The following is a 71,849-nucleotide window of genomic DNA, read 5'->3' on the forward strand; positions in this document are numbered from 1 at the left end:
ATAAGATCCAGTCCTAAGGACCATGAAGGCCACCACTTGCTCCAGAATGGGGTCAGCAGCAATTGCTAATCCTGTCTAGGTCCTGGTATTCATGCATAAGCAAGTATTAAGAGACACGAGGCAAGACTGAGGCACTTTTTTTGAACCAGCACCAAGTAATCAGTTTGTCTTAGCTAAGAAACTTTCCAGCCTCCAAACCCAAATGGTGACTTTATATTAAGCATAGAATCATAGAATCATAGGATCATTTAGGTTGGAAAAGACCTTTAAGATCATCGAGTCCAACCATTAACCTCGCACTGCCAAGTCCACCACTAAACCATGTCCCTAAGCGATACATCTACACATCTTTTAAATACCTCCAGGGATGGTGACACAACCACTTCCCTGGGCAGCCTGTTCCAGTGCTTGATAACCCTTTCAGTGAAGAAATTTTTCCTAATATCCAATCTAAACCTCCCCTGGCACAACTTGAGGCCATTTCCTCTTGTCCTATCGCTTGTTACTTGGAGAAGAGACCGACACCCACCTCGCTCCAACCTCCTTTCAGGTAGTTGTAGAGAGCGATGAGGTCTCCCCTGAGCCCCTTTTCTCCAGGCTAAACAACCCCCATTCCCTCAGACGCTCCTCATAAGACTTGTTCTCTAGACCCTTCACCAGGTTTGTTGCCCTTCTTTGGATGCGCTCCAGCACCTCAATGTCTTTCTTGTAGCGAGGGGCCCAAAATTGAACACAGTATTCGAGGTGTGGCCTCACCAGTGCCGAGTACAGGGGGACGATCGCTTCCCTAGTCCTGCTGGCCACACTATTTCTGATACAAGCCAGGATGCTATTGGCCTTCTTGGCCACCTGGACACACTGCCGGCTCATATTCAGCCAGCTGTTGACTAACACCTCCAGGTCATTTTCTGCCGGGCAGCTTTCCAGTCACTTTTCCCCAAGCCTGTAGCGTTGCACGGGGTTGTTGTGACTGAAATGCAGGACCTGGCACTTAGCCTTGTTGAACCTCATACAATTGGCCTCAGCCCATCAATCCAGCCTGTCCAGATCCCTCTGTAGAGCCTTCCTACCCTCAAGCAGATCAACACTCCTGCCCAGCTTGGTGTTGTCTGCAAACTTACTGAGGGTGCACTCGATCCCCTCGTCCCGATCATTGATAAAGATATTAAACAGAACTGGCCCCAATACTGAGCCCTGGGGAACACCACTTGTGACCAGCCGCCAACTGGATCAATCATTCCATGTTCTGCTGGAACCATCCTTGGCAAAAAGGAGCCAGCTCCGAGCGCAACTCACCTACGGTGTTGTGCAAGCAATGCCAGACTGGGACTGCCAACTTTCTGTAACCTATTTATTTCAACTTCCAAATAGCAGTAGAAATTCTATTACTTCTCTCGTAAACAGATTCAGAACCTCTTTTTTCTTGCTAGAAATCTTACCTGAATATAAAACATGCTAAAGTTATAGACTGGCCATTAACGCTCATTTATTCTGTGCTTTGACTGACCTGTAACTGAGTTACTTTTCTCCCTTCTTACCCCCAAAATTATTTAACAGCAACAGTTATATCCTGTTTGAAATTTCATTTTGCTAGGTTAAAAAAAAGCCACATGCCTCTGTCTTATTCTCCTAAACCAAGCTTCTGCATCTCTGTCATCCTTTGGACTCTTTTCTGTTTTTGTTTCAATCTAAATTAATCTGTATAAACAAGAAGGAAATAGAATTAAATACAATATTTCAAAGATCTCATTAATGCCTTCTATGCTGGCTGTAACACTTCACTAGTCCTACCAGGAATTCTTGTCAGATAAACCGTAAGGTTATACTTACTCCTTCCATAGCTTCATCCCATTGGCAGGATTGCCTGGCAGGATTTACAATTAGAAAATGAAACATGAGTTTACCATTTCTCCACATCTCGAAGTACTTTTCTTAACGTGTATTGGTCTGGAACACACTGTGGAGTGCAGAATACAGGAGACTCCTAATTGTTCTTACTTTCTCAAACATAGGTGCTAAATTTGCTATTCTTCAGTTATCTGGTATTCTTAACTTCATGAAGCTACCAAAAAATCCTTACTACTGGGCCTGCAATTACATCTGCTAGACATTGTTCTTGTATAGATTGAGAAAACTAACTGGTTCTATCCTTACAATTTCTGAACCTTGATTTTTCATTCCAACTTTGTAATTTCTGCTCCTTCATCTTTATTATCAATCTGCCAATCCTCCATCTCATTGCCTTTATTCAAAATTAGAGCAAAGCACTTTTTCAGCCCTATTAATTTTTCATTTCTGTCTCACCTTCATTGGTTGTTACTTTTGTTTTTATCTGAAGGTAGAAAATCTTGACTGGTTTTTTTCCCCCCCTGTTTAACATATGCTCCTGATTCACAAGACACAGTTCATTATACCAACCAGCTCCTTTTGCTCCGTTTCTCATAGAATCTTTATATTCATGATAATAGACATTGTATACTAGGTATTAGTACAATTATTTTGGAACCTTCTTTCTAAAATTTTTGCCCATTATCTAAAAATTCCAGACTGTTGAAATTTTGCATCTCTTTAATATCTTTTCCCACTCCCTGAGATTCAAATGCCTAAATTCTGATTTCATGTAATGACATGAATTCCTCAGAGTAGTTTTATCCATCATTAGAAATCTCCCTTCATACCAAATCTGCTGCTGGAGGTCCATACCAGATTCCTAAAAATACTCTGAAAAAGCCTCATACCACCTTCTTCAAGATGACTCTAAAGAAAACAAATGAGAAGGAAAAGCGAAGAGAGCAATGCAATTCTTTTTTATCATACAATGCTATTCAGTACTCTTTATTCCAATGCATTTTTCAATATCCATGTTATGACGATTGTTATTTCATTATAGTTCTGTTCTTCAATAGCAGTTTTAGTTCTGTCATTTCTATCCAGATTCTTTGCACAATAGTACACCATCATGCAAATACAAGGAAACAAAACACATGCAAACAAAACAAACCACTTTATTTCAGGTACATTTGGTGTTGGCCAGTAAGCGTTATGTACAACACTTTTTCTATCTGCACTGATTATCTAAATGTACTTTTGCCACTTAAAGACTTTATATCTGCGTTCCATTGACCTCTCTACTAGCAAAAACACTTTTCCAATGATTTTGCTGCTTCATTTCCTTGCTAGGCAAGGAATATCAAGTTTTTCCTAAATGTCTTCCCTCACGAGAAAACCTGTTATTGAACAAGTCTGCCTTGAGCCATAAAAGCCAGAAGCCAGCAGAAAAGCATCACTGGTGGATGCTTTTTTGCAGGTTTGTGACTACTTCCCCTGAACCACAGCTACAGCACAATGTATGTGCGGGAAGAAATGTACTGCAGCTATGCATTTTATTTCATGGGAGCCATGCAAGGGCTGCAACTGGGATGAATGTGGATATATGAGGAGATGCTCAGATTGGAGCAAAGATTCCTCTTTGGGAATAAATCCTACTGGACAATCATTGCAAATCCCCTTTACAGTGTTATTGAATATGCTCACTGAATCCTCTGAGCGTGAATGTTTCTTAAAGCAGCGTCACACTGTAAACAGCAGTTGGTGGACAATTCTGCCTTCCTCCAGGACCTGTTTCAGTCCTGAATCAGTATGCTGTATCCTGGAACAGACAAACTCCAAGTTCTCTCTCAGAAGCCTTTTCATTCTTAAGAAGTTGACTCTAATAATGTATACATTTTTTCTGGTGTTCACCTGGAGAAACTAGATTCTAGGTTCCTCTCCTCTTCATTTGCAAATCACTGTTACACCTCAATTTCTTGTTCTATATCAAATCAATGAAATTCTATCACCTGTCTTAAACAGGTCAGATTAATCCTTTTCTGAACTTAAAAATTGGTACCTATTGGTCTCATCAGTCTAAATATGACCTCTGCCATATTAGCCATAGGGTGAACAACAGTACAACATAAGAGTATTACGTTTCAGGTTTCCTCCGCTTAATTTAGTCATAATAGCATGGTCTAGCTGCCTTCTATTTAATTATACCCCAAGTCTGTGTGACACCCAGTTCTCCTAAGCTTTTTAAAGAGATTCTTTCCTTTGCAAAACCATTGCACATTCTCAACTTAGTAGTCAACACCGCTGTCTGAAAGTTTCCTTAATCAACGTACGCACGAATTGACTAGAGGCCCGTCCCGGGGAGGCTTCTTTCTTCCAAGCAGAGACCGGGTACTCCTGCCTTATGACCAGAGATGGAATCCGTGTGGGAAGCCGTGCAAATACGGAAATCCACTACCTGCAGCTGTTTTAAATCCCATCTACCTGTAGGATATATTGACTGAACTGCCTGTAATTTCGAAGTAGCTGGATAGGAAACACCGCTTCATCACTTCAGGCTAAGCCGCAGGCTTTCACCTCCGTCTGCAGCCACAGCTGAAGTAGGCAGCACGCCCTTAAGCCCAGTGTTCCCCTGCCAGAGCCTCCTCGCAGGCTTGTTCGTGGGCAACGCTTCCCCCGGCACCCACGAGAGAGTGGGAAAGGGCGTCCCGGCCTCCGCCGCGGACGGCGAGACCTCGGGGGCGGGAGGGGGGGGAGCAGGGCGAGGGGGGAAGGCGGCGGAGCGGGAGCAGCCGCTTACCCGCGGCGGGGCTGAGGAGAGCCAGGGGGCAGAGGAGAGGGCGGGGGGCTGAGGGCGCTGAGGCTGCGATGCCGCCGAAGGCTCCGCGCGTCCCCTACCCCCGTCCCCTTGCGATGGGAAGCGGCGCCTCCATCCCGCGGCGCCCGGGATTTTCATCGCTGAAGAATTAAAAACGGAGACCTGGGCGCGGAACCCACTGGGGCTGCCGGGCCCGCCCCGCCTCCTCGGGCCTGGGCGCGGGGGCGGCGGCGCGCTTATCCCGGGACGGGGCCCCATCCGCGGGGTCCTTGTGACGGCCGCCGCCGCCGCGGGCAGGTGAGCGGGGCCGGGGGAGCGGAGCGCCGGCAGCCGCGGGGGGCGCGAGGCAGGGGTGGGGCGGAGGGTGGCCGTGACGTCACGCCGGTGGAGGGCGCGCGGAGGCGGGGGGGGGGGGAGGGTGGCGGAAGAGGCTCTTTCTCCCGCGGGGAGGCGGCGGCGGGCGAGGCTGCGGCGGTGTTGTCGTACCCGTGCGCTTGAGCAACGATCCTTTCTCAGGGCCCCTTAGCACCAGAAATTGAGGTGCTAAGTTTTCGCAGGAATGACGTTTGAAAACGTTAATGACGTTTCCAGGTGAAGAAAAGGGATAAATGTAGGTGTCGGGCACTTGCTGTATTTTACTTGTGCCTGAGCATGGCGGGTACCGTGACGGAACGCAGATCCTGCTCTTCATACGCCCTCTTCCACCTCTTAGCTGCCACGTTTATGGAAACTGAGCTGAGCGCTGATGCCCGGCCAGGGATAGTTCCTCATTTCCACGTGGTGAATCAAACCCGAGTGGGAATTCAGTTAATTGTATTTGCTGAAGTGGTAAGAGAATAAATGGGCAACAATACTCCAGGTTAGGTACCCTCGGTGGGTGCGAAAGGGGGAATAGCTACGGAAAGCTGGGGGACTAGGCACTGTAATTGCTGATAGTTTCTCTTTTGGGGGGACAGACCCTTCAGTTTTGGAGTGGATGTGCTGATAAGCCATGGAGGTAGGGAAAGGTGTAGAAGCATAGCAGCATACAAGATGAGTGGATTTATGGAGGCAAACAAAGTGGGTGGCGGCAGTGTGAGACCAGCAAGAGAATTATTTTCTGTGGAACTGCCACAAAAAATCTGGGAAACGTAAAATTGGAATTTCATTTACATTGAAAGGCAAGATGCAGAGTTGTAAGTGTTAGATTACTCCTCTTGTGAAACAGAGCAGCTGAGTTTGACAGAAGAGAAGGTAGGAGCCTGCCACAAGAAAGCAGGTGTCAAAAAATTCTCTGTAGAAGAGTCTCCAGCTACTTTACACTCATCTTCCCACTATGCTCTGCTAAACTTACTGCTAAGAACAAAGTGGTGAGCAGCAAGACCAAGACTATCCACTCTTTAGTCATGGTTGAAAGCCAACTGCAAGATTTTAATTTTGATGCCGTAGGTCTCTTGTGACAGTTTTGTTGTTGCACTTCTGTTCCCTGGGATTATAGTGTTGATAAGATTATCCTTATCAACAAATGATGCTTCAGCAAGAGCTCGGGATCTGAGTGACTTGTAGTACAGGAAGCTTTTGTTGGAAGGGGAGCTCCCCTTAAAGTAAGGAGACATTAGTTCTGTCTCCCTCTGACATCACCTGTAATTTTACATTGAAGATACAGCTATTACTCTGGAATTCGATATGCTTTATAGGTGGAGCCCAAACAAACATCTCGAGTGTCAACACAGAAGAACAATGAAATCACTCAGAACAGTAACGCTTCAAGTCCATCACTAGATGAGATGAGAAAAATATAGACAATTTAAAAAATGTTTGTTCACAAAACACTATACCCACTTGTTAAGCTTTTATGGGATATTCAGTATTGAAGAATATGGGAGCTGCTCTTGGCTCAGATTTGATAAAAGCAGAAGAGAAATTTCTCTCTTAAATTTTGAGACTTGGGGCAAACCAGAGCAGTTACGAGTAAACATGTTGCAGTAACACTCCTGCATTGTCTTCCAGTGCATAATCAAGCAGGTCTTTAGTAACAGCCTTGCAATAGGCACTCAAATAGTTATGTAATAATTTCCTATAGGGTGTTTGATAGAAAGGATGGTTCAAAATTGTGTTTGTGGTCTCAGCAAGGGGCTGGTGAGAGATAGCCAGTAGAACACGCAAAAATAGAAGTTCTGTCCTGTTGTAGTCCTTTGATGTTATACTGGCAGTAGAGAGGGACGCATTTACCATGTTGGACTCACATCATATGGTCCAAAAACCAGGGTCAGGGTACAGTGATCAGGGTTCATTCTTTCCTTATGAAATGTTGGAGGTAGTGTACAATTGAACTGTGGGAGCAGGAACTGAAACCTGGTTGAGCACAGAAGTTGTTATGCTGCTTCTAGTTTTTCCTCAATCGGTCAATCATTTATTCTTTCTCCACTCTGTCTTGGTTTCAACTGGAATGATGTTGAATTAGGTTGTATCCCACCCACCCAGCTAGCTGGTGTAAAGTGAACTCACTCCATGTGTACCCAACTGCTTTCATATGTCCTCAGTTAAATCTGTACTGTTAATACCTGTTTTGTAGGTTTTAAAAAAATACTTTTGCACATTTAAATATTTTAATTTCTTTCTAAAGCTTTTTTTTTTAGTGTCTACATTGAATTTAAAATCAGAAATGAATAAGTTACTATGTTCATGTACTACCTACTGTAGTCTGTGAGCAAACAAGGTTAAATGTAGTGGTCTTCCAGCCAGCAAATAATTTTCTGTTACATAAAAGTTGGGATAGAGGAAGAGGAATCAGTGGGATGTTACATTGATCAATGCAAACATCCTATTAATATTAGGAGAAAATTCTGAAAATGCTGAATAATGTAGGACATCATAGACTCAATTGTCATTTGGTGGACACTCCACCACTGATGGATACTTTTTTGTCATGTTAGTTGATGACATCATTCATTTCATATGTGCTCCATTTTAAAGAGCTTGATTTTTTAATCAAAATGTCAAGTGGCATTGGTAATATACATCCATAATCCCCATAGGCCAACTTAAGTTTGGGCTGTTCCCAAGAGTGGTTTTGCTTGTGCCAGCATTTTCACACAGTCATCCTGTTAGCAGGGAGCCAGCTGATCCTGTTGGAGGCCAGGCTGGTGGTGAGAACATACAGTGAGGGGCTGGTGGAAAGGCGAGTTCGAAGTAGCAGCTCACGTGTGGCTTAAAGTGACTCTTTGACAAGTCCCTAGTAAAACTGTATGTGCATGACACCTGCACAAGCTATTAAACCTCTAATTTCCTCAAAGAATGGAGGTGCCTTTGTTTACAAGGTCCGTTTTCCACAAAATTATAATAGGTAGCATCAGTTACCTTTGTCACATACCAGCTTTTCAGTAATCTTGCCAGCGATTTGTCTGGCTGCTGAGTCTGCAGTTACTTGTGTTTGGGGACTTTGGAATAATCTTAAATCTCTTCTAGTCCTCTGGATTTTCCCTAGTCTTCCAAGAGTTACTAAAAATGAGTATCAGGACGCCAGAGGGAATTTCAGGTGGTTTTTAAAAGAATGTTAGGTACAAGAAGATAGCTGGACTTGTTAATCTTAAAATGTTGGTAGATTATACGATCTCTTGATCACCAGGTTCCTGTCAGGGATCAATATATCCAAATTAATCCCCATATCATATAGGGGTTATTATTGGTACATTTACTATGGGTATGGGCATTTTATCTGCAATTTTAAGCCAGTTTTGCTACTGGCTGTAGTAGTCTGTGTTCCCAGTCTGAAGCCCCCATAATGATGCTAAATCCACTTGTTTCCTTCACCCTGTGTTGCAGGCTGAACGAGTTATTCCAAGTACTGCTCCGTATTTCTGATTCAGTAGCCTGAGGGAAGCCCTTAACATGGCCTTCTCCTGGGCTCTATCAGCACAGCATGCTTTGAAGGCATTGAGGATTTGTAGTCCTTGCTCTTAGCAACTTTAAACAATTAGTAACTTCTTTACTACAGAGTAGCACCACACCATCAGCTTTATCCTTCTTAAACACCTTCTAAGCAGAGGTTTTAATATCTGAATCATGCAGACTATTCCTTTCATTTCTTTCATGTTATCGATAAAATCTCTCTTCAGTGACAATTTCCAGATCTTCCTATATATTAGTCAGGCACCAGTCACCAGGATATAAACAATTCTGTATTAATTCTTGTGACATTCTTCGTCACATTGGTTTTGTTTGTTTGTGCCGTGCTGAGCATCATTTAATACAGCGCTTGCTTTCTTTGAGCCCCTAGTTTACTATCCTTCCAGCTTGTGCTCTACCTATGAAACTGTCTTTATCTCAACCCACAAGTTTTTGCACTTTTACCCTTCCAATTCTCTCCCCCATCCCACTGCAGGGGGGAGTGAGCGAGCGGCTGTGTGGTGCTCAGCTGCCTACTGGGATTAAACCACGACAGTCCTTTTTGGTGCCCAACGTGGAGTTCGAAGGGTTTGAGATAAGGACAGATTTCATTGGAGTGTGTGAGACCAAATTTACAGCTGTTACAGCTACTCCTCGGCAGGGCTTGCCATGGGGCTTGCTTGCCTTACTGTATGCTAGAGTCTAGTGCTTGTTCATGGCTGCTTTTTGCTTTAGCTGTTTGCTGTACTCCTTGTCATCCATAATTCCGAATGGAGCTGTGCTTTACACCAGTCCACCCCTATATTCTACCCAGGGCTTCAAAGAAGAAAAACAAAAGTGGAGTGGGTAGTGTATAACAGGTTTGCTCATATAAGTAAGTAGATGAAGACATAAAGTCAGAAAACTCTAGACTTGCTGTACTTTATGATCTTTGAACTGACTGTGGGAATTACAATTTGTTTCTTGTAGGTACTTGTTCTGGTGTTAGAGCAGAAAAATTTACTCGTTAAACAAGTAGTAACCTGAATGAGGCAAATAAAAGCTGTATTCAGTTATGGATTACTGAACCTGATTGCAATGTTTAAATCTCTGGCTAATGCTCAAGAATCTTAAAATCAGCCAGCGATGCTGGAGTGCTCTTGCATTCCAGAGAAACCACTACCTGGTGTCAGCCAGGCAGGGTCAGCTGTAGCAACAGACTAACTAGGGAGCTGCATGTGGCAAACGTATCGCTAGGGCCATGGAGCCCACTTGGCCTTTGCCAGGGCTGGAAAATCTGAAAGAAGGGGGTGTTGGCATGATTGTGTGGATGAGGGGTGAAGAGCTGCTTTTCCCAGTGCTACCAAACACTGTCCCAGGCACCTCCAGGCCTTGGGAAGGAGCCACGGCTGCCCACGTTTTGCTTGCTGGCTCTTCAGCTGCTAACTCTGCCATTTGTTCCCCTCGCTGCCAGCTGCTGCCAAACTGAGAGGGACCAGAAACCCAGGCTGGACTCTCTGCAGAGGATCAGGAGAGCCCAGACCTCTGGTAGCAGTCTTCTTGGCTAACGCTGCTGAAAATACTTCTCACTTACCCTCTTTTGAGCTTCTAAAAAGTAAGCCATACTTATACAGAGAAATCATCTGATCAGCCATGTTGCATGGATCCTGAGGCTTCCTTGGACTCCAGCCCTTGTCCTTTCAGGCCCTATTATCTGGCTGTATAAAAAAGATTCAGAAACACATAGGATAATCTCATCACCTTTTACAGGCAGTAGTGGATGGCAATTGCCAGCAGCTATCTTAGCATGACAGAGAGAGACAAAATGTTTGACTCTGTGCTGTACCAAAATAGGCATCAGGTATATCTACAGAAAACTTCTTTCCTAAATTGAGAAACTTCCATGATTAGAGAAATTACAGCTGTTTTTTTTCTCCTCCATGCAGGACATGATAGGTAGAAAAGAATCCTGCGCTTCAGGACAGACACCGATGACTGACCTAAGCTGCCTTGCCTATGTACTGGAACAATGGACTGTTGTGGAGTACCTGAAGAAGTACCTTTTTCATGTGGTCATCATCTCACTGACAATGAGTGCAATATTAGTTTTTTTTATAGTTCCTTTAACAATCCTCTTTTTCATTTACCTTACTAATATTTTGCTTGTAATATATCAGAGGAACAGTAAGGTAAAAGCAGATCCCTTGAGTGATGTTTGGGATAGTGCAAGGAAAACTATAGCAAGCTTTTGGGATATATATGCAAGAATATGGCATGGTAAGTATGACATGACTTGTCTGAAGCTTTGAATTACAATAAATAGTAAATACAGGTAAGTTTTAATTTTTTTTTTTTTATTTCTTCCAAATGGATGCAAAGAAATGACATTTATTATACTTTGTATGGCATCTAACCCAAAAGTTTCTGCCTCAAAGACTGATTGCAATATAGAATAAGCAGAATGAAAGGGAGAAATTAGTTTATATAGGGTAAATGTCTCTTAAGTGGATAGGCAGGTGCATTTCTCTGTATATGATATCAGAATGAAGCGCAGTGTTAATGTTAGTTCTAGTAATGTAACTGCAGGAGAGATGTGTGATATTTTTTTTTTTTTTTTTTTTTTTTTACCTTATTAGCCGCTTAAAACCCACTTAATAAATGATCAAAACACAACAACTGGTTGGAAACGTAATTAGTGTATTTTTAGTTGGCGAAAACTACTTTGTGTTATGACAATTGAAAATAATTTTAAGAGCTGTATGGACAAAGAAATAATTAGATACCACATTTAAGTTTGTACTGTGGCAGAATTTAAAAGTAACCTGATTTTTCAGTTTCATTACACTCAACCTTCAGATACTTTCAACACACCCTGCTCCCTAGGAAAATCTTCAGCCACATGCTAGGCTCTTGTTCTTCCACAGATGTAGTTTAAGTCTATCAGCAAGACTTAACTTTACTGCCTTAAGAATAACAGGTTATCTATGCTGCTATCCTTCCTCACAGCTTTTTCCCTTTATCTTAGAAGACACTGCAGTATAAAACTTTCTCCACCTCTTCCTAGGACTCGGCCTGCTGCATATCCATCCTTCTCCCAGAACGGCTCATGATAGGAGCTGTAGCAGGGATGGAGATGAAGGCAGACAAGGTGGAACAGAGCTCTTAGTTGGTAGAAGCTGTGGCTTTCCCAAGCCTTTGTATACATTAGCCTCCTAGTCTGGCTCCACCTAAAACCTAAATCAAATGTAGGAAGAGCCAGGAGAGGGATTTACGGAAGTCCATGTCTGTGAGGAAATTCCCTTCCACTGTGAAGTGAATACCTTTAACTCTTGTGGAGAGAACCTCTCTTTGGAATTCTTACAGATTCTGGTTTGGCCTTAAACATCTCAACTAGAGAAACTTTATTATGTAAGATCCCAAACTTTTCATTCTGCTTGACACAGAATGGAGATTCATACTTCCATATTTCAGGAAAGCATCCCAACTGCTTGTTTGTCTTGCATTCTGCTGATGAAGTGGTTTCACATCAGTATAGTAATTTTTTTTTTTAATTATTGTACTTTGGACTGGGAAAAGTTCCTAAAGGGAAATAATTTAGTCCCCTCACTGGGGAAAATGTCAGGTTCAGGTTCAATGTCAGGTTCAATCTGATCTAGTGATTAAACTGACCAACAAATTAGTCCACTGATAACCTGTGGTGTTTGAGGGGCCTTCTCTTTGCTATTGACAAAAAGTTCCATCCAGAACTTAATTATTTTAAAAGCTACCGCAGAGACTTTCACAACTCTCTGAAAGTCATTTAACAAAGGACAGTAAACAGTTTTCTTTAAATTGCCAGATGATTTACAGCTATCATTGTCAGTGTATTGCTTTCCATCCCAAACAGGTTATGAGCTTCATGGTGTGGAAAACCTACCAGAAGGACCGGGCATTCTTGTGTATTACCATGGAGCTATTCCTGTAGACTACCTTTACTTTTTGTCTAGGCTGTTTCTCTGGAAGAAAAGACTTTGCCTGTCAGTAGCTGATCATTTTGTCTTTCGTTTACCAGGTAAGAACATGTTCTCTTGTATTTAAGCATCCTGGATTCACTCAACCTGTTGCTGATTTTGGTGAAATTTACATTTACTACTTTCAAGAGAGCTTTTGAACTAAAAGACTGCTTTTATACTTTTAAACTAAAAGCTGGTAGATGCAGAACAGGGTAGAATGTCCTGTCTTTTAAGTGAAAGGTCATAAAAACACTGGTAGACCCTCCAAAGCCAACAAATAGACATTATAGAATCCCTTTGGGATGAAATGTCATGCCTCAGTAGAAAGTGTAGGATAGGACTATATTATTGACCTAGTGCTGGCTGGTCAGCAATGGGCTGTAAGTGCAGAAGAGCCCAGTAATGGTAGGATATCAATTACCTACTTGCCCTCTACACTGGGTAGCCATTGCAGTGGGGTATGACATCAAATCTATCTTTTGATCAAAGCCTGGAGTAGGACACAAAACTTCTTTGAAGATTTTACTGTTGAAGAGAGCTCTGTAATACTGACCACCACAATACATTCAACACATTGTAGACTGAGAAAGAAATAAGTAATTCCATTGTGAAAAGGAGAAGATACAGAAAAGCAGATCTCATTCATTTTTAGAAAAACAAGGCATAAAGAAGGAACATCCAGAAGGAATAGCAGGGAGATTATTTAAAGGCACCTTTATACCACTTATATTAAATATTATTATAATAATAAAGAGTAAAGGAAGCTATTTAAAAGTAGAAGGACATTCTTCAGAAATGGAAGTTGTGTCCAAACACTGAAAACAAAGAGCAAGTTTGATGCAAGAACATATTAAGGCACCCCTAGAAAGATGACCAGGAAGAATTTGCTAAAGGCATACTTAGTAAATACTGTGTAGTACTAAACAGATCAGAAGCATGAAGTCATCAAGAGATGACTGGCTTTTAAGAGGACCTCTAAAGGAAGATAAAGCTTACCAGAATGTTGCAAAGGAGACTTTTTTGAAGGGATAAATGAGAGGGTACTGTTTCAAATTGAAGTGTCCGTAGTATAAATTTTTGTTACAAATGTATAGTAAGCTATTGTCAGGACCAAGCAACGCTCTCAGCTATGCAATTTTCAGACTACTGATGTGTACATAACATATTGCTTGAATTATCTTCATGCTAGAGGAACAGAAGGTGGCAAATATGGTGTCAACCTATAAAAAGGCATCTGGTAAAAAAGACCACAGATAATGGAGATAGGCCTCCCCATTTGCTGCATTAGTAGAAAATGTGGCTAAAAGTAATAGACTGAGTGAAACTTCTCCCTAACCTTCTCTTGGTCTACTATACTTAACCTGCTTTTTGCAGAGAAATGCTGCACTTCACAAATTGGTTCTTTAAAGAATGCTCATGAGCATAAGCTGAACCTCAGTCTGTTGGATTAATTACAGTTATGGGAGAAGTCTTCTTGTGAATGAATAACTGGTTAAAAGGTAGGAAATAAAGGGTAGAAATAAATAGCTCATTTTCACAAAGAAGCAGAATTCACCAGGTATACCGATGAAGATCAGTGCTGGCACCTACATTGTTCAAAATAATCATAATCTATATCATATGATATATGATAATCAATGAAAAAGCTTTATGCTGGCCACTTTTTTTTCAAGGCCATTTTTTTTTTTTCACACAGAGAGTACGGTTATCTACCAATACTGAATCACTGGCTGACTGAATGGCAGATGAAACTCAGTATTAGTTATAATGCAGTGCAAAAGGAAAGAAAAACAAGTCTAAACACATAAACATGTAGTTAGGCTTTACATTTTCTAGATAACTTTAGGAATATGTCAGCTTAAGTCTCAGCAATCGCCAAAAGGCAAAAGAATTTTAGGCTTATCATGAAAAAGAAGAAACAGAAAATACCATTATGTACTCAAAATGCATATGGTGCCCACATCTTGAGTACTGTGTGGAATTCTGGTCTCCCCATCTCAGAAAAGCTGCAAAGTAATAAAGACACAAAAAAGGACAAGGATGATCAGAGGCCTGGCATGGCTTCCTTTGAAGAGCTAGTACATAGGACAGAAGTCTTGCATGACTGAGGGATATAAAAGTGTGTGTGACCTGGAAAAGGGGAATAAGAAGTGATAATATGTTCATGTTCCTAATTCTTAACAGGCAAAAGTTTTAAAGCCAAGCAAAGGAAGTACCTATTCACTTAATAAGGATATGGCATTCCTGGCTGCAGGATAAAACAGGAATACATATGAGTTCACAAAGAGATGAAACAAAGTCAACATCCGTCTTTGACAGAAAGATCTACCAAACACGATGCCTGGAATAAGATTAAATACATTCAATTACAAGATGTGGCACTGTGTTTTCCACTGTCTTTTCCACTGTCTTCCAAAGTTTCTGTTGCAGACCTTTGTCAAAGTTGCAGTGCTAGACACCAGCTCTGGCAGTCCATAGTTGTTGTTTACATTTATTAATATAAACAATTTCTTTTCAAACCATGCTGTTGGAACAGTGAATTTGAAGACTGGGGAAACTCTTGTTTGCTGAAGCTCTCTATGGGAGTTCCAAACTGATAGATTTAAAATGTGAAGATAATATAAGAAAGCATAGAGTGCTTCTATGGTTCTCAGTCTGTCTTTTGGAGAAATCCCAGTTATGGAAACAAAGGCAGGAGATTCACTAAACTGTTCATGCAGTGCTGAAACTGCCCTGCTAACTTCTGCCATTCATGCATCTTAAGAGTCGTACAGCAGTCCAATTTGATCCACGTAGTTTGCAATTTAACCACAAAAAACTCAATTTAACAACTCAAAACCTCAATGTTTAAAATGTTAAACATCACATTTTAAAAGAACACTAAAAATAGTTGCTCGTCAGGTATTTATTTTTGTAGTAATCTTTATTGTACTGAAAATTTATATTTTTTTTCTGTATTAAAATATTTCAAAAGAAGGAGGGAGGAATAGATGTTTATTTTCAGATTTCTAGCTATGATGCACAAGTTTCAGTTGCATGGCTGGTGTTTTGATAATTATGGAAAATAGCATGTGGAGGCATTAGTTTATTGAGATGCTCCTGATAAGCTGTTTCATCTTCATAACATTTGGGCAAAACCACTGTCACATATTTGTCATTTTGCCAATATTTACTCTGTAGGTGTTTTACTTCCTTCGTACAAATTTGCCTTAGTCTAAATATATAGCTATTAGATTTTCATTTAGCTGTAATCTTGTTCCTACGTGCAAGTAGTATTTGTGATATATTGTTATAATAATGTGTCTTTGCTACTCATTTATGGCAGGGCTTAAATTATTATTGGAAGTGACGGGTATTATGCCAGGTACAAGGGAGGAGTGTCTCATTGCACTGAAGAATGGACACTTGGTGTCCGTCTCACCAGGTGGAGTTAGAGAAGCACTATTCAGTGATGAAAGTTATCAACTCATGTGGGGAAATCGAAAAGGCTTTGCTCAGGTCGCTCTAGATGCAAAAGTGGTGAGTATTATATGTTACCAATCCCAGTTTATGCTTATTGCATACATGCTTCATTATAAAATGCAGCTTAGGAATGTTTGTTGGAAAATCTTCCAGACAGAAGAAAAGGTTTGGGAGTAAAGATTTCTTCTCCTTTTCCCACCACTTTCCTCAAGCACATTAATCCGTAGGGAGCAAGGGTTTTATGGAACTGTATAGCTTTTTCTTGACTGTTGGCAAGGCATCCATCTCTGCAGTTCCATGTCTACAGTTCCATCATGCAGGCATCTAATTTCTTGTCTTGACTGTATTTCAGGAATCTTCAGTGTGGTCCTTCTCCATATTTCCATAAGGTTTCATTCTTTTTTCTCATCCTACTAGACTTAAATCTTTATCTTACTTCTACATACCCATTTTCTTACGGCTCTTTAATGTATTATCCTTATCTTTCTTCTCATTTTTTCTGGGAGGGTCCAGGATTTTGCTCTTACCCTTACTTTTCTTCATGTTTGTGAAAGATTGCATCAACTAACACAAGGTGTGTCTACATCAGTGTCCGAGTTTGAATCATGTGTGCACTTTTGAAGCAGTTTTTCCATCTCCCTCACTTACCATGCTTTCATTCACATCATGGAACGTGTTGGAATACCTGAGCTGCATTCCTTTTGGCTGAAACTAAACCAGAAGTGGGACCTAATACTCTCCAGTTGCAAATGGGCATTCAGTCAATGGTACCAGACAAGAATTAGTTCTACATAAAAACAGAGCACTGAAACGTGTTCAGTGTTGATGCCAGATCCTCAGCAACCTCTATAGATGTGCTTCAATTGGTTTGCACTCCACTAATGTACACGTGGCCACAGATTCAGTTATATTTTCCATATGGATGATGATCTACAAATACAAACTTCTACCACTGGCTCAGACTTCTTCCATCTAACTCCACATGTGAGACTGTTTCTCCGCTATAGTCTCTGGGAAATAATTTTATTTGGGATGGCATAGAGCTGAAAGAGCAGCAACCCTGTCTTTTTCCTAACTGCCACTTCTCATCATCATCACCACTAGAGACGAGTTTTCTGTCCTAATTTAGACTTAGCATACCTAGCGCTCTTTGTGTCTGACAATACTGGTGTGCGTCCAGGCTTCATCTGTTCTGCCATGAGCTTTCTGCTGCTTTCTCATGAATTGCACAACCATCATTTTTCTTTACATTCTTATTAATTTCTCATCAATTGCAGTGCTCTTCTTTGGCCTTCCACATAAAAGTTGTGGTTTAACCCCAGCCAGCAGCTAAGCACCACGCAGCTGCTCCCTCACTCCCCACCCCCGCTCCCAGTGGGATGGGGAGGAGAATCGGGAAAGAAGGTAAAACTCGTGGGTTAAGATAAGAACCGTTTAATAACGAAAGTAAAATATAATACTAACAATAATAATAATGAAATATAATAATAATAGTAATGAAAAGGAATATAACAAAAAAAGAAGAGGGGGGAAAAAAGGGAAAAAACCCAGTGATGCACAATGCAATTGCTCACCACCCGCTGACCAATGCCAGAGCCGTGATCCGCCCCTCCTGGCCAACTCCCCCCAGTTTATATACTGGGCATGACATTCTATGGTATGGAATACCCCTTTGGCTAGTTCAGGTCAGCTGTCCTGGCTATGCTCCCTCCCAGCTTCTTGCACACCTGCTTGTTGGCAGAGCATGGGAAACTGAAAAAAAATCCTTGACTTAGGATAAGTGCTACTTAGCAACAACTAAAACATCAGTGTGTTATCAACATTATTCTCACACTAAATCTAAAACACAGCACTGTACCAGCTACTAAGAAGAGAGTTAACTCTGTCCCAGCCGAAACCAGGACAATAAAGTTATTCCTTTTCTGTCTATTTAGGAGAATCTGTACAGGGAGTTGAGTTCTTCCCATGAAACTTGAATTTCTTACCACCCCTTTCAGGTTTTTTGTGCAGTTATATCTCTTTCTCACCCCATACAATTTGTTGCTTCTCAGACTTTGCTTTGGTCTCTTGTGCAATAGCTGCTACTGCGAAGTACCTAGGGTTGCAAAATGCATGCTTTGGGTTAATATTTCTTCATAACTTCATCTATCCCTGAAATCTTGTGGGGAAATAACTAAACACTAGAATAAATTTAGGGGCATTTACCTAATGGATGAAGTAATTTTAGGCTGGGAGTCCCATTTCTACCTCTTTGTTTGTCTTGTTATGTGGCCTTTTAAAAGTCATGTTTTATGTGCTTCTGTTCCCTCTCCTGTCCTTTTTCTCAAAAGCGTGGGCTGGTAAATATTAGTCACAATACTTCATATATTGTGTGGGCCTGTACACCACCACTACTAGGAAAATATCAGAATGTGAATAGGATAAACCCAGTCAAATTCATATGGGCATTTTGAATTCCCTTATAGTCTTTCCTCTTATGTATTAATTGAATAATATACTCAAACAGTCAGAAAGAGGTGTCACTTTAACAACTTGAGTGATTTCTAATCATTTTGCTTTCATATCTGTCTTTCAAGCTACTTGAAACATTTGAACAATCTTTTGCCAGATGTTTTCATTTCACTTGGAACCTTATAGTGTAATTCTACAATGTAATAACTTTTTTAAAATAAAAATTGAATTAAAAAACTCTGAGTGCCCTTAATATGGAGTGCCACCCTGATCAAAACACATCACAAAAATCCTTGCTAGTAATCCTCTTAAGCCTTCCAGTCTTCCATAATTGAGAAGCACATGGAAATAGCTGAATAGTAGTACCTAAAATTGCTAGCACCTTCTATTGACAGGGTTTGTGGTTTTTTTTATTTAATGAATTGAGTATTCATTGAGGATAAGGTTCTTGCAGTGTGAAAAGTTCTTGTGGTCATTTGTATAACATGTTTGGTAAAACAGACACTACATAGGATTATCTGTTACCTGGAGGGCAGAGAGAGTATTTTCTCCTTTGAGACCTACTAGCCTCAGCTCGCCTTTACAGTGCTGCTGGCTCTTGTATCACTTACTTATTATTGCACTCATTTGGTTTTGTTTTTTTTTTATGATCAGGAAGTCTGACTGGATCCCAGTAGAGTGGGCATCACTGTAATTAGCTTGCAGGCTCCACTGAATTTTGGGCATCTTTCATATTTCTCTGGAAAACTGATCGACACACCTTAGATAACTAAACACTTAAAAAAAAAAAAAAAAAAAGTAGTGCTGTGCATTTAACAGTAGAGGGGGCAATGTTAACCTTATATACCATTTCTTATATAAAGTTAGGCCCATAGTAGTAACTGGATTCCATCTTTTCACAAATTTGGAGTTTGATTGTTTCTGTCTGTTCTTGCTGCATCCTTTTCAATACTGGCCAAACCAGTCTTGTAGGTTGACTGAAGACTGGGGATAGACTCATCTAAACTATCAGAACTTGCTCTATAATGTAGCAATTCATATATGTTTTGCTAATACTTACTCGGATCCTGGATGAAAGCAAGACAGGACTCCAAGTGCCTTTTTTGAATTTATTCTACATACAGTGTACCCATCAACCAAAGCAGCACACACACTTTACAGTATTCAGAATGACTACATGGTGGTTCATAACCTGCCACAGATGACTTCAATGGGGATTTCAAGACAAAACCAACTACGAATAGACATTCCCATTCTTCATATGTTATGGAAGTTCAACAGTTCTTCCACTGAAAAAGTTGAAGAAAAGCAAACAAGGAACGTAGTTTCAGCCTCAGTCCTTGCCTGTAGGTTTCCACATTCAGTTTCCACTTCATCTTGTATAACTACTCTGCTTACCTGGGGTCAGAGGAGGAGAGTGTTTCTATTTAATGTTATGACTCAAGGAACTTCTGGGACATATATTTGTCTCAGTCGAATTCAGCTATGCCAGGGGCCCGAGCTTCAGAAACACCCTCTGCCTATGGCTGGAGTTTGACAGGCTAATGGGGAGGAATCATCGTTTCTGAAGATCCCTGCATTTTATCTGTGCCAAAAAATTGGTTCAAGTCTAGTTAGGTAAAAGATAAACAGGGACTACAGTTTATAAAATTCTTATGTACGTGCAACGGATTTGGACTAGATGGTCTCCAGACGTGCCTTCCAACCTCAACTATCCTGTGATTCTGTGATTTTTCAAGCTAGCCGGGTGTGATCCACCTCAGTTCCAGCACAGCAAATCTAAATCTGTGGGTTACTGCAGATCTGATTGTGCTGCTTTACAGACGCAAGCTTTTATGTGTGTACCCATTTTTATCAGCTTAGGGACTGAACGCTGCTACCCACTCTGTACTTCATTGGCTGATCATTGTATGCGAGTAACTTTCATAGTTGCTGGATTTCTTTATAGCCTAAGATATGTTTCTCTTGCACTATTCCTAAAATTTGAAGTGTTTTGTCTGTATGATAGGTGGGTTTCAAACATTTTAAATGTTAGACATACAGTATTCAATCAATTGCTGAAGCTAAGTGCGGTATTTTTAGTGTCCAGTAGTTATATGCTTTTAAAAGACATTACTGATTGTTTTTAAGGGTTTATTTCTAATAATTTCCCATAATTTCTCATTCTGAAGGGTTTACTATTACAACTTTATGTATGTTTGATATTTTTGTTATCTGTCAGACTTTTTTTCCTTTAAATGGTTTCCATCACTTTGAGTTCTTTGTTAGGCTCTAGTTAGGTCTTTTTCTTGCTTGTTTTTTTCTCGTCCTGTGGTTTCTGTTCTGTGGTAGTGATTCTAAACAGCATAAAGGTGTTACTTCATTACCTTCTGGACAAGTAATTCCAACAGCATGCTCAAAATACGGTTTCAATAAAATTAAAAGGGACAATAGAGGGGGGAAAAAAGTCATTGTATGTATGGATACAATCACTGTTAGTTTGTCTACAAACTATGAAATCTTACCTCAGGCAGTAAGACATGACTGTTTCAAGTTCAGGTATCTCAAGTGTCTTTCTTTTCAGTCACAATAATGGAGTGAACTTGTTCTGTAACTGCCTAAGGATCTGCCCTCCAGAAGGCGTGTAGTCCAGGTCAATGAGAACATACAATTGCCTTCTTTGTCCAAGGGATCTGCAGAAGTTTTTTCCAGTGGGGTATTATCCAAACATTACTGCTTCAGTGAGACCTTACTTTGAGAAGCAACTTCATTTTATGTTTCAGTCAGCGATACTGCAATAAATATATAATATACAAGTTATTTTTTTTAGAATCTCAGTTAACTTTTATAATGTACATTCAGAATGAAAGGTATAAACCACTAATACAATGTCAGTCATTTCCCTTACAGGTGGTGACTTTAAAACAGCAATGTTTGTGGGAGCTGAGAAATAGAATTTTATTTCTGTTCTGGAGTTTATTTTTTATAACAAGATTCCTTGTTTGCTGCTTAACTGATTGATAATTATCCTCTGTATTCAAGTGATTTTCTTAGCTGCATTAACAGGCACTAAAACATAAATTCAAACCTGGTATAATATTTCCACCTTTTTGGTTTTTTGTGATTCCTTAGCCCATCATTCCAATGTATACTCAAAATGTCCGAGAAGCATATAGGATGTTTAAAGAAAGAAGTAAGAACTTTAAAATATATTTTAAGTATTTTGAATGTTTTCTCCACTTTTCTCTCAGATTTCTGTCACTTTTCTCTTAGATTTTGCTTTTCAGACTTCTGCTTACTTTGGATTCTCTAACACGCTTGCTGTGGGTCAGAGGTATCTCAAATATGGAAATAGCTTGTGTATAACTGGTTTGTGCTTTGTGATTTGGTTATTTAATGCAGTCTTATTTCAGTGATCTATTAAGTCTGTCGAGCTTTGTTTTGGTGGACAGTTACCTAAACCCTGTAATTTCTTCTTGACTGTCAGATAAAGCATGCATTTTTAAGAAGTCTCCCATATTAATCAGATTTCAAGTTTGGATTGTGTTTTCTGTGACTATAATCTCGCTTTTTCCTCCCTTAAACTATTTCAGGATTTTTTAGACAGTTGTATGAAAGTACTCGATTGCCATTTACTCTTCTGTACGGAGGACTTCCAGTTAAATTTCGCACATACATTGGGGAGCCAATCCCGTACGATCCGAATATAACTACAGAGGAATTAGTTGAAAAGGTAAGTTAGCTCTCCTTGCAATATTGAACTACATACTTTGCCCTCTATTATATATGCACTTGGAACTAATTTTTTGTATGCTTGAATAAAGACAAATACACTTTTACTAGCTTGTTAAAGCAATGGGCAGTTGAGCTCCAGGGTTATTTAATGTACGGATACCTACAAGTAAGTATTGACATAGTAATAGTTGATTGGGATGCCCTCATCCTTTCAGAATGTGTGAGCTCTGTCTTCTTGGGACGCTAACTTTGTTTCTCCTATGCCTTTGATAATTGAAATGATGTAAACTATGTTTCAAGTTCAATTTTCAGTAACTAGGAAAATATATATAACAAATACCTTTGAGAATCTTCTCTAAATAACATAGGGCTCTAGGAACAAAGTTCCACAAGAGCTTCAGTCTCATTGTCAAAAGGAAAATGTTAAAAAAATAATTTGCGTCCAAAATATAAAAATATTTTGAGTACCTACAGCTTGGTGAAATCAGTGGTGCCCAGGAGCATAAAAACGTTTATAGATCCAGGGTTTAGGCGTTTTTCAAAATACTAATCTATACAGAAAATGAACTTTTAAAAATTTTTCATAGAAGATGAAAGGAGGGCTTTATGCAAAAAAAATCTGCTATGGCCTAGGAATACACAGATCAAAACACTTGTTAGGAATCACTGATGTAAAAACACCTTGCTGCCCCCAAAAAGATGCAAGAAGGCTAGCTTTTCTTTTTTTTTTTTTTCTTTTTTTTAAGGATCTGCTAAAGATTGTTCTGGGCTTCACAGCAGTGAAACCAGAAAGACAGGTTTGGTCTGTAACAAGGGAACTGCCCCAGCAAGCTGTGGAGTTTGGTCTTAGCAGGTTTAGGAGGCTGGAAGCAGTATTAGTGCTAGCACTACCCTTACAGTTATCCATATTCTTGTCTTTTGGGGGAACAGTATTTTGTGTACCTGCAAAACTGAAATTGAAATTTCCCATGACGCTGATTTGCTTTTCTAAGTCAAGCCTTTGACCACCCACTTTAGTGGGAGTACGGTTAGGTCTTCTGTGGCTCATATTAGTTAAAAAAAAACAACTTAAATGGGGTTTGAGATGAGCAGTGGCCTGGCTGACCCCTATCTGATCCTGCCCTGGAAAGGAGTCAGGACATGAATCTGTCAGGAAAGGTTTGGCTACTCGTTTCTTATATTCCCAGTGATACTCTACCATCACTCTGGGGTACATCACAGGAGTATGTAGCTACCCTTATTTCAAGTTTAAATACACGAGGAAAAACTAAGGGAGATTATTTCTTATCCCTATTCTCTTCACAAACTTGCATTTGAATCTCACGTAGAGTAAAAATGAACAGAATTTAAATACGAATTCTCTTACTATGTGCATGCTGTATATGATACAATTACGGAAGAACTCACGTTGGGAAGGACACACGGAGGTCCCTACTCCAAACTCCTGGTCCCAGCAAGGTCAGCTATGAGATCAGACGAGGTTAGTCAGGCTTTATCCAGCACTTTTGATGAAAACCTTCAGGGATGGAGATCGCACAAACTTAATGTTTGCATGTGTTAAAGGCTACTTTGACTTAGTAATGCCCAGGTTTGATAAATCTCAATAATATGAGCCTATCCAAACTGCAATCAATGTTTTTATTCCTTTCCTTTCCAAGGAAAGTGTCGTTAGGACAACTAGCTAATATAAAAGACAACTTTTTCTTAAAAGTAGATCTTTTGTGTGAATTTCCCAGTACCTCTTGAAACTCTGAGAAGTCAGTGATTATACTGTTCTTTCTTGCATAAGCAGGTCCATAAAAGCAACTTTCTCTTCTCTTTTCAGACAAAGACTGCTGTCCAGGCTCTCATAAGCAAGCACCAGACAATCCCAGGCAGCATATGGAAGGCTTTACTGGAGCGATTTGATAAACGTCGTAGAAGTGATTAGAATGCTTATGTTTATTTCATTGTTTTTACAGCATACAGTAAAAACCAATGTCCAGTGGCACTGATGACTAATAATTGGTGTTCAACCAGTTTAATTTACAAGTTTCTACAGATTTGACAGAAGAAAACAATTAACCTCTTGAAGGTTCCCCTGTGTCTTTGAGGATAGTCTGAAGTCAGAAAGACTGAAGAAGAAAACTTATGTATAATAGCAATGCAACAGCTAAATTCCCCAAAAGGAAATCATATAGCCAGGATTTGCCTGGTTCCTAAAACAAGTATGTACATACATCTCAGAGCCTCAGAAGTTTTGTCTAGATCTCTGGTTTTATGTTTTGAGCGGTTCACGGTCCAGTCTTAGAGCAGAATCTCAAAGTTGGTGTTGTCCCACCAGAGTCTACCCCTCGGTGGGCACCTTCCCTGTTGGACCCCATGCAAGACAGTGTCAGAAGAGAAACTGTCTCACTTTAGCTAATGATCTACTGCTTAGGCCATTTTTCTAGAGAGACTATACAAAGAGAAATAATCCCATTAAACCAGGTATTAGACTCCTGCAAACACATCAGCTTAGTGGTTCTGTACCCTGGAAAGTAGGAGTGCTACATCCAAGACTTTGCCCTGACAGAAAAAAGAAAAAGTCTCTCAAAGAGAGGAAAAAAGCTTTAGTTAAGTGTAGCACTATGCAAATACATGTAGAAAGTAGTTTCAAGTCTGAGCTGGTACGTTCATGCACTATTGCACCATACAATACTGGTTTAGTGGATGAGGCTACCCTCAGCCTGAGAATCCCTGCATCATACTGTGTTTGCAATATGGATGTGCTGTACTCACCCAGACCTCCCGGTGAGCAGGGAGTGGGATGCGGGGGAGCTTACTCGGGTAATGCAACCCTGAGGCTTATCATCCCTGGTGGTTTGCCTAAAAATGCAGTACTGCAACACTGCCATCCCCATATGGATTGAACCTAAATGCCTGTTTCGAAAGGTGGACATAGGCAGCGTTGTCTTCCTAATACAACTTGCAGAATACTGGAACTTGCTACAAAGCAGAATGTGTTTTTACAAGCTGTGGCATGTTGTTACTGGTGGGAGTGGGAGAACTTTGTGTAATCTATCCAATATGCCATTAAATGCAACAAAGTCTGTTAACTTCAAACACCAAGAAAGGGAATTTTTGTGCCTTGTTTTTCCTTCTTGTACTTTTAATACCTTTATAATCTTTCCCCTCAACATCCTAAAACTTTATGTAGCATCTAAGGAAATATATACAACGTTTGCCCATTTTCACTAGAAAACTAAATCTACTCTTTGGATTAAAATAAATTCTTCCTCTTCCCATGCTGCTTCTCCACAAATATTTCTTGCACATCTGAAGAAAGGAGCAGGATAGATAGGTGAGTTATTTCCCTGGAACAAAAAGACAAGAATCCTGTCCTGAAAAAAATCTCAAATCTGTCCTAAGACATAGGAATGTTTACTTTAACACTTTAACTATAATTGCTGTATACAGTCAGAAATATTTTTTCTCCCAGCAGAGACCCAACATGCATAGGAGATGATAAAAGCAAATCAAGATGCTGACCGATATGCCTGGACATGAACAGGAATTCAAACCATGAAGTCTTACATACTGCGCTCCAACAATATAAGCTAAAATTCAAAGCCTGAGCTTAAGTTGAGTGAGAAAAGGAACTAAAAGAAAGGGCTATCAAATAATAAAATGGACACATATGAAAAAGTAAGAGGTATTAAGAGTAACCAGAATCTGAAAGCATTCCTTGTATTGCAGAAACTATGCAGAAGGACTAGACAGCATCATTCTCTGACTATCCTATCCTATTTTTCAAGCACATTAGCATCATCGTGGAGCGTGTCCAAAGGCGGCCAACGAACCTGGTGAAAGGTCTAGAGCACAAGTCTTATGAGGAGCAGCTGAGGGAACTGGGGTTGTTTAGTCTGGAGAAAAGGAGGCTCAGGGGAGACCTTATCACTCTCTACAACTACCCGAAAGGAGGTTGGAGCGAGGTGGGTGTTGGTCTCTTCTCCCAAGTAACAAGTGATAGGACAAGAGGAAATGGCCTCAAGTTGTGCCAGGGGAGGTTTAGATTGGATATTAGGAAAAATTTCTTCACTGAAAGGGTTGTCAAGCATTGGAACAGGCTGCCCAGGGAAGTGGTTGAGTCACCATCCCTGGAGGTATTTAAAAGACATGTAGACATGGCGCTTAGGGATATGGTTTAGTGGTGGACTTAGCAGTTAGGTTAACGGTTGGACTCAATGATCTTAAAGGTACTTTAGGTTGATTCTATGATTCTATGATCAATTAAAACACTTTAGTCATCTGAATTTGCACAACCTTTCAAACTCCATGCCCTCTGATACCTGTGCCTGCTAGGGCCTGTGCTGCAACTCAGAACAGAGCACTAGCCTTGGATACTCTTTTTGGGTATAGTTTGCCCAATGAACAATGCAAGGAAATCTTCTTAACTTTTTGTATATAAGGTTTATCTAGCTCAAACTAGAAGATTTTGCATTGGGGAAAAATATCCTACTGGTTAACATTGGAAAAATAAATTAATTGGACAACAGTGCAAATATAGTTCTACAAATGCACAACTGAACAACCACAGAAGTCGAGCAGGCAGATTGTGTAAATGTAAAAGACAGCCAGTCAGAAAAGCATGACAGGCAAAGATCTGAAAGAGCGTGCAGCCAATTCTGGCTAAGGTGATCTCACCTAAAGCTGAGGGCACAGTTCATGGCAGCGTTTCCGTCCAGCTGGTGGGGTAGCTACATGAACCTGTGTGTCTGGAGCCGCGCCTGGTGTAACTGGAATACCCCTTATTTCTTCCATTGATTTTTATTTTTTTGCCTTACACGTAGATCCAGGAATCGTAGCCATGGCTGCAGACCCGGTCAGAAATAACCTTAACAGCGCTCAGACCGTCATGTCCAACCCGCAAGGCGTCAGGAAGGCTGACAGCAGGCGGGAGCCGCGCCGGTGCCGGGGGCAGCTCCAGCAGCGGGCTCCCGGAACCAGAGCAGTGTGCCTGCTGCTGCACTCACGGGCACCTGGGGGAGCTGGAAAAGGGGAATTAAACCCCGGCTGCGGTACTCGCAGCTAGCGGGGAGACGGGTTAGAGGTGACCTGGTGACAGAAGCAGCAGGGTGACCGTGCGGAACCCATTTTCTTCAACGGCTGCACACCGGGCGAGCGGCCGTGAAACACGCTGCAGCAGCGGAAGCCTGCGGGCGGCAGGCGAGGGACACCAAAGAGCGCCGGTCCTGCCCGGTAAGGGCCGCTCTGGGCCGGCTGCCGGCGCCAAGCCCCGCCAGGCTGCGCCCTCCACCCGCGCCGCGCCGGGCGGCACGCGACGCCGGGCGGCACGCGGCACCTCCCGCCAACCCGCCCCGCCTGCGGGGAGCGCGCGCCCCCTGGCGGCGCCTGCTCCTCTCTCCCCCCCGGAAGCGCCGGGCGGTGCGTGCCGGATGCGGTCCGGGCGGCTCCCGCGCCCCCGGCGGCGCGGAGTTCCCCCCTCCCGTCCCCTCCCCACCGCCGCCGCCGCCGCCCTCGTTCTCTCCGCGCCCCTCGCCGCCTCCTCCGCTCCCTCCCGCCCGCCGGCGGCACGGTGCCCTCCCGCCTCCGCCCCGCCGCGGGGAGCCGCCCTAGCCTGGCCGCCCCGCGGGCACCCGGCCTCCGCGGGGGCGGCGGACGGAGAAGTAAAACCGGGCCCCGGCAGGGACGCGGGGCTGGAGCCGGAGCCGCCGCCGCCAGGGGAAGGTGAGCGGGCGCTGCCGGGCGGGCTGGGGTGGGCCCCGTCCCGGGCCTGGCCCCCGCTGCGGCCCCGCAGGTCCCCGGGCGGGAGGTGGCTTTGCCTTGGTCACCGCCGAGCTTGGGGCCTTGCTCTGATTGCGGGCGGGACAGGGACTGCGGCCAGAGCGCGGTGCGGGACGGTGCGAGGGCAGCGGCGGGAGGCCGGGAGGCGCTTAACTGGGTCAGCCCGGCTGGGGTTGTGTCCTTCGTGTCAGAAGAAAGAAACTCGCTCCCCCCCCCGCCGCCCCCTCCAGCCTCCTGCAGAAGGATCCACTGTCCTGCTGTCACAGAAGCAAGAAGCAGGCCAGTCGTTGTTTCAAAACAAGGACAAACCCACCCTCTGACTTCTAGGATCTCTCCAGTCGCAGATGCCATTAGCAGGATTATCAGGGTCTTCTGGTTTTTTGTGTTTGTGGTGGCATTGCTAATTCTGGTAGAAATACTCTCTGTAACTGACTGATGTAGTGCAAAGCGGTGTATTTCTGTTGGCAGGGGCATGTCGTAGCTGTTGCTTTGCAGTATCTTTCTAGTTTGGAGGTACTGGAATGTTCTCCAGAGGTTCCACTTACACATTTCATATACATGCTGAAATCGTGCTGTGTGTGGTTTACAGGCAGTATATGTTGCTTTCCATAATTGCTTCTTCTAGCATGATCAATAGGGTCTCAGTTAATCCAGTGTCTGCTGACTAGAGCTGAAGACCACTCATGTAGTTTAGTTAAGGACTATTCTGGATCGTATGCTAGAAGTCAGTGAAGGGAATTGTATGTTAGCCTTGTTTCCATTTCACTGTCGACGTAAAGCCTTAAGCATAAGCATAAATCGGCGTGCACTGTCATTAGTCAAATGAGAAATTGCATCTTTTTCATCTAGTGAAAATATATATAAGCTGCTCTATTAGGAAGTTAGAACTTAAAAATATTTAGTTTGAACTGCACAACAGGAAATGTGTTAGTGATGTCGTTTAAAATAAGACGTCCTTTAAGGGTATGCTTGTATTACAGAGGGATTCTGCCTGTAAGTTGGCTAAAGGTGAGACTTAGTAGTACTGCACCCCATTGTAGTTTTTAGGTTTGGATGGTGGCAGATGTCAGAAAACCTCTGACAAGGAGGGCAGGATAGTCTCTCTCTGCTTGAATGAGGTCCTAATCAGAGTGACATTGCTGGTGTTTCTGGAAGACAGTGAGCTTTATTTTGTAATTTTACCTGCTCTGGGCAGTCATAGAGTAGACAGCTGTAAAGCTGGAACAGACCAAAATGACATTATCTGTTAGTAGCGTATATGAACTATGTTAGACCTTTATTCAAAGTGGAGCATCCTGTGCTTTTTTTGATCATGGAGACAGAATCTGTCTTCCCTTCTTCACTGCCATTGCCTTTGGTAGGGTGTTCAGTGTGGCAGTAACACAAATCGCCCTTGGGATTGGATACGGAGTATTTTTGTGGACGTACCATGGGTGGTCAGAACAAATGCTGGACTTGCTTCGGGGGAGCAAAATTACAGGAGATGAAGGCCTGGAGGAGGCCTTTATCTGGTAGACGGTAAGTCAAACATGAGTGAGGATGGCTATCTACATTTTGGGCTACATTAGCAAGGCCGTAGCCATTAGATCGGGGAAGTATTTATTATGCTCTTTTCAGCACTTCTGAGACCACAAGTCCAGTTTAGAGCCCCACAGTACAAGAAAGATGCCAACGAACTGGAAGGGGTGCAGAGAAGGGCCACCGACATTGTTAGGTGGCTGGAGCAGGTGGTGTCTGTGGAGAGGCTGAGGGAGCTGCGTGTGTTTAGCCTGAAGAAGAGAGGGCTTAAAGAGGATCTTGCGCTGCTCTTAAGTGGTTATAGAGAGGGGGGAGTTAGACTCTTCTCAGCGAAGGGACAGGAGGCAACAGGCACTAATTGCAGTAAGGGGAATTCTAACTAGAATAAGGAAAAACATTTTCACCATGAGGGTGGTCAAGCACTGGATTAGGGGCCCAGAGAAGCAGTGGGATCTCCATCCATGGAGATATTACAATCTGGACTGGACATGGCCCTGAGCAACCTGATCTAACTCCTTAGTTAGCAAGGCGTTGGACAAGTGCTGTCCAATGAGTCTTTCCAATATAAATTATTCTATGATTCTCTTCAAGATGAGGAAACAATGTTGTTCAGAGTAGACTTGACTGTCCCTAAGAGAAGGCAGTACGTCACGTTACCTCTGTGGTTGGCAGCAAAGAAGATGTCAGATTTTAATTTCTGTTACAGATTAGTGCACAGATATGCAAATAAACTTACAAAACTGCGATGATTGCATTTGAGGTATTGCATCTAACATTACAGGCAAAAGGACAGGTAATATTTTGCAAGGCTGACGTGTGGACAGGACTTTAAATTTACTTGATGAGGATTTTGTGTTTGGAGAAAGCCATAAACAATTAAAAGTATAATAGGTGGGACAGTATAACTTTAAGTAATCTTTAAAGCTATATAATCATCTCTGAGTTTTGAAAAATGTTTCTGTGCCATAACCCATGCTCCATATTGTTCTCTAGCTAGTAAGTAGAAGCACTGGAGAAGTCCAGGCATAACAATCTGATAAATATTGTAGTGTTGAATGCTACTCCTAAATCCTGCTTGGTCTCACAAGTTGTGTTTCTTGTACTTGCTGTGGGTGTTTGCTGCCTGACAGGTTCTGGAGTTCGGCTCTGGCAACTGGAATAGGAAGGAGCTTTCTCTTGCTCTCCCACATGCTTGTGCTCTCCCGTCTTTCCCCCTTAATTCACACCCCCAAACACAAGTGCATGAAATCAGTGAAGTGCATGTCACTAATGCTACGTGCTTATACATCGCTGAAGATAAATCAGCTGCTCATCACATTATCCTCAAGAACATGCTGAGGAGCAAAATGTTGTAAGCCTGAATTAGTGGAACAGGCATGTCCTTGTCACAAGATCAGCCTTCTGTTTATTGATAGGAGTTATCATCTTGAGCAATGTGGTTAGAGGCCAATTTCAAAACAGAAGGAAAAGGGACATCCTTGCTCTATCAGAATGGGAGGAAAAATTGAGATCAGGAAATAGGTGAGATGAGTTCTGCTCCAGTACATGTTTCAACATCTCATAGCAACGTGGAATAAAACTGATCTGCTTCGTAGTTTTTGTTGTCACTGGGGTTCTGATAATATTAGCAAAATTATCTTCTGAATTTCAGTCACTTGTTGCTTGCAAAAACAGAGCAACACTAAAGGAGTGATAGACTACCTAGGCATAGGAACTCTGCAATCATACATGCTGGAAGTCACATTTTAATAAAAAACCAAAACACAACCACCCCAAGCTTAGATTCTTTCAGAAATTATTGTTAATCTGTTTCTGTCTACAAGCCTACATTATAGTTGCAACGTGTTTTTCTTCTTGGTCCTGACTAACATTTACTTCAAGTCTTGACCAAAACTTTATTCTAGACGAGGATAACTTTTTTCCCCAAAGGTATTATTGATGTTGTTCTAGAACTGTAGCTAAAATAGCCAAGCATACAGGTTGTCTCATGTTTGTAAGATGAAGTGAATAGCAAGTTTTCCCCTGAATCATACAAAGCTAAGAAAAAAGTGTTGCTCCAAAATTATAGAAAGCCTGAAATACCAGCCCAGAGACGTCTAGCCCTAAAACTTCTCAGGAGTTGGCATTGGAGAGGAGAGATTCTTACACAAAGACACAGTAAAGCCAGAGCAGTTAAAACTTTTAGAGGACTTTTTGTGATGTTTTTTCCTTGTCCTTTCTGCTGCCTCTCTGTAGTGTGCTCTGGAATTGGCATTTCACTATCTGTAAATTTCCAGGTACAGTTACAGGTGTCTATAGGAGTGAGACTTGCTTATTTGAGACCATCTTCTTCCTGAGTCATCGTACGCTTGTGGATGGTGGAAGTGTTCAGTAGTTTTTTTTGTAGCACTGGATTTGAGATTGTGCTGTTCCCTGTTGTAATAAGTGCTTGGGAGAAGGTTTTGAGTGTGTTGTGTAGAACAATAAATAAGACTAATCAATGCAGCTTTCTGAAAACCAAAAATACAGTATAAACTGGTATTGGTAACAGTATAAATGTTCTGGATCTGCGTAAGTTGAACAGTTTTTAATGAGATAAAATCTTAGCCTGAGATTAAGCAATTGCACTATCTTTCTCGATTGGAATTGTCAGCATTTCCAGTACACAAAAGAAAAGGACTGAAAAAATCAAGTAAAAGTTTTGCTGTATGAACCATTATGTTTCTAATAGGTGCTGCTGGGATGTGGGGTAAATGGTATATGAATAAAATGCATCAGAGAGGTTTTTTGTATGATTAAACACTATGGGCAGTCTATCTTTTTTGAGGATTTATTAGTCTGCCTTTTTTTTTTTTTTTTTTTTAATTAAACAGGAGATGATAGGTGGAAATGAATCCTGTACTGCAGGACCGATACCTATGTCCTATTTAACCTGCCTGACTTACATTCTGGGAGAATGGACTGGCGTGGAGCATATTGAAGATTATCTGAGTTATGCAGTCTACCTTTTATGGGTACTTTTTCCACTCGCAGTAGTTTTTCTACTTCCGGGAGTTATCATCATCCTCTTCTACACTTCTATTCTCCTTCTGCATATTTATAAAAGGAAGAATGAACTAAGGGAAGCTTATTCCAATGATTTTTGGGATGGTGCAAAACAAATGTTGGCTACCCTATGGGATGGACATGGAAGAATATGGCATGGTAAGCGACATCTGACTTTTCATTATAAACTGCTTTTCATTATAAACTGCTGAAGCTCTTATTCCTGGTTTACCTTTCAGGATTATCAATATATTTCCGATTGTTGCTGCTGTTGCATGAAATCTAAAATTCAGGCCAGTTTTTTTCTGTTTTATCAATGACTGCCAGTGGTGCTTGGGAGAAAAAAAGCCACTGAGACTTTTTTGGATGTAAAATTTTTTGTCTTATGCATTTATTCCTTTGCTGCTACAAAATGAGATCTTTCATCCAGTTAAATATATATGCTATTTCTTTTAATTGTTTAATTTTTTTTCTTTTTTACCTTTTATAACTACTCCTGGATTTTCTCATTCCAGGAGGACCTGAAATGTTCGCTATGTTAAAAATTAGATCAATTAACTGTATTATTTCAGAGTCAATATATGAATACTGGAAGTTAAATGCTTGTTCCCTGATAGCTAGTATGTCAGCACGGTAGCATAATTTAATTGCACTTAACCAGTCTTTTACGTATAATGCCAAATGATGGCTAAAAGGAGCACTTAGTGTCAGTTCCCTCACTAGTTGCTACTTCAAATTGACTTTAGAGCCCAAAACTGTTACAGAACCCTAATTTTTTTATTTTCTTTCCATCTATGTATTTTTGACAACTGCTTTCTCTACTAGAATGTCAAAACTGAGGGCTCTGTTCCTTGTCCTTCTACTATTATTTCTTTTATAAAGACAGACTTAATAAATGATTTGGCTTTTCTTTCTAAGGAAATCATAAGCCTCTTTCAGAACCATTCAGTCTAGATGCAGCTAAAGGAGAAAGAGATGTTTAAAAGCAATTTACATAAAGAACAAATCCTTCTTGAAAATCATCTCTATTTGTTCTCTAGTCAAAGGGAAGTGGGTTTTCAAGGCATTGATAACCAGATGGTGCAGTGGCTGTATCAGATAGGCTTTGTAAGACTAAGATGTAACTTTCAAATCTAGAAAAGTACACTAGATCAAAATCAACAGCTACATCAAAGAGCTTAAAATGCTCACTTCATAATAAAAAGCTATTTACTTTTTTCATAAGAAAATGATTTTTTTAAGGCCTTGGCTCTTTTCATCCTTAGTAACTTTTTATAAGGTCTAACTTCTTATTTGCGCAGGAAAGATTCTTATCCAGTCCCTCATCGACAGTTGTGACTTTTTTCTGCCCTGCCAGCTGCTTCCATGTTCTCTACACACTTCTCTTGCTAAAGAATGAAATGTTTTGTGATTATTTTTTTGCCCCACTTGATTAATCAGTATATCATAGGAAGAACTTTTCATCCTGAAAGCTCACAGCATCGGAAAAAAAAACCCCAAAAACAACCCCACAACCAAACAGCCCAAAACTGGTGTGTGATACCTGTAAATTTACATATATTATGAAAGTGCTAGATATAGGTATCATTCTGTTATGATTGGCTGGCATGGAGCACAGTTAGTGGTCAGTTGGGATGGTACAGATAATATGCTTGCAGTATGTTGCGGCTCCACAGGTACCTTCAGAATTAAAAAAAAAAAAAGTGGAATGGGAATTGCAGACCTGATTAACTTTGGAAGAAGTGACAGGGTGCGCTCGTTTTGGCTGGGGCAGAGTTAATTTTCTTTGTAGTAGCTAGTATGGGGCTATGTTTTGGATTTGTGCTGGAAACAGTGTTGATAATACAGGGATGTTTTAGTTACTGCTGAGCAGTGCTTACACAGAGTCAAGGCCTTTTCTGCTTCTCACCCCACCCCACCAGCGAGGAGGCTGGGGGTGCACAAGAAGCTGGGAGGGGACACAGCCGGGACAGCTGACCCCAACTGACCAAAGGGATATTCCGTACCATATGATGTCATGCTTAGCGTATAAAGCTGGGAGAAGAAGAAGGAAGGGGGGACATTCGGAGTGATGGGCTTTGTCTTCCCAAGTAACCGTTACATGTGATTGAGCCCTGCTTTCCTGGAGATGGCTGAACACCTGCCTGCCGATGGGAAGTGGTGAATGAATTCCTTGTTTTGCTTTGCTTGTGTGTGCAGCTTTTGCTTTTCCTATTAAACTGTCTTTATCTCAACCCACGAGTTGTCTCACTTTTACCTGTCTGATTCTCTCCTCCATCCCACTGCGGGGGGAGTGAGCGAGTGGCTGTGTGGTGCTTAGTTGCTGGCCTGGGTTAAACCACGACACAAGGTTTGGGGATTTTGTTGTTGTTGTTGTTTTTTGTTTGGTTTTTTTTTTTAAAAACACAAACAAGATACTGTAACAATACTGCTCAATATTAACTGAATATGTTCTATACTGATGCGTTTTGATATTTTGTGTTAACTGAATATATTCTGCACTGTTAACTTAATTAGAAAGGTAAGTTCGATAAGAAACTTATGTGTGTTCATGTATGTTTCAATTAAGCATATAAAGCCCCAAATAGCTTTTAGTACTTAGTGATGGAAAAATGGAGCAAGTATAACTCTTAGAGAAATAACAAAGATAAGCTTCATACCCGGGAGTAAAAGGAGACATGTAAATGGATGTTGTCACGTCAAATCTTCTTAAACAGTTACTGGTGGCAATGAACTTTACATAAATAAATAATAGCTTGAAATAGTTGTGTTTCACCACTCCAATCCTTATTTTGATTTCTCTTGAATGGTTGATTCAGAGGACTCTGCAGCCTTGAAGACAGTGAACTGAAAAAATAAGGAAAAATTATATAGTTCAAGACAGTGAGACTGGGTGTTTTGTTTTCAGGTTTTTTTGTTGTTCTTCTTTCTTTAGATGTGGCTTTTCTGCTTTAAATGAAACTTGTATTTCCTGTGAAAGCAACTTAGTAAATGCTGCAAGTCACCTCTTGACCTTTTAGTGGTCACTTTGCTTTTACCACTTCTCAATAGCTATGGGTTTCAGTTTGCCAACTTGCCGCAAGTTAGTTTCTTTGGGATAGAATTGTATCAAACTTTGACATCTGTTATGCCTTTAACTCCTAACAGGTTATGAGCTTCATGGTGCCGAAAATATTCCTGAAGGACCAGGGCTTATTGTGTTTTATCATGGAGCTACTCCTGCTGACTATGTCTATTTCATGGCTAGACTTCTTATACAAAGGAAAAGATACTGCCATGTTGTAGCTGATCATTTTGTCTTTAGATTACCAGGTAACACACTTCATTATAAACAATCCGTTTTTTTTTTTCTTTTTAAGGTGTAATTAATAAAAATTTTGCCACAGGAACACAGCTCTTAGAACAGACATTCAGCCAAATTTAGTGAAAGTCTTGAAGTACAGCTGTCTCTAACATGTTCTTTACAAACACAAATGAGTTTATGAGACTGGCACATGCAAGGATGGGTCATACTCCTGGCTGAGCAACACCTTCCAACGACTCAAGGATGTTTAGAAACAAAGAGAAGGAGATCATAGGAGAAACAGTTGTCTCTGTATTAATCAGTAGCAGATTTTGATAAAATGTTTCTTTTTTTATTAATATAGGCAGAATGAGTGGTGTAACCTGATTAAGAAATAAACTGTTTGGAAGCAATGCCCTTAAAGTTGACAATATTAGTCTGGGGAGATGATGTATTTTTGTATCCCACCCAGCTGAGTATGGAGGGCGATGGAACCTGTCTCCAAGAAGACTGTTCCAAGTAGAATCTTTTTTTGGAGGAAAGCTGTAGAAGTGTCCAACAAGTTTGTGTGAAACATGAGGTGAAGCATGAAGAAAATGAAAAATATGTTTAGGGCAAGATTTTGGCTGGACAGCCTAGTGAAAAACACTGCTCACTGGTGAAACTACTTACATGAGGGGTTTGGTTTTTGTGCATGTGAAATACGGTAGTACCCAGTTCTTTTCCGAAGTTCAGTTTGTGACTAAAACCCCCACAATTAATTTTGTGGATTTACAGGAGTGTTCTGTAGTGTACTGATGGTTTTAGTGGAAACAATTCATATCAGAAAACTGTCCTTTTGCCAGTATTTACTAGTTTCATTTCAGCCGTATTCCCTGAAAACTGAACTTTTTCATACTGATAACTGCATGGCTTTGCCTGTACAACTGCTTTTGCCAACAGACTAGTATTTCAGTTGATTATCAAATCTTCTGCATACAGCTGACTAATGTAACCTATTTTGTAATTTAGATTTGGCTACATATTGTATCTATTAATACTTATGCACAGTTGTTTATCAAATGGGAGAGTGTTGTTTTTCTCCATTTCTGCTTTAAAATAAGGTTCTACGTGTGAGCATACTTATGAGTCCCCCAAATATTGTTTAGTAGCATCGCAGAGACATCTGGCTGAATGGCTGGTCTTGAAGAATTGGGTTCAACAGTACGACGCCTAGCTAACAGCTAGGAGTCCCTAATTCCTCAGGGATTGATACTGGGACCAGTGCTGCTTGATGTTTTTATTGCACACCTGGATGAGGGGTTGGAGCATGCTCGCAGGAAGTTCACTGACGATACCAAACTGGGGGAGCAGTCGATACACAGCTGGTATTCAGAGTGCCTTCACAGAAACGAACTGGCAGAAACATCATGAAGTTCAGCAAAAGCAAACGTGAAGTTGTGCCTCTGGGATGGAGCAATCCCATGCGACAGTACCCTGGGTAGAAGGTGGCTTTGCAGGAAAGGACTTTGGCATTCTAGTGGACAACAAGTTGAACGTGAGTCAGCAGCGTGCCCTTGCAGCAAAGATGATGAACTGCACGCCTAGCTTTTTTTAGCGTTAGTGTAGCCAGCAGGTTGAGGGAAGAGTTTTTTTCCCTAGGCTTGGCACCTGTGCAAGCACATCTCACAATATGGTGTCCAGTTTTGGACTCCCCAGTACAAGACAGACATTGACACACTAGAGCATGTTCAATGGATGATGCGGAGCTGGCGCCCACAATGTATAAGGAGAGTCTGAGAGAACTGGATTTGTTTGGTCTGTACCAGATAAGGGTGGGGGAAGATACTATTGCTGTCTCCAGCGACCTAACGGGAGGGTGCAGAGAAGAGAGTCGCACTCTTCTCACAGGTGCACAGTGATAGAATGAGAAGCAACAGAGACAAGTTATAACACAGGAAATTTTGATTAGATGTGTGGAAAGGTATTTTACCATGAGGGTGATCAGACACCTGAACAGATTGCCTAGACAAGTTGGGGAATCTCCATCCCTGGAGACTTTCAAAACTGTGCTGGGTGAGGTCCTGAGCAGCCTGATATAGTTGGACCTGCTTTGAGTGGGAGATTGAACTAGACGACCTTCAGAGGTCCCCTCCAACCTACATAATTCTCTGGTTCTGTGAATGAATTAGGCCTATTCAGGGAAGACAAGCCCAAAGAGCCCACATAATGTTCTGGATTGTGTTTCAAAATCTGCACAATAATCTATGACTGGCAACACAGATAGATGCCACTTCTCTTTGTGAATCAAACCAGAAAGACTGCCATAATTTTATCCTAGTACTAAGACTGCCTGATCTTGATTAAGTCTTCAGATTAAATTGGATGCCTTTTCAGAAGATGTTTTAGTTAACCAAAAGTTATTATGCTCAATGCAGGAGAAGTGGGGGGTGGGTTTGGGGAGTCTGTAGGCTGCTAGACACACTTGGATTAGATGATTTAATGATCCTTCTGTTTTTATGATTATTGAATCCACTATGAATAGCTGTGAGGAATGGCTTATCCCATGAATCTCAATCTCAGGTCCATGCCAGTATGCAATTGGCAGTACGCAGTCTCATTGCATCCTCTGCATTGGGCACTGCTGTCCTGGATTAACTGCAATTAACTGGAGCGCGTTTGTAAAAGGTTGCTGTGCCTCCTAAGGGATGCATGAGCCAGCAAGGGGTCAAACATGCCTCTCCCTACTGCTTATTCTTGAAAGATACAGCTTGATAACTTACGGATGGGAATGTAACCTAATAGGAGACCTCCTATAGATATCTGGAGATTCCTATTGAACATTGCCTAATGCATCTTTCTTTCACGTCGATGCAAAAGGAAATTATTTCATTGTCTCAATTTATACTGTATCAATACTATGTATGCTTCTGTTGCTTGTGTTTTGGGGCAGAAGGATATGAAATATGGGCCTGTGGCTTCTTTTTTTCCTTTTTCTTTTAAATACCAGAGGTAAGTCACAGGAAAAAAAACTTTCCAGTGGTTTCTGGTTCTTTTAGATTCTTAGCTGTGTAATGCTCAGGAACACATTGATTTCTCTAAGGTTGAGTTAAGAGAAAATCTTTTCCCAAAGAGTGCAGTGAGGACTGAGATTTCACTTGTGTTCTTCTCCATCACCCTCTCCTATAGTATGGGCGATGTCTGCTTCCTAGAGTCATCTGGGACCCCTTTTTAAAAGGTTGCCTGCTGTTTTAGGGATCTAAGACAGTCCTTCTCCTGTAATGTCCCAGAGGAAAGGAGCTGTGGCTTCTTGGCTGTTACATACACAAGGTGTTGCAAAGTGACTTGTGGACTAGATGTTCTGCAGATACACATGCGTGGTTACCTACAATTGTGGAGGGTTGGATTCAGTGGTCTAAATGATTCCTCTCTGTCTGTGGTCCTAAAGGTCAACCATAGAAAAACAATGACATCCTTGCCATCTTGCTACCACATAGCAGACAGCCCCTATGTTACAGTCACTGGGGCTAAGTTAGAGAAATTTATATAGTGTGTTTATTGAGATAAGTGTTAAATGGGTACTCTGGGTACTGAGTACTCTCCACAGGGTTTTCAAACATCGGTGCAGACACAATGTTGTGGAACATAGGAGAAGATTGTGCTGGGGCAAAGGGCAGAGCCCATGTTGAACTGTGGAATTAAATTAATTTTGGACTTCTTGGTATTTGGAAAAATTAGCATACTCTGGAAGGCTGAAAAACTGTGTTTAGATAATTTTGAGAGTGTTTTGTTGTGTAAAGTGGAAAAATAGATTTTTGGTCACTTTCATGCAACAGCCAGGTACTACTCCAGTGTTTCTTCTGACTCCATGACGACCTTTGCCTTGGGCACAGAGTACCCTGGCTGTCCTTTCAGGGCCACTGCACTAGTTCCTGTCTCTCTGCTGCTCTAACGGAGCCAGGTTCTTCCTCTTTGCTACTGGAGCAGAGATATTGATGGTAATGTATGATCTGCTGGGTAGGCTATGAGGTACAGCTCAGAATATAAGGTTTATACTAAAAGTCAAGGGGGGAAATACAGCTGAGAAATTTTGTGAAGACTGGAAACCCCACCCCACCACTATTCTGTATTACAAATTTTTGCCTGTAGTCTGTCTATATTCTGTTCTTTTTTTCTGACCTATGAACTGGACAGACTCATGGTGTTGCTCTATCACACACACGCGCCCGCCCGCCCCCCCCCCTTCCCCAGCATGTCCAATGCAGAAAGGAAAACTAGCCTCACAGCTTCTGCTTCCTTGGAGTCTCTTTTCCTGCTCGGCTCAACACTTCTCATTACTATTTTGTCTCTCTCCTGAACTCACTGACAGAAAGGGCTTAGAGACAGGCAGCTTCCTACCACCAGGTACATTCCAGAGATCTTTAATTAGTTTGGGAATGTAAAATGTTGTAAAAACCAGCTATTTAAGATCCCACAAACAAAGCACCCGAGAGAAATTAAATTACTTTAGGAAAACTCTATTTCAGGTGTCCTCTGTGCAAATGCTACTAGATGAAGACTGCTAGTGTCATCAGCAGTGTGTGAGGCAGGCACAGCAGAATATGAGACAACTGTAATGGAGTTTGCGTTCTGTTGTCATGTTTACAGACAGATCGCGATTGTGTATAGATATAAATCAGGAGTAATTATACTCACACCAACTACAAAGACTAGTTAGAGATCAGAGTTTAGTTAAGAATAAACTGATGATATGCTGCCTCATGCTCTCCTTCCCAAGCCCTTAGTTTATGTGGGCTGTAAGAGAAGACAGATCTCTCTTCTTAACTGTATTTGGACTCTTCTTCAGTGTGTGTGTGTGTGTGTGTAACAAATGTGTGTTCATAGTAACAACTATTCATTTGTTAACCTGAGGGTAAAAAATGAAGATCTGTTATTGAGGGGCAAACTCGACTAGATCAGTTCTGTGTCCTTGTCTATGGCTGATAAGGTTGTTTGCCTCAGTGGGAAACTTCAAGAAAGAGAAGTAATCTTTCCCGTTCTGCTCAGTCACCTAAAGTTCTCATTTTGGTATGCAGTACTCATAAATACTGTATAAATTTAAAATTTATTGAACCAAGTGAACATGATGGATTTCCTGCAAACAGAGGTTTATGCTAGTTATGTTCTTTCACATTAGACTAGTTGTATAAATTGATCAGGTATGCACCCATTTGATGCTTGTAAGCAAATTTTTGATATTCTGCTGTTTCTTGAAGAGTAGGGTCAGTATGACATTTCAAATTCAAGATGATACGAGGAGTTTATGTAACTTTACAGTTAAAAACTTCAGTAAATGAAAAATCTTAACCTAAGATGAACATATCCAGTCCAGGCTTGCCAGATGCCTCTCTGTGTGAAAGGCTATCCGGGTACTCACAGACTGAACCAAGGAGTCAGTTACTGCAGTGATCTGTAACACAGAGAATGCTGCATTTTCTTTGTCATTCTTCTTGTGCACAGACTGCTCTTTGTTTGCCAAAGTTAACAAAACAAAAAAACACAACGATTTGCAGTATTTTCTCTTGTTGCACTTTATTAGGACTGTGCTACGTTTGAAAAGTAGAGCTTGGGCAAGGAGCCAGTGCCCTGGAGCCAACTTAACAACTCCTTTGAAGGGACACAGGAAAGATGTCACAGAGTGCTTGCCTGTTTTTTCCAGTTTAGTCCTGATTGTGAGAAAGCACCTGACTTTACTATGACAACAAGCCACTGAAAACCCTAAATCTTCCACTTTTTAGACCAAAATTTATAAGCAGGACTTAATGCTTCGGTCCCTCTAGAAACATCTTTGATTTGGGGTTACAGGTTATTAGACCAGTAAGTTTTAGCCATCGTGTTCTGTGTTGGGAATCTGTACTCAATGGTAGTACGAATTACCATTTTCTGAATAAATATTATCTTACCCTACAGGTTTTAAAATATTGCTTGACGTACATGGAGTTATGCATGGACCAAAAGAAGAATGTGTCAGTGCTCTGAAGAAGGGCCATCTGATAGCCATTGCCCCAGGTGGAGTTCGGGAAGCACTCTTCAGTGATGAAATGTATACTATTATCTGGGGTAATCGGCAGGGCTTTGCTCAGGTGGCCATTGATGCAAAAGTGGTAAGTATGACAGATGACAGAAGAGAAGCAAAGAATGCTAACTTATTAGTACTTTCTTCCAAGGAAAGCTGTTTTGATTATCATATATTTGGTGTTACATTGCTGAGTGTCATGAGTATGGTCTACTTGATCTCATAACTCCATTTCAAGACTCTTTTTGTTGCTCTTGATAAGAAGGCTTTGGAGTCAGCTAAGAATAGTGTGGTCAGGAAATCCAGAGTTTAAAAGAATGAGAGGTGAAATCCAGGACAGTTTCTACATTACAAGCTTGTGCTGTTTTACACATACCTGGTCAGGATTGTGATGGCTCAATCCATGACCAGAATGGTTGGGAAGCAACCATACATCAACATTTCTGTTTCCCCTATCGCTGAAGTATACTGTGACCCAGCACAGTATAGACTCACTGGCACTATGTACTGTATTGGCATTTTATGGTAGTAAGGGATGTCTAGGGCATACAGCAGCAGCAGGAGATGCTGTTCAGTAGTGTGAACTGTCTCTTCAATTCTAATATATAGCATTGTGCTTGGTCAGCACGCAGATAATTATTCTTATGGGACCAACTGTGAAAGGCAAACTGTGAAAGTGTATGATATATTTGAATTGTAACTATTTTAATAATCATTTCAGAGTCCCTCTCATTCTATATTTGTACTTGAAAGATGTGTGCATATGTCCATAGGTCTGCATATACCTAATTTGAAAGTCTCATACCAAGAGTTTTATATTTAGGTACTGTCAAAGAGAGACTAGTTAAATCTCTGGATTTTTTACAGAAATAGAATACTTTTAAGACCCAATTTTAAGTGTGTGTCATTTTTCTCAGAAGGAAAATAACACTGTTCAAACAGGATATTTTCAACAGATTCAGATTTTACTAATGTATTGTAATAGCATATGAAAGGCCATACTTGGGATTCAACTATGGTTGTGTTAGTTATATTTATTTTATTGAATGTGTATTCAGTTCCCTTTATGCACTCACAAAGGTCTTGCAGCTTCATCCCCCCGCTAAAAAAACCCTGAGAGGTGCAGTAGAATAGGAATAGTGTCGGAAGCAGGCTGAAAGTGGGGAAAATATCTTTATTTAGATGAAAGATGAACATTAAGTCACCTTTAATTGTGAGCATATCTCCTGGAAAGAAAAATGTGTCTAAACCATCAGAAAAATGTGTCTAAAACTGGGACCTTCAACTTCTTGAAGTTGTCTCATTTCAGCAGTTTGTTTGCCAGAATTTTTGTCATATAAACCAACTTGGTACATACAAAAATCTCTACCTCTATGTCAAAAGTAAGATGTTCCAAATAAAATGGTTCTAGAATAAATAAGTTTGTTACCATTCAGTTTAGGCAGCTGCACTTCTTTTTATTCTCTATAGTTGCATTGGATTATTTACAGACTTCCCCCCACCCGCCAAAACCCAACTTCATACCTGTCTGGAAAGTTTCATTTACTAGCTTATCTCCATGCTTGTTTAAAAAAGTTTGAAAGAATCTGAATGTTTGAAAATCCTATAAAGAGTTCTGTATTTCTGATGATGATATGTACAGTGAGTACATACTATAAAATGATATTTAAAAACTTCATGTAGTAGTCAACCCCCTCCCGGTTCTTGTAAATCTTGACAGCTGTTTGCAAGTTCAAAAACAGCAATAAAAACTTGAAATACTCTACACCATTCCAAATATTCATCAGCAGAAGTAAATCGTGGACATGTATTGAATATGACACATCATGTGTGAAGCAATACAATCAGCATCGCAGAGATGAATCAGACAAGTTTAGGGTCCCAATCCTGTGAATTCTTCCGTTTGAGCATAACTACAAATTAGGTAAGAGGTTTAACCACTTAAGTCACGACTGTGCAAACACTGCTAGACGAGGGAAGGCCTAAATGCCTCATAGGTTCTGCAATTCTGGACTGCTTTGAGAAAATGGACTTGCTTAAACAGTGACTCACTGAAATCTCGTGGTATTCTCCAGCTTGAAACCTCACGGCAGAAGGTTGCAGAAGAATTTAAGAATACTTGTTTTGCTCTCTCTATGTCCTTGTCTGAGAAACACTTCTGAAATTAATTTGCTTGTTGGGTTTAAGTGAGGTAGAAGTTTTTTAGATAGTGCTATCTTCATTAAATTCTTAATTATTTTTTTTCCCTCCTAGCCCATCATTCCTATGTTTACACAAAATGTTCGAGAAGGCGTTAGGACATTAGGAGGAATAAGTAAGATATTTTCTATTTTTTTGTAGTTTATTTTTCCATATGTGTTTAGCCTATCTCTGTAGAAATAATCCCATATAAATTTGAGATTTGACACAGCCTTGTTTCTGGAGGTTTGCTCTCCTGTAGAGTTCAGAGGTGTTATTAGGATTTAATACCAGCATTAGATGTGGTATTGGCTCATCTAAGTTATTCTCCACATAACAGTGTGCCTTCACAGAAGCAGTAGAAGAAAGGAAAAAGGAGCCAGAAAAAGGCAAATAGATTTAGAGCACTTTTTTTCTCTGCTTATATCTGCTAGGCCAACTCTAGGTTTTCTGCTGTCTGTTAAGAAGCAAAGCAAACAGGGGTTTGCAACTGACATGTAATTTCTTTTAAATGTCCTCCTAAAGCTCTGTGCTTACACCTCTGCCTGCACTTAAACTTTGAATGGTTTGAAATATATTTAATCTGTAGTTGGTTTACTATTCAGCACTAAACCTGTGGTTCCTCACAAAACCTTGCATTTGTCTGCTCTCTTCCCTCATCTCTATGGGACTTTGAGCCAGCACATGAATAGATGGGTATATGTCTGAAGGGTTCACCTCCAGGATGATTAGAAGCCCACATCTCTGCTGATCTGCTAGTGTTAAACCCCCTTTTTTTATATTCTCCAACTTTCTAGCTAGCAGAAAGGGCCTGAACAGTCTCGTCCATGCCACATGTTCTGCCTCAAGTATGGCATCGTCATCTTCATCAGAGGACTGCAGAGCAAAACAATTCTGTTTCTCTCCCCCTCTAATTAAAAGCTATATATTGCATGGAGAAAGCCAAGGCATCTGATGTAGTCGTGCAGAATAATTCACACATTCGTCAGGTTGTACGAAAATAAACAGCAATTAATTGTTGCTGTGTTCAGGAGAACCTTCCCAAACAAGCAGAAATTTAAGCCAAAATCATTCATGCTACCTGTATTTGGTAGCTGGAGGTGCTGGAGGAATTGAATTCTGTTGATTACTGGAGGCGTTACTCCAGTTTCAATAGTTTTGGAATATTCTTTGTTCTTATAGGTTGTGTACAGAAATTTCCACATCTTGGTCAGTAAGGATTTTCTTATGCCAACACCTCTAAAATTGAGAGAGAGAATATTAGCACCCATTCTGCAAGGAATCTGTTCTGGTTGCATTTGGGCTATATGCTTAGAAGGGGGCATGTGGGGAAGAAGATGTGTCCTCTTAGAGCTGATAGAAATACCTGTTTTTTCTCTTGTCCTGGTTTCGGCTGGGACAGAGTTAACTTTCTTTTTATATTGTTTCACTGCAACCAGTGTGTGATCTGAAAGAGCAATTCAGCGTTTCAGCATGACTGGCCTTTAGACAGATAAGACTATTTCTGATCCTCTAGACCTCCGCAGGACTGAACAGAACAGTCTTCCAATACTAGTTTCTTATGCTAACCTGTAGAATTAGCTGAACTGTAACCTGTATTGTGTAGCATTCCCTTCTCTGGAGAGGCAGCTACTGGATTTTTCTCCTCTTCTTCCTTCTCTTTGCAGCTACTCTTTGTAGGAGAGATTTCACACCAAGTTAGCGTGGAAACAAGTCTGACAGTAGCATTAACGCAGCTTTTAGGAAATGAAAGTCAAGGCTAGAATAGCATTTGAGATGACACGTTTGAGAATCTGAGTCAGGGGCTGGATTACTTGACAAGCCAGTTTCAGTTTTAAGACATACTGGGGAAAAAACTACAGAATAATCTCAGTGTCTCTTTCTCTCTCTCTTTTTTCCTGTCTCCTCCCCACCCCCCCCCTTCTCCTTCTCCTGCTTTCTCCCTTCATCCTAAATTTTTTCACATTAGAAATATTTAGGTCACTATATGAACGTATTAGATTGCCAATAGTTCCTGTGTACGGTGGGTTTCCAGTCAAGCTTCGTACATTTATTGGAGAACCCATTCCATACGAACCAAATATAACTGCTGAGGAGCTAACTGCAAAGGTAAGACAGATATGCATATATATATTTAAAATATTGACTGTTCTGATAGAAAACACTGGAATATTCTTGTCAAGATAGTGATTTCTGCCTTGGAGCTAGTTATAGAAGTCGGTGGAATCATGGTAGGCTTTGGACTTGCTTAACTCTGAATGCCCTTCTTAAACACTATCTTTTTATTACTACACCTTGCAGATGTTCTAGGCCTTTTAAAGTCAATACTGCACCCTGTATTTGCTTCGAGAAAACTTGCTTTAGAGACTGAAGAAGTTCAGTCAGATAAGACTGCTCTGAGTTGATAGAGAAAGTCATAAGCACTTCACCCAGAGAAAGTGTTCTGGTTCTTGGTCCTTTTAGAAAGACACTAATGAAGCCTTTCAAATATAGCAAATCTGTGGTCACAAACTGTTGAAATTCCATACAACAAAAAAAATTAAGGTAAATCATTTCACTGCTTTGTACAGTGTGTTTCCATTTCTATTTCCTCCAACTTCTCACCCAATAAATTAACTTTTGAATGTTCCCCTAATTCAGATTTAGGTGGTTTACAGAGAGGATTGTCAGGTCCTCATGTTCATTCAGTTTATTAATAGGTTTCACAGTGCAGAGACATAAAACAGTTAAGTGATGGAGCAGTCAGATGGAGGGAGCTGAAATAGCCATTTTTGAAAGCTCCACAGATGGTCACTTTTAGCATTCTGAAAACTTCACTTGAGAGAAAGAGATTTTTCTTCTTGACCATGCAGGTGTCAGTTCAGTTGTCTCTCCTCATCTGTTTACCCTCTGATTAGATCTCTGCAAAATGACATCTTAAAATGTGTATCTGCATTATCTTATGCCCTCGTTATGGAAAACTGATTGTTTCTTTGGGGGTTCAGTCTGACAGGACTTCAGAACTGTTGGCTTTCAGGAGAGAATGTGTGTTTAAATGACTTTCAAACGTGCTTTGGCATCTTACATTTGTGCCAACCCTCACTTGCTTCTGACTTAAGTGCAAATGCTGCTAGGTAAGGCCCCTAGAATGTGAATCCCCTAGAATCCTAGTTAGAGTGATTTTAAAGTTGTATCTCATGTTGCAGGCTATGGCACAGTATGCATTTTCCCATTATATATAAAATATAATAATAATATATAATAAGAATATATATACTATATATTATATAGAGAGTATATAATAAGCATGGCTGCTATTAACTTCTCAGCCTGCTACGTTTTTGAGTGAAAATGAATGCTGCTGTCCTGTGCAGTATTTTAGGTATGGTCTAAGCGTGCTTTACAGGACCAGCTCCTTTAGGGGACTTGGGTGCAGGGGTAATGACTTTGTGCAAGCCAAATGTGCTGAGACACAACTGTGTTTCCAGTGCTGCTTCTGAGCATGTGTAGAAGCAAAGTTCTTGCATACTGGAAGAGTGTTACTCATGCAAACCTGGGCATAGGCAGAAGTTTCTGAGTTGCAGTACAGCATGTAGGCGCTGACATGTTTTATAGATCTAGGTCTCTTCATTAATTTACTCCATTGTCATTTTACTATTGCGTATCACTAATAGAGCTTGTGAACACAGCTACCAGAGATAAAAGATACTAGTTTGTTGGTCTGTTTCTTGGCAGTGATCCCACAAACACATCCTCTGGGCTTAAATATGGAAAAATAGTATTTTGAACTTGCAGTAGTTCTGTGACATTTGAAAGGATGAAAAAGAGCCTAGAAATTGTGTTCATGTATGAACAATATAAAGATGACTCAATCTGACCAAAAACTTTTCTCTTTCCCTACAGACAAAAGCAGCACTCCAAGCTCTAATAGAAAAACATCAGAAAATACCAGGAAATATATTTAGGGCTTTAATGGAACGATTTCAAACACAAAAGAAAGAAGATTAAGGTCTTCTGAATAAACTACTATTTAGCTATAATATTTTAAAGTCATATTTGTAACTTATTCATTCTTCTAATAATAGGTTTTAAATACTGTCCTAATGATACTGCTGTATAATTTAAGATATAAGACACTTTCCCTTGCCCTTTCCCCTGTCCAGTATCAAGCTCAGGAACCCAAACTTCAAATCATTCGTAATGGGGCAAAGCTTAGTTTTTGATAAATGCATTCCTACCTTGAAAGTGTTTTTTTCAAAAATGACACTGCAAGTCTTTATGTACATGGTCTCTTGTCTTTTTTTTTTTTTTTTTGGTCCCCTCCCCACCCCTCCACCTATGGTTGCTCTTTAACCTGAATGTTAGGCCTGCTGTAGAGCTAGAGTCTTACTGTCTTGATCATCATCACTGTAACTGGGTTTTGCAGGCCAGATTAATGCCGTACAGCATTTATGAAAGCTTTCTTTAGGTTGTTACTCTCGTGCTGCTGGAAAACAGTCAACCTTCTGTGGCCTGTAGAACCTCTAGCTATGCCTGCAAAACCTATGGTGGAAAGTGCTTAGTTTTATTGGGTGAGCTCAGAAAGAGTTTGGAGTAGTGAAAATTGATTAGAGAACTGCAGTGAACCAAGGAATTTTGTTACGGAAACCACTCTGATGCTGTGAATGAGAACCCAACAGCACAGCTGCTATTCCAAGCCGAGCCATATTGGATATCTGCACTTAAGTAGAGAGTTGTCCCGTATACTTCTCAGTGAATCTCCAAATTCTTCTTTGAAAGAATGAGCCAAGCATTTAAACTTTAAGAAGTGGAAATGAGAGTACTGTTTAGTAACAGGAGCTCATAAAGCTTTATTTTGAAGGAAGGAAAAAATTAGTACAACACTCCTTTTAAAAGTAGTAGTTCTTTTAAAAAACAGTATAGACATTCCCAAATACCCTTTAAATCTAGTATATGTATAAACTGTTAAACATCCATATTCTTCCAACACAGTTATTTACTTATTAAATCAGGGTTGAGAGGAAAATCCTATATACTTCCCTTAAGTGAAAACAATTGAATGAAGAGGAAAGAGTTGCAGGATTGGGCTTTTGTGCACTTACAGTAAATTATATTATTATATTTTTTCTGAACTAAAGCCTGTGCTTTTATTGTCCAAATAGGAAATATCTGAAATATTTCTTCTGATTGCCAGCAAGTTTAATCTACAGTTCTTAAATTAACATCTGGGAACTCTTTAGTTTTGAGATGAGGACAAATTCCTTCAGGAAAGACAAAAGAGGTTTTTGCTATATTGCGTCGTCTCCTTTCAATATTGTTGGGGTTTGACCTTTTCTTAAAAAAACCCACAAACAAACCAACAAAAAAACCCCCAACTTTTGAAAGAGCAGTTGTATTCAATTTAGTATCCATTCCTCCCACCATTTAAGCACATGCTTTGCTTTATACTCTCTTAAATATGTAAATTAGCAAGATTACATAAGTGCATGTGGATGATGCCCTGTGTTAGAAAAATATCACTTTATGGGAAAGAGTCTACAAATTACGGTTTGCAAAAAGCTTACTTATTTTACGATGTTATTTTGTATCAAAAACATTTTATGTGGTTTTGAATTAAGTTTTTTAAAGTTTGGGGAAGAATCATGTTCTATAAAAGCAAATGCCCATTCTGAAGTTTTTTAAATGACTTGGGTTTTATTTGAAGGCAAGATTGTGTTCTTTTTAATTTATTGGAATGTTTAAAAATATTATGTTAACACAGTATGTCATTAAAAGTGATAATGGCAAATTCCTACATTGGAGTATAACTTAAGTATGGCTTTGTTTTTAGTGTTCATCTTGAGGAAAATGTACATCAGTCTATATTGTGAAATTCTCAAAGGCAGCTGAACATATTTCATGTTGAGGTTGCATATATGTAAAAGAAAACGCAGTCTAAAAGGTTCTGTTAGACTTGAACAGACATTAGTGATCTGAGATTTTGTAAAATGTATTTTACTAAATATGTGGGCTGTCTGATGCTGTTTTGTCCCTTTAAGTATTGAAAGATGAGTATAAAAAATGAAGAGCAGTATTGGTACTCTAAGTGTTCATATTTGTATAGGCCTTTCATATTTATTTCTATATATAAAAAATGTATAGAAGACACCTTTCGAATAAAATTGACAACTGGAACAGGCTTCTGAAGCTTTGTGTTATGTTTGAACTAAATGAAATTATACATGGCCTGCCCTGCTGAACCGTCAGTGGGTTTGAGCAGCACGTAATACCCTTGAGAAGCTCTTCTTGCCTAGTGTCTGAATAGGGGTGGAAGGATCAAAGCCCCAGAATGAATGAATTAAAGGAAAAAGAATTCAGACAACAGTGGAATAAAGGACAAAAGTCACATAAACAGTAAGGTCCGAGTTTTAATAGTTGTAATCAGTGCTGCAAGAGGCCTTAACAGGCACTGCAATACCACTTTAGTTAAATTTAAGATTCCACAACAGAAAATGTCATAAATGCTGACTAGTAAGGTTTATTTATACATATTTGGTGTGTGAATGATTACCTCCTTTATTTCACTGAAAAAGGGAGCAGACCTGGAGAGAGACTCTTGCAAGTAAGGTTACAGACCAGGCTTCCTTTTAGCTGATTTGGTTTACTGTGCGTCAGGCAGAAGTATTTAAAGGAAATTTTGGCAGCATTAGACTAGACCGCTGATTGCCTGGTTAGCCTTTGGATACGCTGAAGGCGTTCCAAGTTTCTCCATTTGAACAGCATAACCAGGATATGCATTTTTAGGTTGTTTGGAAGTAGAAATAGACTGACTGCTGTACTGACAGGTATTTGTCATTATCTCTCAGCAAGACCCAAATCTCCTACCGGCCAATTTACTGTCCTGTTGTGTAATAGCAGAGCTCAGTCTGAACATCTATTATTAGGATGCTTTCATATGAAATTAATCACTGCAAATGCAAGGTAGAGCAGTTAATCAGCATTGTCAACGCAATTGTGTGGTTCATCCGGTATCGGGTTTGCTGTACAAGTATACCATTATGTTGCTTCATCCTATTACTCTGTAGAGAAAGATACAGCTATGGTGACAATGTGGTAGCTCTACAGTGCTTAATCCCTATTAAGCCCGTCATAGATGCTAGACTGCTTTTTTTGTGTTATTTTTGCACCAAAAAATTACGGTACCAAAAGTAAACGTGGAAGTGCATGGAATTGCTACATGAGTGTAGTAGCACAGAAAATACACGTTAAGTAAGATAATCCTCCAAAACATGTCTGCTGAAACTTCATGAGACAACCTGATGTCACTTACTTTCTTGGTTCTCTTCACCTCATGTCTATGAAGGTCCTTGCCAGCAACAAAGATAATGTGTTTCTACAATACAGATCAATGATGCTAATGTCTTTTTGTATGTATTTTTTTAAATTCAGAACTAGCCAGAATGAATGGTAGTCTCAAATTACAAAGTTGATCAGAGGGCTGGAGTACCTCTCCTATGAAGACAGGCTGAGAGAGCTGGGGTTGTTCAGCCTGGAGAAGAGAAAGCTTCAGGGAGACCTTATAGCAGCCTTCCAGTACTTAAGGGGTCCTACAAGAAAGATGGGGAGGGACTGTTTATCAGGGAGTGTAGTGATAGGACAAGGGGTAATGGCTTTAAAGTGAAAAAGGGTAGATTTGGATTAGATGTAAGGAAGAAGTTCTTCACTGTGAGGGTGGTGAGGCACTGGAACAGGTTGCCCAGAGAGGTTGTGGATGCCCCATCCCTGGAAGTGTTCAAGGCCAGGTTGGATGGGGCTTTGAGCAACCTGGTCTAGTGGAAGGTGTCCCTGCCCATGGCAGGGGGGTTGCAACTAGACGATCTTTAAGGTCCCTTCCAACCCAAACCATTCTATGATTCTATGATACTTTTCTCATCATGGGTTATTTGCAGTATTTTCTTGTCTGCTTTTTTTGAGTCGTTTTGCACAGACGGTTGCAAATTTACCACTTACTACCTTGAATTTTATCACAGCATACATTGAGTGCATACCATATGTTGCTTCCTGAAACATTTTAAAATTGTTATAATGATCTCGTCATGTCAGAAAATTGGTCACAAATGTGTAATAAAGTTTTGAACTGTAGGGAGAATCTTTTTAAAAACAAAAGTGTTTGCTCACACTTCTCGCTTTTGTGTATGTGTGTCTGAAACATTACAAGGAAGTAAGATGCCATTTGGAATTAACATCAGGCTGCATATATAAGGCAGACCCAATATTTTTTTCCCCACCATGGAGCTGAGTCAGCTGTTGTAGAGCAGATCCTATTCCACCAGGCCTTGTGTTGCAGCCATCACATGAGAGCAAGCCCACCATTCCCTGCTGTCCATACTAGTTACTGTAACGAGAGAGCGCAGCATGATTCTTCAAATCACCTTTGGCTCCTGTTTTCTAGCTAAAACGACTGCATGCTCGGCTCCTGTTTTCTAGCTAAAATGACTGCATGCTCTGGAAACATGAGATGCCAAAGTTCTAACAAAGTACAGAGGGGAGTATTGCATTATTCAGAGATGATCTTAAAAGTTAAAAAAAAAATAAAATGCAAGAAATGGAACCATTTTTACCTAATTCCTTTTAATGGGAAACGGAATGTGCCAAACATCAGGGAGGGTAGGAATTTACAACTATGTGTCATGTTTTTACTGGGATTTTGCGGCAGATGAATTGGGAGGAGTCGTCTTGCAGTTGTGGCTGATCTTCATACATTCCAGACTGGGGTTTGCTTTTCTTTTTCTTCCAATAGTGTTTTCTTATGGTCAGGTCTACACTGTGCCAGAGCAGCTCCGGTCTTCCTTCAGTTACTTCTTAAGTGGGAACAGAAATGGAGACCCCAATGAACATTTGTTCTCTCTGATCTATTTGAAGTCTACCAAAGGTACCTAGAAACATTTCTGAGCTCCTATTTCAACTGCAGTGATGGAGCTGCCAGCTCTCCAGACACTTCATTAATGATCAGATTTCTCCGTACCATATAAAAACCACTCTCCTGATGGATCCACCAAAGCTTTTGAAGTGTCCTGTCCATTCAGAAATGGATTAATTTTCCTTTGCCCATCACGCAGTGGATTAATTTTCTTAACTAGCTGGCACAGCAGTTGCAGGCTTGCTTGGTTGATTTTTTTTTTTTTTTGCCATAGATTTCCACATTCCAGACAGACTTTTTGGTATCTTGGTCTTGCTTTGTGAGAACAAGCTTGAGGGAAAAGGCTGACTGCAACTTGGCTCAGTCCCTGAAGGCATTAATGAAAATGTAAACTGAGCCCCACAACTGAAACATGCACACCCAAACCCCAAACTAGTTTTGGAATCCTAATTCTGGACAATCTTGAGTCATGTTTATAGAAACAAAACTTCCTGGCTCCCTTTTCTCCTTGCAAAACCTGACACCAGTGCAGAAGCATAGCAGCTCTGATGGTGTTTCCAGGACCAAAGTTGCCATCTGAGTTGAGCAGTGGCAGGGGCACTCGTTTGGGAGGAGCAGCCTCAGGAGAAGACCTCAGCAGCCCTCAGGGCCTGTCTGGAGCAAACTATAAGCCAGTAGACTCTAGTAGAAGGTATCTAGTAGTCAATGCTGTATTAGACTTGCTCATCAGGTAGCAGCACATCAAGGTTGCTATTTCCCCTTGAAAGCAAGCTAGCAGTCATGCTTGCTACCCAATTCCTCTCTCCGTCACTAGTCTTGGTCTACATTCTTTCCTGCAGACTCCCCTGCTCCTCGTGATGATACCCAGGATCGTTCAGGACAAGACTTGAATCACACTAAAGCTTTGCCTTTGCAGGGGAGAGAAGCAAGCTCGAGCACCTGCAGACGCGGCGCTGAGGTTCACCTTGCAGTAGGGGCAGTGCATGGCACTGCACTGTGGCGGGGCTGCATTTGCAGAGCAGTCAGGGGAAGGGGCAGCAGCTAGGCTGGCCCAGCCACCCTGCTTTCAGTGCCTCAAGTGCCCTGAAATATCTTGTTCAGGCCAGGGCTGGCTCAGGTGTGGCCAAACAGACACAAGAAGTTACAGCTGAGGAGCTAACGTGGTTAAGATCTGGTCTTTATGCACATCCCACCACCACCTTTAAGATCCCCATGGAGAGCAAACCTTGTAAGGCAAGACTGCTGTTCTAACAGGTGAGAAAGCTTTATGTAAAGAGCCTCTGGTATTTTTCTGTCATACGTACAGTATCCACAAATACCATTTCTGGGAGGCAATAAGCTTTCTGCATAAGAGCTGTAATAAATGAACCAACAAGACACTCTTAAATTATGCAATTTATTCCACCCTTATGGTGCAGCAACGAGGTCGTACATAGATCTGAAGTTGTGCTGAACACACCACTTTCAAGTTGCTTTGGTTACTCCATTCCCAGTGCCTCATTCGCAAAGCTCTCCTCAGGAGCCAGTGGATGTACAGTTTGACAAGCATTTAAAATTGGAGGATGACTTTTGTTGCTGTCTGCAGCAAGGTGAGTCAGGAGAACTCAGCATGTGGGTGGCTAAGCACCCACAAGTGCCCAAAAACACACTTCAAGGAGCAATGGGAGTAGAGAGCTGACCTAAAAAGGCAGCCAGAAAATCTCAGCTGTTGGAATGCATTAATCCATCTTTCTTTAGTTTCTTAACTCTTAACATCTTCTGACCATTAAGGGCTACAGGACCAGATACTGTCTGACTTTATTATTTACATAGCAGCATAGGCATGTGTACGCGTGTGTATGTGTGATGCCCTGTTTCTTCAGTATAAACAGGAACATGGAACCTACTTTAGCTGCTGTTGCAAGGCAAATACCAGACCATTATTATTCAATCCACCTGAGCTTTGCAAATGTCAAGATGATATCGTTCATGCTGGCTTTGTCATTGTTATGCTTAATCATTTTTTATTAGCTGGTGAACCAAGTAGTTTCTGTAGATGTGGTGATTTCTAACAGATTGCCTCTTCAAACCATGCAGCAAAACATGGATAGCAAGCACATGAAGTTTTCTGGAGCCCAAGCTCCTGATTTTAATGCAGATTTCTGTAAGTGTAGGAACTAAGTCTATAGGAACATTTTCATCAACGAGGAATTTGCCCACCTCTGAGGATTTGGGCCCCATTTCCAATGTCTAAAATAGGAGACAGCATCCGTGTTAGCAGCATGCTCACATTGGGACAAATAAAGCCAGAAACACTCAGGTTCCAGAATAGCGTTGCCACCTCAACAAATATTTGCAGTACCAATATTCCTGAGCTCCAGAGTAAAACACAGAGGACTAGCAGGTTTGACAACGAGGAAAACCAACACACTCCAATATAAAGGTGCAATTTCACCTGTAGAGGGGGGACCTCCTGAAAAAGACTGAAATTTTTATATCGAGGCTGTCCTTCAGAAGGAGCTTGATTTCTTTGGCAAGCTATCCTGTTTCGACAGTGCCTCCACCTTTCCAGGCAGCGCACCAGGCAAGAGACGGCAGCGGAGACAGGCAGTCGAAGGAAAACACGTGACCCTGTAGTATTGGCTCTTTTGGGACAGAATGAGGATCTGCTTCGACCAAATTTAATCAGATTTAATACTCGGCTGCTACAAACAGCTACTATTTTGCAACTGGAGGGAGGAAAAGACATTTGGCTGATCGCAGGCAGGCTGCGTAGGGAGAAGGTGGTGGTGATTCATCCCAATATAAATGTGTCGCTGCTGGGGTGGGGCAAAGTCAATTTTAAGAGGTGCAGCAAGCATTGGCAGCTGCATGAAATAAATGGATAAATCAAATGAAGAAAACATGACTGGCTCCAGGTAATTCATATGCCCATGACCCAAGTTTCCCTTCCTAGCATCTCATACTGCTCTGTGCGTGTGCTGGGTTTGCCTTATATTTCAGTAGAAAAGCTGAAGGTTTATTTCTCCCAAGAATCCACTTGTTTTACAACAGCCCATCTGAAATGGAAATGTTTGATCCTGCACAGTGTGCTGGGCTGTTTTCTTTTTTTCCCCTTTCCATTACATACTTTTTGCCTCTTTGTTTAGTGAGCAGTGCTGCCCCATTACAACCATCCTAATAAAAAGTCATCATTTTTAGCTGCCACCAGCACAGAGATGGGTTAATATTTAGCAAAGCAGGTTAAGTTAGAAAAGCTGTCAAAATGCAGGATGGCTCAGTGTGGCTCAGGTAGTGCAGTTATTCCCCTTTTTAAGATGAAAGGAAAACTTTTTTTTATATGCCTGATCCCTAAAGACATTTGCCCTGGCCAGCCTGAGAGCAGCCCTGCCTGCCCACTTCTTGGAGTTAAGTCTGCTCGTTTCACACTTAGAGATGCCATAACACCTAACATGGAAAAACCCAAACATTGCATCGCCTCTGCTGGCATTTGAGGGCAAGTGAAGGAAGGATCTTTGCACGGGGAAGTTTACAGTGTGAAAAGGGATGGTTTGCTAACATTTTGGCCCACGTTTTTAAATTTTTTTCCCCCAGGCATATTGGCTGGAAGTTTGCAGCCAGTGTTTCTGATGTCAGAAACAATAAGGGCACAGGGAATTTAAAAGCATTGCTGCCTTGGCACAAGTGGAAAAGCACATTGCTGAAGCAGAGATTGTTCCCCTGAACACTTCAGCTGGGCATCTCTAAGCACTCACTCCAAGTCCTGCATCCACGCCCTGACAGCTTGCAGGAAGAGCTCAGCTCAGCGCTGTGTACCATCTAAGACAGCAGCAATGCAAGCTGGCACATAGGGAGCGAGTTATTCATGCAGCCTAATGTGGTCTGAAAAAGCCGGTATGAAAAATTCCTCTTTGCAGCCTCTGCTTAAAAAACAGATGTGTGGGACCTGGAAAGTGCCAGGACATGGAGCGCTGCCCTGCCATGGATAAAAGCTCAGCTCTGGCAAGGCTGCAGGCAACAGTGCCCGGCTCCATTGCTCAGCCTCCCTACCACATCCGACCAGCTATTTCTCCTCGCTGGCTCTGCCTGCTCCTGCTACACGATCTGATCTGTACACTTACACCTTGACACCTAGGCACAGAGTCTTTTGTATATTTGTCCCAGGTAGTTGCAAGATAAATAACAGAGAGAACCTGATACCAGAAGCTTCTCTGCTTTCTTCCCCGTGCACCAGCTGCCTTTGTAAGAGGCAGAGCATCTCCCTTGAGATCTGGCTTCCTGCATGAATTCGAATGGCACCTCTTTAGTACTTCTTTTGAATCGAGGCAGTAGATAATGCAGAGCAAATTACTGCTTCTGATAACTCAGGTTTCAGAGAAATGTCAGATAAAGTCTTCAAGGCAAACTGTAATGAACACAAGACTTTTATGTTCTTCCAAGATTTTTTGTTTTTCTCTAAGGCTGCCCTGTTTTTTCTTCCTCTTCCTTTAGGAAATATGAAAGCTATGATCTCAAAAGATGTTGCACATGTGCACACAAGAAAAAGTACTCCGAAGGATAAAAGTGCAACCAAACACTTCCATTCCTATTTTAATTCTGCTTCAGGCAGAAATAGAAAGAGAGTATATTATCTCTATGCACAGTCAGAAGCATCCTGTGGCATAGGCTGCTGGCAAAAATGAATTATCTATGCAAGAAAAGTTAATTAAAGAAAAGGTTTTATGAGATCTGTATTCAAAACAATGTTGAAAGAAGTTAAATTTAAAATTGAGGTTTCTCATGTCCTACTTGCATGCACTACCAGGGGAATGGCATACCTGATTGGAAATACAGTGCAGTGGCTTCTCAGCCACCACTCAGGCAGGGGATGTGCCATACTGGATCAGATCATTAGCCCATATCGCCATCTAAACCAAGGCATGCACTGGTGAGGACTGCAAATTCCTGCCAGACAGCTTGCCCATGTGCAATTCTGTAGGGCTACACGGCGGGTGAGACAAATCCAGACCAAGCAGCAATGCCCCTGCGCCGAGCAGGAGGCAGAAGAACCTTTTAAATGGGCAGAAGCCACAGGTGACATCATGTAGGTGGCTGGGTAGTGGGATCAGGCAGGAGCAGAAATGGTCCTTTCGGTTCCCTGCTCCCCAGCCTGCATTTTAAAGTCTCACCATGATGAGGAAAAGCAAACAGCGTGTCAGAAGTCCAACAGAGCACTGAGAATGAATCCCGAGGGCCACACTCTTTGGATCTCCAAATTTCCAAGAATGTTTCTCATTTAATTGCATATTTTCTGAAGATGTCCGATTCTAGCAAACCATACATGGAAATCAAAGACAGAAGTTTCACTCTGTAATTCTGCAACAAAGCCTCACAGAGGTGCTCTACAGGCAAGGTAAATTAATTTTATATGCTAGATAATACACCACTTCCTTAATGAAATCCTGTTCCATTAGGGTGTTGAAGAAGCTGTTATCACTGAAATCTCATGTCTTACCAGCATGGAGTAACAGTTTGGGATAAGGTGATGTGCCCAAATGTAAAAAAACTGCTGACTAATAAATAGAATAGAGTTGGATAATTATAACTTTAAAGATCAGATGGATCAGATACAGAAGCAAAAGCCCATCTAAAGGCTAAAATTGATTCATTATTAGTTACAAGTCACGTGTAGGAGTTCATGTCACTTTAAAGAAAGATATAACCATGAGGCATATTTATTCTTAATTGCCAATAATGTCCTGCCTGCTATGGGTTGGGCCAGCGAGGGGAGAGCTGTAACCCCTGTGTGAGCACCAGTGCTTCTCACAGGAGGCAAACCAGCCCATTTTTCTGCCTTTATACTATAACACGGAACTTAAGCTTCAACCTCATTTTTCCTTTGCAAACACAGAATACACTGCACTGTGTATGCTGCTCACATGTGCATGATATTTGGAGATGCTCATTAAGGGAAATCATTAAGGCATGCTATATGCTTTATGCTATAGCAGAGTTTAAGCACATGGCAATTATTTGCATTCCTTGGACATGGTGAGTGCTCTGGGATATTATGGCCCAGCTAAGGCAGGGTCTCCTTATTTTGGGTGGGGTTTTTTTTAAGATTTTAAAATATGGGCTAGGTGGAGTCACACACAAAAGTCAAATTCCAAGTCAGCACGACAGATCCTGGGGTGAAACTACAGGGAGAAGATGGCACAGGGTACCTAACAAAACACTGACCAGTCAGAGAAGTTGAGAGAAAGGTTAATTTTCCTGCTTTTATAAGGACATTGTTAGGACATTCCTCAGGACATCAGACGTCTGATGAAACGCCACACACCTGCAACGTAACCACACAGCTCCTCTCCCACTGCTGCACCAACATGGTCGGCTGGAATCAAAATCGGCACGAAAAGGTGACAGCATTTGAAATGTAGACTCAAACATCACAGATGGCAAGCACAGCCCAAAGCAAAAAGAAATCCCCAACGGAAAACACAAAAACAAATATCACAGACAAACGGGCATTTAAAATAAATGAATGAACAAACACGAAAGAAAATGCTTTAAAGGGAGAATCTTGGAAGAGTTACAAAATCATCAGACAAGAGAAAAACAGATCAGTAGGGACAAAAGTGCAATAAGAAAGGGCTGAGCTGCATAATGCTGCTCACTCAGTCCGAAGGAGCCTCCAGATGTTCCCTCTTACTCTCATGTAACTACAAGTTGTGAAATAGCTGGTTTGCAGAGGGTGGCTAAGCTGAGGCTGGTCATGGTACCTCGTCTCACACTGGCCCAGGGAAGAGAAACTACCTTCGTTTCACTCTAATGGTGGATCCACTGGCATGGCAGAAGAGTGCACGAAGCTAGCGGATGCAATAAAGTAGGGCCAATGCTAGTGAAGATATAGAGGAACTACTAACAGTGACTACTGCCAGAGCCCCACTAGTCATGGACGTTTGTTGTGGTTTAACCCCAGCCAGCAACTAAGCACCACACAGCCGCTCTCTCACTCCCTCCACAGCGGGATGGAGGAGAGAATCGGACAGGTAAAAGTGAGAAAACTCGTGGGTTGAGACAAAGACAGTTTAATAGGGAAAGCAAAAGCTGCACACACAAGCAAAGCAAAGCAAGGAATTCATTCACTACTTCCCATCGGCAGGCAGGTGTTCAGCCATCTCCAGGAAAGCAGGGCTCCGTCATGCCTAACGGTTACTTGGGAAGACAAATGCCAAAACTCCGAATGTCCCCCCCTCCTTCTTCTTCCCTGAGCTTTATATGCCGAGCTTGACATCATATGGTGTGGAATATCCCTTTGGTCAGTTGGGGTCAGCTGTCCCGGCTGTGTCCCCTCCCAACTTCTTGTGCACCCCCAGCCTCCTCGCTGGTGGGGTGGTGTGAGAAGAGAAAAGGCCTTGACTCTGTGTAAGCACTGCTCAGCAGTAACTAAAACGTCCCTGTATTATCAACACTGTTTCCAGCACAAATCCAAAACATAGCCCCATACCAGCTACTATGAAGAAAATTAACTCTACCCCAGCCAAAACCAGCACAATGTTAAAAATGAAGTTAGGTCAGTATCTAAATGACCTTTGGAGTTTAATGAATTGATCAAATTCCAAATTTGGACTGCTATAGTCTTTACAGACACAGGAAATTTAAAATTAATATAAGATTAACTTGCTTAAAAATATGAGGTAGTTTGGAGATGAACTGCAGCAGCCCACAATATCAGTAATAATCCATTAGCTCAATTCCAATATTTATAATGGTAATGTACTTAAGCTTATCCTTCCATGTTTTGAGACATTATCAGTGATCTTGCCTTCCATAAACTGGTCTACTTGGTTAATAATGTAGGTCCTATGAGCGCACGTAGTAGTCACACAGCAGCGGGAAACACCACGTATTTCTTGGGTGTGATCATGGCAGTACAGTTTATGCTCACAGCAGTTAACAAGAGCCCGATTAAAAGTAAACGACTCGGTTACAGGAAGACGCAGTAAGAACGAGCATCCCTTTGTCCTCAGCTTTTTTGTGTAGCCTCCTGTGAATGAGAAATCTTTCCGTCTTGGAAAAACCTACTGCTTAAGAACAGACGTGAAGCCTACGATATCCATGGCCCGGTGTGCTAGGTGGCAGCAAACGCAGCTAAAGCCACCCCTCCAGTCAGTCTGGCTCTACATCCTCTGGAGCTGCACTTTTGTCAGCAAGTTGAGCTCTCTTCCCCTTGCCCAGTGAAAAGAAGCGCAGATGAGCACGTGAGAATAACACTAATGTAAAGTAGTTAAAATATGCATTATTGTGTGGATAACATACTTTAGAGCATCATGTACTTTAGAGTTCACTCAGCCCAAAAACATGCCAGAGAGTAGGTTTCCAACCCGTCTTCACATCAAGTTCACCTGTGGCTCTATGCTTGACAGTGGATCTGAAATGCTCCCACAGCAAAAATACTATACGATATCAGTACTTACTTTCTTACTTTCCAGCTTCATTTCTGAAGTCACTGAACAAATGCATTTTATACCTGGGTAACATTCAGGAGAAAAAGAATAACTTCTCATCTCTAATCTCCCTTTCCAAGTTTCCCGTTGCTGTGGTAGGAAGACACTGCTCCTTCCCATGCACACAGGTCTCTAGGTGTGTTATTAGCAATATTAAGTCAAGCCTCTTACTAGCTCCCCCAAGCTAAGTAAAGTAGGAGAAAAGCTCTGCTTGAATAATTTTGCCAAGACACTTGGGGCTTTTATTACCAAGTCTCTGTATTTAGTTTTTCAGCATGTTTTTTTACTGGAACTATAGATATTTCTGTCTTCTTTTAAGGCAGGAGAGACAAGAAGTGCTCTGAATAAGCACTTTTCAAGCCACTTGCAAAAATTTTCTCTCATTCCGTTGTTAAGAATCTAATTAAACTGTCTACTACCTTTTTTCAGCCTAAAAAGAAACTGCTTTGCTTCTTTCATGCGGAAAGTTTTCATTAAAAGCCCTTTGAAGAAAGCTTTTGCCCCAGAGGTTAATAATTTGCTGAAAAACATGCAAAGTAAATCCCTTTTACCCCAAGCTAACTAGTCCCACACTGTGGCCACTGCTCACCCAGTTAATGTGTCCCATGCAGCCCCACATTCGGGGAGAGGAGTAGGAAGCCGTGTTAGAGGTCTCCAGCTCCTTTCAGAGACACCTAAATGCAAGGGCAAGATCTTTAAGTGGAGACTCCTGGCTTCGGAAAGGCTGCCTAAGCGGTCAGCCCAGCTGCCCCACTTGCTCAAGGCAAGTGTCCCTCTGGGGCTGTGGGACAGTCCAGCTCAGCGGAGAAGACCTAAAATGCTCCTTGTGCTGCTTTTCTGGGGGACGCTATTTCACCTCACCGATTATCTGCCTTTGGGGTCTCATCAGACGACTTTCCAGTGTTCAAGATTGTGGCTTTGATGTCTTTGCCCCTTGGTTCACACGATAGGGTAAGAAAATTATTTTGGAGTGTGTTTCTATTACTTGCCTTTTGGTTTCTGAGCCTTTGGTGGGGAGTCACAGGGTTACAGAGACTGAGGATTTAGGACTCGTTTGAAATAAGACAGCTACCAGTAGTGTTGCTGGGCTGCTGATCCCTCCATTACGCTTTGCCAAGCTACAATAACAACCTACTCCCTTCATACCCTTAGCCAAACAACAAGATACATGTAAAAAACAAAACCTTGAAGAATCTATCAGTCACATATGATCCCTACTTGCAGCCAAATTCACTTACCCAAGATATACACAAATATATTCTTTCCTCTCTTTGAACTCATGCTAATTACTTAGTTATTTGGTGGGTTGTTTTCCCCTCGTCTCCCTTTCTTGGTCACCTGAGGGAGGCCAAGAAGCAGCATCTAAGAAGGAGTGGGAGCATGACTACAGGACAGAAAGGATGAGAGTTCTGGGCACTGGCCTTCGTTGCACAAACTTTGGGTGCTGCTTAGGGTGACTTTGCAGACACAAATGTGGCAGTGAAGTCCAAGAGGGCTATTAAGGCCATTGGAGATGCTGCCAAAGACAGCAACAACTTGTGTAATAGTGTAATGATTAAAGCACTTGCCCAGGAGGCAGAAGTAGAAGGAACTAAACCCTCCTCAACGCGAGGGGGTTTGAACACAGTAAAGTCAAGGAAGCAGCTGCATCTTCCCTGGAGGTTTTCCTAATTATTGGGCTCAGGACAAGACTGGGGTGAGGCTCAGCTCTCCCTGCCCCACTAGTCAATGGGGATCACTGAATGGCGATGCTTTCAGGAGTCTGAACGGGGAATAAAAGCAACAAAGCCCCTTCTTCTGTCCCCTGTGACCAGGGCCCTTCTCAGGTGATGGAGGAGTCCTGGGTTTCTGCACTCCCCCGGCAGCCCTGAGAGCAGAGCCCAGAAATCCCCCTTTTCAGTGGCAGGGTCAGGCTCCTCTTGCTTCTCCCCTCCTTGGTGCCGTGGACTGGCCAGGGGGGCAGCTGGGGAATGTGGCCCCAAGTCAGAGACCACTTTGGCTCTGAGGGGCCAAGGAGCGGGGAGGACCTGCCGGCCTGCTCCCTGGGCAAGGGCAGCTTTTTTGGAGCTCTCCCTTCAAGACAGCACTCAGGGCCTCAGCCACAGTGGCCAGAGCACCCTGCTCTGCTGCTCTGGGAGAGGTGCCTGTTGAGGTAGCTGGTGGTTTCCTGGGGGTCCCTGCTGGGACACCACCTGTAAGGTTGTCTAAGTCCCAGGTCAAGTCTTCTCCCAGTCCCAGAGGTAGCCTGGGAGCCACTTGCATCACTCCTGCGCTCGCGGATGAGAACTCCTGTGATAACACTGCCTGGAATCATGGAATAATTAATGGTGGAAAGGATCTCTGGATATCATCTGTCCGAAACCGTTGTCCAAGCTGGGCCAACTTTTGTCGTGTTGGATAATAATTTCAGAAGCTCAAAAGTTAGTATCCTTTTGCCGATCCACCAGGATAAAAGAGGTTTAAAAAAGACTCTAGAGCCATGGTAAAATGACCACAGTGTACTTTATTTAATGATTTTGGTACCTTGTGTTGCAATAAAATAAAAAAAATCTACAAAATCCAAATATATAAAATTTTCAAGTTTTCCTTTTAAGTTTTACAAGAAAAATCAAGTTGTAACCAAGGAAATTTGTTAGTATGAAGCACTACTTTCAACTTCATTTCATCACAAATTGCAACTTACTTAACAGACCAAAAGAACTATGGTACTGCAGTACATCAAATACTTCACACACTGTGTTCTTTACTATAGCACATGTAACCTCTGCCGCGGGAGGCAGCGGTCTCTAGCCAATAAAGACACTCTTCACAATCTGAACTCTAAAGGAATGTTTGTATACATGGATTCAGAATATATATATTTACAGGAAGATTTCTTTTTTTTTTTTAATAACTATTTTGATTCTTCATTTCAAATAAAATACCAAATACATTTTTACAATGTTTACAAGTCAAAGCACAAGTTCTGCAATGATTATCATTCACCTCAAGTCACTGTGCTTGTACTGGGGGGATATCTACACTGTTCCATAAACACAAATGTGATCTTCCATCACTTTATTTCCGCAACGGTGACTAAGGAGTATAAGCACAGTAACAATTATTTTAGCACAATCAGTGTATAATGCAACAGTTTACAACAGAGAACTGAGAAACTATTGGTCCATTCTGTTCAATTTGCTGTTTATCTGCCAACTGTTATGTTAGTCTTTGTCATGTAAATTGTGTACAAGAGAAGAGTTAAATAACACAACTTGAATAGGAAAGAGCACACATTTTTTAAGGCAAATTAATAAGCAGCTTATGGTGTTTTTTGTTAAACTATACCCCAACAGAACCTAAAAATAAAATGTACGTTCTGCAACTGTCAATAATTATGTCGTGTTAAATTGATCTCCTCTATAAATTGATCAACATGGCTTTGAACCTGGTTATTCAAAATGGAAACAACTCCCCCCAAATCCCCAAATATAGAAAGTGCATGACTTCACATGCGCCAAAACAAAACAAAAGGCAGCTGAGGTAGTTAGATGTAAAATGTATTTACGAAAAATAACTGAAAAACTAAACCCAGGACTTATACAGTAAAAATCCACTCATCTGGAATTAATTTTATATCATGCAACAACTTAAAGCAGGAAACTTTATGATTTCTGAAAAAAAAAAAAGAAAATGATTTTAGTAATAATAGCATAGGAATGAACACAGAATATACTATTGGAATTTGAATTTCAAGTATTTGAGTCTATTTGCATGTGCCTTTTTTTACAGGCTTTTTATAGTATTAGGAAGTAATTTACTTTTTATTAGACATCACATGAGATCTGGTCTACTTCTGGAACTGCAGCTCCTGGAAGGCAGAAATACACTGTGAGTGCCTGAAGATGCACCACCGTGTGTGCCCGGAGGCACCACCATCTCAGCTTGGGTGAACTTCTACACACCCGTCCTCCACCAAGGCCACCTGACAGTCACAGGGCCAGGGGTCCCATGCCTACGTCTCCCAGGGACTGATTGGATAGATGTCCTGGGAGACTGCCTGGGATGTACCCACACGTCTGGAGCCACGTGGGATGTGCCCATGTGGTGGGGATCCCCCACATGATGTTCCTGCAGATCCTGTGGGTACACATCCAGCCCAAGCAGCGGCCCCACACACCGAGCAGCCCCCAAAGGGAGGATCAGCCTCCACCTTGGACCACAGAGTCACAGCTCCTCTTAGGACTTCCTGCCCATGCCCAGCACCATTGCATTTCAGCCCTCATGGTGACTTTTTCTCATCTGGAGAGAGGGACGGTGTTCCCCCTCCTGCAGACAGGACAGTCTCCAAGAAAGTGTTGGCTTGAGTCCACTCAGGATGAGCAGGGATTTGGGCTTGCATCATGGTCCCAGAGCTCCAGCTAACAGCCCCTGGCACAGAGGCACTCCCAGCTTTCCCTTCCATTCCTGCTTAGGAAGAGGAGCAGACAGCTTTCTCTACCGAAATGCACAACTTGAATGTGCAGGTGCAAGAAAAGACTTCAGGCTCTGGGAATGAATTTCACAAAAAAAGCCTACTTCTAGGAGACAGACGAATTTGGAGATGTGTTCCTGTCTTCAGTAGCAACAACCTAATACATCTCATTACTGAATGTGCAATGTGCTTGCTCTTCTTAGTCCTACTGTTAGATTCCACTGCTGATGGTCACAACATGGATACATGCAATTTGGCATCATGAGTTCTGCACTAGGCACCTGGCTTGAAGAAATCACAGCAGGGAGCATCACAAACTGAAATAGTTTTGGTGGTTTGGGTTTTTTTTTATTGGCTTGTGAAAACATAGAGTTTGTACTTCTGAAGTGTGTGCATATGGTTTACATATAACTTATGAAAGAGAAAAATGTATTTGTGCCTTCTTTCGTTTTTGTTTTCTATTAAATAAGGAAATCCTGAAACTCCTTTATTTTTGCTTAATTTTACCTTTCTAAGCTCCCTGTATTTTGATTATGATTTTCAAAAGTGATGTGTGGTTTTGACCAACTTCATTTCTGGCAGCCCACAATGAGGAGTCACTGATGTTCACGGTGTGCTGAACCTACGTACTACAGTGGCAGAGCCACTGGTAGTTGCCAATTACACTTGCACATCCTGCACATCGTGGCCTTTAATTTTTCCTGCTCTTGCCACAGAACTAGGTGGAAAACCAGAAAACTGGAGTGTGAGATTTCTTGGTGTGGCGCAGTATGGCAGCTTTCCCCAAAACATTTGTCAGGAGTTCCTGCTCGGTTGCTCGGATTTTTTGAGGGGGGGGAGGGAGTGGGGCTCTGAGAATCTCAGATTCTCAGAGAAGTCAAGGCTTTATAGTTTTATGTAAACCTAAGCAGAAAAAGATATTCTGATTTTGAAGGGGAGAGAAGTATTTTTCAGGCCTTATTTCATAAAACACAAAGATGCTAAAAGGCATACCTTTGAAACTGATGTAAAAATCTTTTTCTTCATGTGAAACAACAGTAAAGGCAATCCTTTCTTTTTCCCTATGCATGTCAGTTTGCAAAGGACAGAAAACTACAAACTGCATCTTTGAGGACTGCATTGCACCAGCTAATAAACTTGTTTGTGTTCTCAGCACTAACCTCTACAGCCTAGGCACCCAGCTTGATGTTTCAGTGTTTTGGCATTGTGGGTATATTTGGCACACGTAGGCATCCTCTTCACTGCGTCATAACTTTTATTCACCGCCTTTCCTTTTCACAGAGGCATGCTACAAATAATATCCCCAAGTCTCAGTACTCACAGACAACGTCTGCCCCAAGAAGAAGCAGTCCCTCTCCCCATCACCGGTTCAGCTGTGTCAGTGGTAGCCATTGGAGAAACTGGAAGAAAAGAGGATCTGCCTGCACCTGCCTGATCCTGCCCTTGTGCCATTGAGGTGCCTCTGTTCCCCACCTGTGTGACCCAGCACTGAAGACTGAGATGACTTCTGTCAGGATCCAAATCCTAGATCCATTTGCAGGGGTTTCAGTGGTAAAGCATGACAGGCAAGTGTTGTGGAGGGCTGGGGTGGCAGGCTGGCGGGGAAAGCAGGAGGACTCTTGCCTGAGCTTAGGATAAAATTTCACCTCCCCAACTTGTCCAATTTTTCCCCTGCTGCCCTGGAGCCCAGTGACTTAGGCTTTATAGAGACATGGATTTTTCTTGAAATTGAAACATATAGCTTAAAGGATACTTTTTTTCCATAGAAAATATTAAAATATAATTAATATATTAATAAGCCAACTGAAAATTTAAACACCTATTTTAATTTATCCTGGAATCCAGCCAGGTATCTTGGCCTCATACAGTGACTAACAGAATTGGAAGACCTAGAAATGCTTTAGTATTATTTCCAGTGGACTGTTTTTTAATGCAAAGCCGGATATTCCTTCCTCAGACATTTTCATTGACTTAGCTTAATCAGTATTGGGTGCACAATGACTGACAGTTTCACTTGATAGTAAAGTTGAAGTGAGCTGTACAATAGTTATTAAAGACATTCCTTAAAAATAAATTTTACTTAGAGAGGCATTGTGAAATTTAAAAGCCAAATGCCCATGTGCTTACTCTTGGGGCTTATTGGACTCCATTAAAGTCAAAAGAAAGTAATCCATTTGCTACGGTGGACCTTCAGGGAAGCCCTTTATGATTATAAACTGCCTGTAGTCAAAGCAAATCCCAGTATAATAAACGCTCCTGTCCAGAGTACTGGTGTAAGTATGACTTATTGATGTGTTCACCAGACAGAATTTCTCTATCGGTCCTTTAAGAGTGTCTTTTGGTTTGGTTTTTTGCTTAGCTGTAGATCATTCAAGAAGGTTTTGTAAGCACAATTGTTATCAAGTCTGTCTTTTAGGATCATTTGCCTCACATGAAATTGCTTTGGAAGGCTCACCTGTTTTACTAATAGCCTAGAAACACTTTTGCACACATTTCCCCAAAACAAATCAAATTCACCAGTCAATCTGAAAACAAACTGAGTTCTGTATCTTAAGAGATGAAGGGTGGAAGCACGCACAAATTAGTTAGCCTTATCTGAGTATATATTTTGCTGTAATGACTGGAGAATACGCTCTTTTTAATTACTACTGGGTTTATTAATAGTTTTTGTAGGAATCCATTTGGAATGTCCAATGTGAATTAACTGACATGCTCCTTGCATATCAGAAATTTCAAGAGAACAATGTATACTGAGGAAGAACAATTAAAGTTGGTTTTATTTTCTTTTTTCTTTTTTTTTTTTTTTGTTTAAGTATAAGAAGATTACAGAAAGCTGCACAAAGTTTTAAAGCACAGCTGTGCTCTGGAAAATTACTATAAAATCAGCATGGTAAGGAACCATGTTTATTGCATCCCAGTGGGTACCTTTTCCAATGTACTCGGCTTACAGTGAGAAGATGACTCTCCCCTTGCTAATGCCATGGGTCAAATCCAGAAGTCAAACTGGATTTTGCATGGCTCTGCAGCATGAGGAATAACAATTGCTAAGTTAGCATTTGATTAAAGAGGCAGGTAAGCAAGCATGGGAAGAAGAACAGAGCCAGCTTCCGTTGTTGGGACAGCCTTGTACATGGAATGGCACCTGCAGGAAAATACAGTGATGCTCATTTGTTAGAATAAACATTAGCTTGTTAATAATACGCTACTCAAAGAACAGACAGCAAAATATCTGTCCCCTCAAGTAGAACAAATTATGCAGGGGGCAGTTTCTGCCCTTGAGAATCAATGGGAATTGATTTAAAGGAACTGCAGTCCTGTTAAAGAAGAACTGCAGTGGGATGGCGGATCTTTGCTTGCTAATCTAACATGATCCCCAGTTAGTGGCTGTTCTGTGAGTCAGAAAAATGATCTCAGAAGCAAAAAATATTTACTTCTAGGTTGTTATGGGCATATATCAAGGCTTTGGAATGATGAAGTAAAATAGTTGAGCAGCAAAATATGACAGCTATCTTTAAAAATGTTTGTGCTTTGCACTTGCTAAAATTACTTCAGTATTTGCATCTTTAACTTGCTTTTCCTTCTCTGACTATAAAGGTTATTTCAATAGCCAGGTGTTACTCAAGGAATTTTTGAGTTTTGTACTATGACATGAGAAAAGAAAGTCTGTTAGATAACCTGAGCATTGTCTTCTCTCATTGGTGGGGTTTGCATATGAGACTCATAAGCACAGGAGGAAAATGGAAGCAAGGAAAAAGATCAGAACAGTATCTAGTAAGTTTTGCAAACTAGTTTAAGCAAATCTTTGCAGAAAACAGACCTGTCATGACATGCTACACTTACAGATCATGCATGAGGCTATGGATGTCTCCATAGTGATTTCTGCTGAAATCAGGATGATACTGTTCCTGCTTCTAAACAAGCAGGAATTGATGATAACTTCTAATACAGTTGAAAGTCCTTCAGCAGTAACTGCCATGATAAGCTGAGTGACAGAATACCTGAGCACGAACAAATACTATGAGGGCTTACCTACTCTAAAGATTCACAGCTGTTCCCTAATTATAATAAGGCTTCTACCACATCATCTACTGATCTCTATCTTCTCTATTTTTTTCCTGCTCTACACCTTTACAAATGCACACCTTCCCATGTATGTGCTCCTCAGCTGTGCATGAACAAGTTGATGTGAGGACTATTAGCACTAAAGGAACATGCACCTCCAAATCCACAATTGCTTATGGATGTACTGCATGAGAAACTGAGAGCATGAGAAAATGCACAAGCACTTGAACAACACCAAGCCTATAATATTCCATAGACAGAAAAGCCCGTCTTCTGAGCCTATTTTAAACCTTATGTTTTTGTGGAAGCCATCTGAGGTTTATCCTCTGTAAAGAAAATAAGATGATAATAATAATAATAATAAAGTTCTTTGACCTATAATCTATTATAAAGATCTGTGATTTCTAAATTTAACAATCACTGGCATAACAGCCATACAAAATCCTTGTCTCCCAGGCCTTAGTTTGAGACACCTTTGTACCTTATTGCTAATAAGCAACTCCTGTCAATAGCAACGAAGTTATATCTAAGAAGTATCTTTCACTGTCTCCCTGTGTGTTACAGTTAGTTTGTAACATATCTAGAATTTTCTCAGTCAACATCTTTCCTAGAGGAGAGAGTAATTGCACCATAAAGAGTATTTTGGCATTAAGGTTTTTTGGGGTTTTTTTTTTTTGCTGTTAAAACACTCTGCTCCTCCCTTTATCCACTGAAACAGCAGGGGCAGCTTTTCCACAGTGTTTCACAAACATCTCTTAATCCTGACCGGAGGAATCATTTCTTTGCTTTTGTGTCTTTTTGATCTCTGGCCTCCCTGCTAAGGTTATCAGTGCAGATGCTTCCACAATAAAACGTGTGTAGAGATTACTCATTGACGTACATACACGTGCACCCTGTGCAGACAGACCAGAGTGGGCTGTGACAGCACCCTGCTTGAAAACTCTGTACCAGGAGGGGGTACAGCCAAGCCGTGAGCTCTTGCCGAGTCCTGTGTTCCTCCAGGTACCAGAGTTAGGTTAAATATTAAACCACCCACTCATTCCTACTGATTTTTATAAACTGCAAGTGTACTAACCTACATCCTTCCTGCTTATGAAAGGACTTAAATGCTTTGCTGATCACAAGCCTTTCTTTATTCAGTGATTAAGTTTAGTATAGGCAACATTATATTTCTTTTCCCTTCTACTTCATGTCAAAGTAGCTAAAATCCACCTGTGTGCTAAAAGCAATGAATAAACTATTTTCGCCACTCATTCACCCAGTTCTTAGTGCTGTTGCTAAATGTGGCATGTGTTTTGTTACAGTCGTTTCTCCAGGATAAATTGTTCCACAACCAGGACAGTCATCTCAGAAATGAAATTGTACTGCTGCTGGGTAGAATGACTTTTTGGTTGATAAGAAAATAGATGACCAGAAGGAAATTTGACCAATTCCCCATTGACAGTAACTAGAGCTGTCTCAATCCCTGCAATCCTCTTTTAAATACAACTCCTTGCATGTACAAAACAAATCAAATGGATGAATGATTCATAAGATGAATGATGAAAGCTCAGCTAGGACGAATTTACTAATGTTGCATTTCTTCTAGATCTCTTTCCAGTGCGGGCACCACGCTGAACACAGCTAACAACGGCTTTCTTTTTTTCCCCCTAACTGATTAATGTTTGCTCACGGGAGCTTGATTACTGTATTACAAGTCACAAATTTGCAAGATTAAAAATGTCTGTTGAATTAATTAGCTGCAAATCAACCTAAGCAAAGCTTGACAAGTTCCAAGCTGTTCCAATAAAATAAAAAAGGAGGAATCGATAGCAGCCACAAATACAGGACAATATGCTGGCACTTCGCGACTATAAATAGTGGCAGCTGCCCTCTCTGCTGACAAAGGAAGATTTTTCATTGTCCATACAGTGCTGTCTAAAGGCTAAATCCTGCCCAGCTCGGTGTGGCAATCTCGCCGATGGCTAAACTGTTCTCAGTGAAATATCTCCTGTGGGCCAGCCGATAAGCCAGGGGGAACTGGAAACGAGCTGCCTACTTTGTCTTCCCTTTCAGCAAAAGCAAATGCCCTCAGTGCC

The 71,849-nt window shown here is 41.3% G+C and overlaps 2 protein-coding genes across 4 annotated transcripts; both read left to right on the forward strand.

Moving 5' to 3' along the window:
* The first annotated feature begins 10,440 nt into the window (after nt 1-10,440).
* Nucleotides 10,441-24,656, forward strand: LOC127013823 (transmembrane protein 68-like). Of its 2 annotated transcripts, XM_050892859.1 has the most exons (7): nt 10,441-10,768; nt 12,378-12,542; nt 15,809-16,002; nt 21,508-21,568; nt 21,649-21,702; nt 21,969-22,108; nt 23,936-24,656. In XM_050892859.1, exons 1-7 carry the CDS (start codon nt 10,441-10,443, stop codon nt 24,038-24,040), a joined length of 1,047 nt encoding a protein of 348 aa, XP_050748816.1. In that variant the 3' UTR covers nt 24,041-24,656. The 2 variants fall into 2 exon arrangements, with proteins under 2 accessions (XP_050748816.1, XP_050748817.1); XM_050892860.1 differs by lacking the exon at nt 21,649-21,702.
* A 7,593-nt stretch (nt 24,657-32,249) lies between these two features.
* Nucleotides 32,250-48,178, forward strand: LOC127013822 (transmembrane protein 68-like). Of its 2 annotated transcripts, XM_050892857.1 has the most exons (6): nt 32,250-32,577; nt 35,566-35,730; nt 41,630-41,823; nt 43,989-44,049; nt 45,883-46,022; nt 47,796-48,178. In XM_050892857.1, the coding sequence occupies exons 1-6, from the start codon at nt 32,250-32,252 to the stop codon at nt 47,898-47,900; spliced, it is 993 nt and encodes a 330-aa protein (XP_050748814.1). In that variant the 3' UTR covers nt 47,901-48,178. The 2 variants fall into 2 exon arrangements, with proteins under 2 accessions (XP_050748814.1, XP_050748815.1); XM_050892858.1 differs by lacking the exons at nt 43,989-44,049; nt 45,883-46,022.
* The last annotated feature ends 23,671 nt before the right edge of the window (nt 48,179-71,849 follow it).

Source organism: Gymnogyps californianus, chromosome 2 (assembly GCF_018139145.2).
Source record: "Gymnogyps californianus isolate 813 chromosome 2, ASM1813914v2, whole genome shotgun sequence".
In the NCBI taxonomy this organism is placed as follows: domain Eukaryota; kingdom Metazoa; phylum Chordata; class Aves; order Accipitriformes; family Cathartidae; genus Gymnogyps; species Gymnogyps californianus.

Excerpts from the sequence above, each read along its gene's own strand:
- LOC127013823 (XM_050892859.1), top strand. The coding sequence starts at position 10,441 with ATGATAGGTAGAAAAGAATCCTGCGCTTCAGGACAGACACCGATGACT. Across the intron at positions 12,543-15,808 it reads TTTTGTCTTTCGTTTACCAG|GGCTTAAATTATTATTGGAA; the intron begins GTAAGAACATGT and ends CATTTATGGCAG. Across the intron at positions 21,569-21,648 it reads TAGGATGTTTAAAGAAAGAA|ATTTTGCTTTTCAGACTTCT; the intron begins GTAAGAACTTTA and ends CTTTTCTCTTAG.
- LOC127013822 (XM_050892857.1), top strand. The coding sequence starts at position 32,250 with ATGATAGGTGGAAATGAATCCTGTACTGCAGGACCGATACCTATGTCC. Across the intron at positions 32,578-35,565 it reads ACATGGAAGAATATGGCATG|GTTATGAGCTTCATGGTGCC; the intron begins GTAAGCGACATC and ends AACTCCTAACAG. Across the intron at positions 44,050-45,882 it reads TAGGACATTAGGAGGAATAA|AAATATTTAGGTCACTATAT; the intron begins GTAAGATATTTT and ends TTTTCACATTAG.